The 72,089-nt window shown below is 38.9% G+C and overlaps 1 protein-coding gene and 1 long non-coding RNA gene across 3 annotated transcripts; both read left to right on the top strand.

Moving 5' to 3' along the window:
• The first annotated feature begins 47,324 nt into the window (after window positions 1-47,324).
• Window positions 47,325-58,545, top strand: LOC136205928 (protein TOPLESS-RELATED PROTEIN 2-like). 2 transcript variants are annotated; one of them, XM_065996790.1, is made up of 25 exons: window positions 47,325-48,184; window positions 48,585-48,764; window positions 49,007-49,120; window positions 49,213-49,371; window positions 49,551-49,731; window positions 49,809-49,935; window positions 50,043-50,152; window positions 50,267-50,405; window positions 50,499-50,608; window positions 50,812-50,881; window positions 50,976-51,049; window positions 51,133-51,228; window positions 51,308-51,403; window positions 51,557-51,684; window positions 52,591-52,825; window positions 52,916-53,083; window positions 53,814-53,912; window positions 53,986-54,132; window positions 54,859-54,969; window positions 55,054-55,236; window positions 55,354-55,482; window positions 55,939-56,034; window positions 56,992-57,177; window positions 57,783-57,955; window positions 58,068-58,545. In XM_065996790.1, the coding sequence occupies exons 1-25, from the start codon at window positions 48,105-48,107 to the stop codon at window positions 58,276-58,278; spliced, it is 3,402 nt and encodes a 1,133-aa protein (XP_065852862.1). In that variant the 5' UTR covers window positions 47,325-48,104; the 3' UTR covers window positions 58,279-58,545. The 2 variants fall into 2 exon arrangements, with proteins under 2 accessions (XP_065852862.1, XP_065852863.1); XM_065996791.1 differs by lacking the exons at window positions 50,043-50,152; window positions 50,267-50,405.
• Window positions 58,546-59,079: 534 nt separating this feature from the next.
• On the top strand, window positions 59,080-63,079 carry LOC136205930 (uncharacterized). The gene is made up of 3 exons (XR_010676140.1): window positions 59,080-59,267; window positions 59,469-62,272; window positions 62,493-63,079. It is a non-coding gene; the product is annotated as an uncharacterized lncRNA (long non-coding RNA).
• The last annotated feature ends 9,010 nt before the right edge of the window (window positions 63,080-72,089 follow it).

Genomic DNA, 72,089 nt, shown 5'->3' with positions numbered 1-72,089 from the left:
GTGCCTAGTAGCCTTTCTCCGGAAAGGAGCTAGCCTTCTCGGCTCGTACCTAAGTTTCCCAAACCCTCACCGGTCTCCCGCAAGGGATCCGTGTTCATTTTCCCATTCGTGGGTGGCGACTCTTCCATATCTCCGAGCTCCGGTCCTGCCGAGCAGCTTGATTCCACGATTGGTTGCTTTCGGCGCCAATCACCACTTACGTCACCATGAGGTGTCCACCCCCCGGTCCGCCCGGCCGAGGCCGTTCGGCACCTTGTCTAACAATAGTATTGACACTGAACGTTGCTGTGACGTATGTGGTTGAAGGTTTGTCTAGTGATAGACAGCATTTCATTTTGCTTCATAGCGTCAGTATCCATTTCTTGCTTGTTCAGATTCAGCAGTCGAACGACCTCACCAATTTGCTCAACGGAGCACTGAGAATAAGAAACCATTTGCTCATTGGTTTTGAGTTGCTCGGTGTGAAGCTGAGCAAAGAGCATCTTCACTTCATCAGAGGTAGCATAGCGTGTGTTCGCAGCTGACAAGGTCTGAACTTGTTGTTGTAGAGCATTTAAGTGTTGAACTGTTGTCAGCTGGATCTCAACCAGCTTTGCAATGGAATCCTGCTTAGCTTGCTGTGCTTGATAGGTAATGATGATACTCAACAAGTCCTTAAATCCCTTAACTTCATTTAGAAGCTGAGTTACTTGGGAGAGCTGAGTAATCTCTACATTAGAAGACCCAGCAGCAGGAGTAGAAGATTGTTGAAGGTCTCTGATCAAAGCTTGTACTGAGTCGATGATGCGTTTGCCAGACTCAGTGACATTCAGGTAGCTTAGAGATCCTTCATTTAGTTGCCCAGTTACGTCAGTATGACCGATTGGAAGAGGAGTTAGTGGGATAACCTGGTCAGTGACTGGAAGTGTGGTTCCAATCTGCACTTGAGGTTCTGGTAGAACTGATTGATCGGCAGATATGTTGAGTGGAGAAGAGGTAATTCTTATGCTGTCAGTGCTGACTGGAGCAGGAATGTCCTGAGTCAGTGTAGTGCTTGAGGTAACAGCATTGACAAGAATTGGCTCAACTTGACTTGTTGAGTTGGCGGAAGCATTCAAGTCGGCGTGTTCCTTTGGTGAAGAAACAGAGGCTTGCTTTTCAATGGAAGCCGATGTAGTAGAAGTCGGTTGTCTTTTGAAAAATTTCAGCTTGAGTTGAGAAGGGTCTTGGGTTGGCTTCTGAATAACAAAGTCAGGTATAGTTGGTGGTTGAACAGGAGGCTCGCTGACTGTCTTCTCACTTGCCTTAACTAATCTTCTTCTGCGTGGAGGAGTGTCAGCTTGAATAGACTCTCCTGAGTGAGATGGAGAAGATTCTTCTTGCTCAGCATTAAGCTGGTCAGCTTGCTCTTGGACTTGATCAACATTGTGTTGGTCAAGTTCTTGTTCTTCTCCAGCAGCCAACTCAGTATTGGCTTGCTCAGCTTCAACCTCACCGGTTGTTTCCTCATTGTCTTCAGTGTCATCCTGACCGATGGCCTCTTCTTCTTCTTCATCCTCTAAACTGTCACCATCTAGCTCTTCCTCAACTTGTGTAATGAACTGATCGTCCAGATGCACCTCTTCTTCTTGTTCCTCAGCTACAGTTCCTAGACACTGTGTGTAGTGGGAGTCACCAGGCACAACAATGTCAGTAGGAATAGCATCAATGGGAGTCAGTGTGGAAGACTTCTGCTTCTTTTGAGGCTGTACGTCAGCATCAGTTCTGTCCTCAATTTCAGGCTCATCTTGCCTGCTCCTTTTCTCAGCTGACTTAGGTCTTTCCTGACCTGGTTCAGTAACTGACTTAGGCTTCTTTGCCTTAGGCTCAGCCTTCTTTGAAGTGGTCTCAATAGCTTTCCTCTTGCGGGCAGCTGGAGCCTTAGTTCTTCTCCCTTTCTTCGGGGCAGCTGTTTCCTCAGCTTGTTGTTCATCAGCAGCAGCAGTTTTTCCTTTCTTCAGAGGCTGATTGGACTTCAAAGCCCTCAGCGAAGCTGCTGTGATTTCAGATCCTCTAGCTTTAACTTCATCAGTTAGGTCTATCTTGTGATCAATGAGGATCCTGGTGATGAGCGAGCCCAGTCTTAGAGTTCCAGTGCTTCGTAGGAACCCAGCAATGAGGAATACTGGCATGTTGATTGGCTTATATGTCAGCATATGCCATATGAAACATTGCTCAAAGTTCGTTGCTGAGGTGGTGCAGTTGATCTTGGGGTAGATGAAGTAACTCAGCAGATAGTGAGCCATCTTTTGGTGCTGACCCATAGAGGAACTGGAGACTTCTCCTGAGTGGCCTTCAGGTTTACAGAAGGTGACTTCGTACCCAGTATTGTCCTGATCTCCAGATCTTCTCAGCTTTGCTCCTTCATTTTTCAACTTCAGCAAATTTGCCAGATAGTTAGGGTTTATGAAGATGGTCTTTTCTCTTACCACAATTGCCAGATAATCCTGGTTGTCATCGGCAACACGGAGATTGTGGTAGAATTCCCTTACGAGGTCAGGATAAGTGTGATCCCTAATAGAGAACAGCTCTGTCCATCCATTTTGTGATATCCATTCGCAGAAGGGTTGCTCGGAGGTTACGAAGGATTCAGAGACCCATCGTGAGAAGTCCACCTTCCATTCGCTAATGTTACCAATGACCTTGGTACAGGTTCTGGTTTTGGTCGGTTTTTCTTGGGAGGAGGTAGCTTGCCCAGTTTTTCCTTTACTCGGCGTAGTGACCTTGGTAGTTTTAGGCACAGAGGTTTGCCTGGAGGTTTCATCGGAGCTGGGCTTAGGGTGGCCGGCACCGGAGATGTTGAAGGAAACTTTAGTCATAGTTTCAGAATCCGTTTGGGAAGGTTTGAGAGTTTTTAGAGAGAAAGCCTTTGCCTTAGAATTCGATGGATGTAAAGAAAATAAAAAATAGGGATTTACCCATTATTTATAGCGATGAAGAGTGGATCTTATCGAATCCATGTGTCAGTTTTGCCTTGGGATTGTCAACCGACAAAGATCCTGGCATTTATGACACATTCGGCGCGTACGTCATCCTAGGGGGCTATTCGCGTGCTTAAGCAATAAGTGCAACGGATCTAACACTCAGCGTTTAGAATGCTAAGCGTTTTGAATTCTGAGTGGTCAGTAGTATATATGAAAGAATGATTTCTCGGTTTAAGATTACTACTCGGTGTGCATATTGACTTAGTATTGATGTGTATTTTGTGTTAAGTGCTCAGCATAACAATCACTCAGCATGCATTTGCATAAATCATTCAGCATAGTAATTCACTCAGCATAAATTCACATTTTAGAACAGGAATTTACTGAAGAGGATTAAACATACCAATGGCTTCTCTCAGTATGCTAAACTGTTCACGAGCCAGTGGCTTTGTGAAGATATTCGCAAGCTGCTCATCCGTTGGGACGTAGGTCAGCTTTATCTCACCTTTGAGTACATGGTCTCTAATGAAGTGATGCCTTATGCTGACATGCTTCATTCTGCTATGTTGAATTGGGTTCTTTGATAGACCAATTGCACTTTTGTTGTCGCATTTGACCTCAATTGTCTTTGTTTGAACACCATAGTCTTCAAGCTGTTGCTTAATCCATAGGACTTGAGCAACACAATGACCAGTAGCAATGTACTCAGCTTCAGTGGTAGACAAGGCTACTGACGCCTGCTTCTTGCTGAACCAAGATACAAGACAGCTTCCTAAGAAATGACATCCTCCAGAGGTGCTTTTTCGTTCTAGCTTGTCTCGACCATAGTCAGCGTCAGTGTATCCAATGAGTGTAAAGCCATGTGTGTTGGGATACCATAAACCTGTGTTCACTGAGCTTTGCAAGTATCTAAGGATTCTTTTTACAGCTATGTAATGAGATTCCTTAGGGTTAAATTGATATCTAGCATAGTAGCATACTGAGAACTGAATGTCCGGTCTACTGGATGTTAAGTAAAGTAGAGAGCCTATCATACCTTGATACAATTTCCTGTCTACTGACTTACCATTATCGTCAGCGCAGAGGACAGTGTCAGTGCCCATAGGAGTGGATATTGGCTTGCAATTCTCCAAGTCATATTTCTTTAATATCTCCTTGGCATATTTAGCTTGACTGATGAAGATGCCATTCTTTCCTTGTTTTATTTGAAGTCCGAGGAAGAAGTTGAGTTCTCCCATCATCGACATTTCAAACTCAGTCTGCATTTGTTTGCTAAATTCCTTGCACATTGATTCGTTAGTTGCACCAAATATTATATCATCAACATAAATTTGAGCCAGCAGGGTATCTTTACCCTTTCTCTTAATGAATAAGGTTGTATCAGCTTTGCCCCTGACATAATTTCTAGTCAGTAGGAAACTGGTCAGCCTCTCATACCAAGCATGTGGTGCTTGCTTGAGGCCGTACAGAGCCTTTTTGAGTTTATAAACGTGGTTTGGGAATTTTGGATCCTCAAACCCTGGAGGTTGATTAACATAAACTTCCTCGTTTATAACTCCATTAAGAAATGCACTCTTAACATCCATTTGGAATAATTTAAAGTTCATGTAAGATGCATATGCATATAAGATCCTAATAGCCTCTAGCCTTGCCACTGGGGCAAAGGTCTCACCGTAGTCAATACCTTCTTGCTGACTGTAGCCCTGAGCTACAAGCCTTGCTTTGTTCCTGACTACATTTCCTTGCTCATCCAGCTTGTTGTGGAAGACCCATCTTGTTCCAATGGTCTTCTGACTCCTTGGATGTGGCACTAGCTCCCATACATCGTTTCTTCTGAATTGGTCGAGTTCCGCTTGCATTGCGCTCATCCAGAATTCATCTTCCTCAGCATCAACGAAATTCTTAGGTTCCTGAACTGAGACGAAGGCTACATTGCTGAGGTACCTCCTGAGTTGATTCCTCGTCATCAGGGTATTCCCAGTAGAATCAAGGATTGCACTCTCTGAGTGCCCTCTTGGAATCCTTATCTCTTTAGGTAGATTTATGTCTTGTGATGTCTGTGTTTCAACAATCTCTACAGAAGTAGATTGGTCAATGAAAGTAATCTTAGGTTCACTCTTACTCTTGGTCAGCCTTTTAGTGAATGACTCAGCAGCTGGTTCTTGGTCAGCGGTTACTGAGTGTGGATCATCCTCAGTCAGTGGCTGGTATCTACCTACAGGGTTAGTCTCGTCGAACTCAACATGTACTGACTCTTCTAAAACTTGAGTTCGTTTATTAAGAACTCTGTATGCTTTGATGTTTGTTGAGTAGCCTAAAAAGATAGCCTCATCAGCTTTTGAGTCAAACTTTGCTAAGCTATCTTTGGTATTCAAAATAAAACATTTACAGCCAAAGGCACGAAAGTATCCAATGTTGGGCTTTCGTCCTTTCCAAAGTTCATAGGGGGTTTTCTTTAATATAGCTCTAACTAGAGCCCTATTAAGAATATAACACGCTGTGTTAACAGCCTCTCCCCAAAAATACTTTGGAAGCCTATGCTCATCCAGCATTGTCCTGGCTATTTCAACCAGAGTTCTGTTCTTCCTTTCAACAACCTCATTTTGTTGAGGTGTTCTAGGAGCAGAGAAATTATGGTCAATGCCGCTAGCTTCACAGAATTCAACAAACTTTTGGTTTTTAAATTCTCCACCATTATCACTTCGGATGTGAGCCAATTTTAGGTCTTTATCATTTTCAATTTTTCTAACCAAATTTGAAAATGTCTCAAAGGTCTCATTCTTGCTACTCAGCAAGATGACCCAAGTGTACCGAGAGAAGTCATCTACAATGACCAAGGAAAATCTTCTTCCACCCAGACTCAACGGCTGGACTGGACCGAAGAGATCCAAGTGTAGTAACTCTAACGGACGCTTAGTTGAGACAATATTTTTCTGTGAAAAGATTGTTTGGTTTGTTTTCCAGCTTGACAAGCGTGGCATAATTGATCTTTTTCAAATTTAAGTTCAGGCAGTCCCTCAACCAATTGCTTTCTTGCTAATTTGGCTAGGAGGTCCATGCTTACATGACCAAGTCTCCTGTGCCATAGCCAGGAATTTTCTTCCTTTGATACTAAGCATACAGTTTTTGAAAACTTTTTCTCTAAGTCTAGCATAAAGACAGTATCTATGCGAGGGGCAGTTAAAATTAACTCATTTGATTCACCCTCGTATATTTTACATCCAGTAGCATCAAATATAACTTTTCTCCCATTGTCACATAGCTGAGCTACGCTGAGTAAGTTATATTTGAGTCCGCTGACTAGGGAGACAGATTCAATAGTAGGATTACCTCCAATGGTTCCTGACCCTACTATCTTACCCTTTTTGTTGTCTCCAAAACTTACGCTTCCTCCTCGTTTACGCTCAAACGTGATGAACTGAGTTTCATCACTAGTCATATGCCTCGAGCATGCGCTGTCAATATACCACATCTTTGACTTCTCAGCACATCTCAGGCTTACCTGCATTGTAACTAGTTACTTTTAGGTACCCAATTCTTTTTGGGTCCTTGCTTGTTAGGTGCAACAGGTAAAGCATCATATTTTATTTTATGGCGACATACTTGGACAGTATGGCCATTCTTTCCACAGAAGTCACAGCTGACCTTCTGTTTAGGTTGTCTCACTGACTGGTCAGCACCCCAGTACTAAGCATGCCAGCACACCTTTGTGGTGTGACCTTTCTTCCCACAGAAGTCACACTGGACGTTCCGCTGGGGATTCCATCTCTGTTGAGTACCTTGGTACTGAGTTCTCAGAGGAATGTTTCTTTCATTTGGAACCTTTAATTGGTTCTGGATAGTTGTGACGTCCTTTCTCAGTTTCTTCGAAACTGATTGGACTTCAGAGACAGACTCATGTATGATCTTCACATTATCATGCAAAGTTGAGTTGTCCTGAATAAGGTATCTGAGGTCACTCAGCTTGACCTTTTCAACCTCATCACAGCGTCTGCTGAGTGCTCTAATTTTCTTGTTACACTTTTTGACAAGTGTATAGAGATCACTCAGGGCATTACCCATTTCGTTTCTGAGCTGGGAAAGTGATATTACCTCATTTGATTGCTCCTCATCGTCAGATTCAACGGAGGGGTCAGCATGCTCAGAGACGCGTGGCTCAGCAAGTTCGTCAGCCATGAAGCATATCTTCGCTGACTCGGTGGCTTCAGCTTCTGTTGATGAAGACTCATCACTGTCGCTCCATGTAGCCACCATTGCCTTTTTGCCGTTCTTCTTATCTTTCCTCAGCGTGGGGCAGCTTGACTTTATGTGGCCAGTTTGATGACATTCAAAGCATGTAATAGGCTCTGAGTTGTCATTCTTGTATTTGCTGTCGCTGGAGTCAGCTTTATACTTATCAAACTTTCTATAAGGCTTCTTAGAATATTTGTCATTCTTCCTGAATAGCCTTTTCATCTTCCTTGTGAACATAGCCATCTCCTCATCATCTGTTGAGCTCCCATCAGTGGAGTCAGCTTTCATGACAAGAGACTTCTGCTTCTTGTCTTCAGATTTTTCCTTCACCTCGAAGTTTTTCATAGATATCTCATGGGTCAGTAACGAGCCGATTAGTTCGTCATATTTGTAGGTGGTTAAATCCTGAGCTTCCTCAACAGCGGTCTTCTTTGCTTGCCAGTCTTTAGGAAGACTCCTGAGTATCTTTTTGACTTGTTCTTCCTCAGTGAAGATCTTCCCAAGTCTCTTGAGCTCATTAATGATGTTGGTAAACCTTGCATTCATGTCAGATATGCCCTCATCATTGTTCATCTCGAACAGCTCGTACAGTCTCATCTGCTGGTTCACCTTGGACTCATTTACTTTATTGGTTCCTTCGTACGTGACCTCCAGCTTCTTCCAGATCTCTTGCACCGACTCACAACCTGAGATTTTATTATATTCTGCAGCATCGAGCGCACAGTGAAGCATATTAATAGCCGAAGCATGATTTTGAAGCTTCTTGAGATCATCCTCTGTCCATTTGGCCTCAGCTTTTACAACTGTTTGGCCAGCCACAACTTCGACAGGTACAAATGGGCCTTGCACTATAGATAGCCAGGCACTCATATTTGTAGCCTGAATGAAATTTTTCATCCTATTCTTCCAGAAGGTATAGTTAGACCCGAAGAATAGGGGAGGCCGAGTGATGGACAGCCCCTCAGGCAATATCTGAGTTGTTTGGTTTCCTGGGAGAAACTGAGTACTGTTTTCGCCCATAGTAGGGATCATCTCAAGGTTGTTAAACCTTTTACAGTGAGCTTTTAGGCTCTGATACCACTTGTTGGTCCCTTATAACGTTACAAGTATAGTTCTAAGGGGGGGTTAGGAACTATTTAAACTTTTTGATTCTTAGGGCAGACTTCTTTTCTTAAGAGAAAAGGTTTTAACAGCGGCGCTGAGTAATCAGTAAGATACTGGCTTAGTCAACTGGTGACTAGGTCAGTTTCTTGACTTGAGTCAGGAGATAGCACTTAAAGTCTATTCCTGAGCTCAGATGTTCGATGCGCACTGTTGGGAATTAGGCTAAGGTATAGCATCGGAAATATAAAAATTTAGCCTACTTCCTTTTAACCATAGGATCCGTTAATCGTTATTTCATATAAAGAGGGATAAGAAGAAATACCTTTTGAAGAACAATCTACCGTTGTTAAAGAAGCGCCCACAATTCTTCTCCGAGTTCCCAAGCACGAAGTATAACACGATGAGGTTAAGTTAGAATTAACCGTATGAGATGCAACCAAAATAGATTGCCTCTAATTAACCAACACAAGATCAAAGAGAAAAGAAGATGAATGAAATTAATCAAACGATGAAAGCCGTATTAATTCTCGTCCACGAACTAGGGGAGTCGAATTCTTTTTCCCTCTCTAGATGTAGGTTTCGAAAATCACATAGAGGGGAGGGTTAGAGCTTGGTCGAAATTCATGTATAGAGGGGTATACATAATCGCTTGTATCTAAACCCTAGTTAGATAGGAATAGGTTACTTAATAGGAATTCAATTCGGAATATAATTCCCAATTATTATCTCATTATATATCTAATATATCTAGGATAATAATAGATAACCTAATTGGATAATAATAGGAGTATATTAATCTAATTAAAACTCCTAATTTAATTATCTCTCTTAATTAATTTAATTCACAAACCTAATCAAATTAGGATTAAGGGAATTAAAATAATTCCTAACTTATTATATACAAATTTCGGCCTCCCCTAATTAAATGGGCCTTACTGGGCTCATTTGGGCTTCCATCTATTAATGACATACATCTCTCTTTTGGTTCCAAGTCTTATGTGTGATCCATTAGGTTCTTACTACTTCTGGCCGTATGCAACTATTAAATTAATTTCTTCAAGAATTATATTTAATCCTTGCATAACGGAATGAAGTACTGAGTATGTTATTGGCAAGTTTGTAATCATTCCCCCAGAGTCCGTTAAGAAGACAGGTTGATTCTGTCGTTAACCTTTCCGTATTAGTTACGGTATAATACGATCCTTTATCAACTACATCCTTGAACTGAATCTTATGACTATGGGTGATGTCAAGTCACATATAGCGAGACGTTCGTTTTACTTGTATAGGCCGAGTCAACTCAAATAGATAGGTTAAGTGAAATCTGTATTTCTTACTCATAAGCTATCACCTTGGAAGGATTTAGAGTCGAGTCTTCCACAAGCGATCCTTGGATGTATCTCCCATTAATCGGGAGTGATAAATGCTCAATCCAATGTATAACTACCATGACATTACCTCCTGTGACACCCAACCTTTGCAGTTCACACCCCAGAGTCATCTCTGTTAAGGATCGTGGGACCGCAGGATCAAAGTCTCACATTCAGTAATTCAGGATGACCAATTAACATTCCTTTGAGTCTGAGGATTAGTTATACCTATTAATACCAATGAGATGAACAGGTGACAATGATGAATCTACCCATCCTGTTATCTCAAATCGGATCCCCAATCCTAATGAACGACGTTTCATCGGATCTATGTAACTGTCCAGATATCTATATATATGAAGCTTGTGAGATCAGCTTTCTATCGGACAGAAGACATTGTTACATACAAGTCTCAATCGTGATATATCAATCCTGAACATATCACTTGACTTGGGGTGGTTTTAAATTTATTAGTTTATTATAAAGTTTTGTCTCACTTCATGCTTGTATGAACACTTTATAATCACTTTAAACAAACTTATGGATTTCCTTTTATTAGACTTTATTTAGTGCTTAAAAGGGATTGCCTTTATATAGTTATAAAACATACATCTCATTAAAACAAATTATATAAAGAACAATTCATTTACATTAAGTTTGTATCCTGCAACAATTGTCTATAGGACACTAAACCCCAACATACTCCCACTTGGACTAAAGCCAATTGTTTCTAAAACTTATCCCAGTAGAAGTTAAATGACGATCATGTACTTTCTGGGTTAAAGGCTTTGTCAATGGATCTGCAACGTTGTCCTCTGTAGGTACTCTTTCTATTCTCACATCTCCTCTAGCCACAATCTCTCTTATGATGTGGTATCGCTTTAGGTAGTGCTTGGATGCATTATGAGACCGTGGTTCCTTTGCTTGCACAATGGCTCCATTGTTATCATAGTACAGAGTAATGGGATTGATAATGTCAGGCACCACACCTAGTTCTGTAATGAACTTTCTAATCCAAACTGCTTCCTTTGCTGCTTCCGCAGCAGCGATGTACTCTGACTCGGTCGTAGAGAAAGCTACGCTTCCCTGCTTGGAACTCTTCCAAGTGACCGCGCCCCCATTCAAGATAAACAGGTATCCTGATTTGGATTTAAAATCATTCTCATCTGTGAGATGACTAGTGTCTGAAAATCCTTGTATTTTCAGATCTCCTTCTCCGTACACTAGGAACATATCTTTAGTCCTTCTCAAGTACTTAAGAATGTTCTTGACGGTAATCCAATGCTCGTCTCCCGGATTCCCTTGGTAACGACTCGTTACAGATAACGCGAACGCTACGTCAGGTCTAGTGCATAGCATAGCATACATAATCGAACCGATCGCGCTGGCGTACGGGACTACAGCCATGCGTCATTTGTCATCGTCAGTTTTAGGACAATGATGATTGTTTAACTTTACTCCATGTAGCATGGGTAAGTTACCTCGTTTCGATTCAAGCATGCTAAACTGATTTAGCACCTTTTCAATGTATGTAGCCTGTGAAAGACCAAGCAGTCTTCTCGATCTATCTCTATAGATCTTTATACCAAGTATATAAGCTGCTTCACCAAGGTCTTTCATTGAGAAGTTACCGGATAACCATACTTTTACCGACTGTAATAGAGCAATGTCATTTCCCATTAACAGTATATCGTCCACATATAGTATGAGAAATGCTATAGAGCTCCCACTTGCTTTCTTGTAAATACAAGCTTCTTCGCAATTTTGTTCGAAACCAAATTGTTTTATGGTTTCGTCAAAATGCTTATTCCAGCTTCTAGATGCTTGCTTGAGTCCATAAATGGATCTCTGAAGTTTGCAAACTTTATTTGCATCCTTTGATATGAAACCTTCAGGCTGCATCATATATACATCCTCAAGCAGGTTTCCGTTCAGGAAAGCTGTTTTCACATCCATTTGCCAAATCTCATAATCAAACTGAGCGGCAATAGCAAGCATGATTCTGATTGATTTGGACATAGCAACAGGAGAGAAGGTTTCGTCATAATCAACACCTTGTTTCTGACGATATCCTTTCGCTACCAACCTAGCCTTGTAGGTGCTAACCTTTCCATCCATGTCAGTCTTCTTTTTGAAGATCCACCTGCACCCAATGGGAATTATCCCTTCGGGTGGATCAACCAAAGTCCACACTTGGTTAGTATACATGGAATCCATTTCAGAATCCATGGCCTCAAGCCATGCTTTAGAATCTGGACTAGTAAGAGCCTTTTCGTAGTTTTCGGGTTCGTCGTCTAACACGGGAACCTCATTATCATCTCCCACTAGAAAACCATATCTAACTGGGAGTTCACGAACTCTTTGTGATCTACAAATAGGTGGCACTGGAGTCTCATCTAATAGGACTCCTTCGGGTACCTCAACCGCCTCTGTCGTTTCAGTTGGTGTTTCTTCTTCTTGAACTTCGTCAAGTTCAATCATGCTTCCCTTTTGTGTTTCTTCGAGAAACTCTTTCTCTAAGAAGGTTGCGTGCTTGGATATGATTACTTTCTGATCATCTGGATGATAGAAGTAATATCCCATAGTTTCCTTAGGGTATCCAATGAAGAAACATTTATCAGATTTAGAATCTAGTTTGTCGGACGCAATGCGTTTGACAAACGCTAAAGAACCCCATACTCTCATGAATGAGAACACGGGTTTCCTACCAACGAACAATTCATATGGTGTGGAACTAGCAGATTTAGTTGGCACTCGATTCAGGGTGAAGAGGGCAGTTTCTAAGGCATAGCCCCAGAACGTCTTTAGAAGTAAGGCCATGCTCATCATGGATCGTACCATATCTAATAGGGTACGGTTTCTCCTCTCGGATACACCATTGTGTTGTGGTGTATAGGGAGGTGTCCATTGTGAGCATATGCCACATTCAGTTAGATAATTCAGAAAATCATCAGAAAGATATTCGCCACCTCGATCGGATCGAAGCGTCTTTATTTTCTTTCCTAATTGATTTTCCACTTCATTTTTGAAGCATTTGAACTTGTCAAAAGCTTCTGATTTGTGCCTCATCAAGTAGATGTAACCATATCGAGTATGGTCATCTATGAAGCTTATGAAGCATCTGAATCCTCCTCTTGCTTGGACCGACATAGGACCGCATACATCTGAATGAATAAGTCCTAGAGTGTCTGATACACGCTCACCTTTATTGCTAAAGGGTGTCTTTATCATTTTACCTTTTAAACATGATTCGCATGTTTCCAATGATTCAGAATCGATTGGATCTATAAGCCCATCTGAATGTAGCTTTAGCATGCGTCTCTTGTTTATATGGCCTAAACGACAATGCCACAAGTAAGTTGAATTATCTAGCTTATGTCTTTTGGTATCAATTACAAAAGCAGGAATTTTGTTATCTAACACATAAATCCCATTTTGTGAAATTCCTGAAAAATAAAAGATCGAATCTTTATAAAAATTGCAACTCTTGTCTTTTATTGAAATATGAAAACCGTCGTCAACAAGACGGCTAATAGAAATAATGTTACGAGACATCTCAGGAACGTATAAACAATTCCTTAATTCTATTACAAGCCCAGAGGGCAAAGGTAAAACATAATCTCCAATTGCGAGGGCGGCAACTCTTGCTCCATTTCCAACTCGCAAGTTTATGCTTCCTTTCTTTAGTTCCTTAGTCTGTTTTAGCTCCTGCATATTCGTACAAATATGAGATCCACATCCGGTATCAAGTACCCAAGATTCAGACAGCGAAACTGTATTTATTTCAATATAAAACATACCAGATGCTGAAGCACCGTTATTTGCCTTCTCGTGGAAGGTTAGGTACTCCATGCAGTTCCTCCTCCAATGCCCCAAGTCACCACAATAGTGGCACTTTCCTTTGGGCTTCTTTGGTTCCTTTCCCTTCGTTTCAGTGAGCACAGCCCCCTTGCATTTATCAAGATGGTTTGGATTGGGAGAGACCCCTTTCCTTTTTCTCGATCCTTCAATAGCAAGGGCCAGTATCTCCTCGTTTTCTTTTATAATGGGCTCGACTGACTCGAGCATATGTGCAAGCTCTACAAGAGAGGTTTGCAAGCCACTCATTTGGTAGTTCATTATGAACTGTGAGTAACTCTCGGGGAGGGACTGAAGAAGTAAGTTTTCACTTAGTTCATGGTCCATCGCATCTCCAATACTAGAAAACTTGGTGATAAGGCTGATCATCTTTGGACAGTGTGCCATTACAGATGTGCCCACCTGCATCTTGCTTTTATATAACTCCTTGGTTATTTCGAAGCGTTCGCACCGAGTTTCATTCACAAATAACTCTTTGAGGTGCTTGACCATGGAATAGGCATCCATATCTGAATGTAGTTGCCTTTTAACTTCCGGTGTCAGAGATGCAAGTATGATGTCCCCCGTTTGATCATCATCAGATTTATGCTTCAAGTAAGCATAAAATTCTTGGTAGGGAGCATCATCAGTTGGGTAAGGGGGTATCGGTGTATCAAGTACATACCCTTTCCTCTCGAACTTCAAAACAATTTTGAGGTTACGAAACCAGTCGGTTAAGTTTGAACCATTCAATTTGTTATCGGTAATGATGTAACACAGATCGGTGTTAGTCATGATTTTAAGAGTGTGTTTAAACAAAACCTGAGAGTGAGAAAGAGTAAACGTATGTCATTCATTTGCTTTAAAGTATAACAATCTAAAATTATAGGCCTTTTAATTTATTTTAGATTGCTCCCACTATTTTGCCAAATTAATAGCCCTCCATATTAATTCGAAGAATTTCACAAATCCTTTAGTGAGCTAGGATCCTAACTCCTGAGATTTCGCCTTGAGTTTACTCAACAAGCTAGTCTCATTCATTAGGTAGATTCATATAATCAATCACATCTCTAATGTGATTCCTAGGTTATTGGGTTACTAACCACATTAGTAACTAATATGTTATTCATATTAATCCCAACCATCTTGCCCATTAGTTTATGACAACATGAGTTTACTCATCCAATTATCATAATCTAATTTAAGTATTACCCCATATTCATGAAAGAACGATTTTCGATAATTCAGGTGTTACCATAAGACCCCGAGCTTGAGTTTACTCAACAACCCAAAGGCCCCCAGTACTGCCGGCTAAATTATAATATTAGGGAGGGGCAACCGATTTTAATAACTTACTTATTTACTTAACTTTTTAATGAGGGCTTTTATTTTAGGTCTCATAATCTAACTTAGTCTTGATTTGCTTTAGCATACATCAGACACATACATTCACATACATTGGCGTTATGGACATATCATCTAAATTATTCCGTCGAGCCAGAGACGGAATAAAAGGGCAAACCTAAGGAAATACTAACTATTACATATTTCTCTTTAGGTCCTCCGTCTTCTCCATGGCGCCTTGAAATTACATATTAATTTCTATACTACTAAAGAAAACTTCAATTGAATTGAAGGGAATCAGATGAGAGGAGAAATTACAATAGATAGTAGAAAGGCAGGACTCGCAGGCCCTATTTCAAAAATACCAAAAGACTAAAGAGAGGGTCCAAATATGTCCATAACTCCAAACATGCATAGACTCAATTAAATAAATTTAATTGGTTGATTACATAACTATCTTATGTAATATTTATGTTAATCACATTAACTTATCAAATTAACTTTCATCCAATTTTACTTCTAATAGTTTCGTATCCTTTTATATTAAACTTTTAGGTTAATATAACTATACAAAACTTTAATTATGCATGTTCCAATTATTTAGATTTTAATTCATTTAACATTTTGATTTACAAATTGGTAAAACAAACTTTTAAACAAATTTTCATTCGATAATCAAAACAGAAAACTATCAATTTCTGAAATATATATATATTTAAATATAAAACGATTTTAAACCATTTAAAATCAAGTGGGCATCGGGCCGGGCCCGAGAGTGGGCCGCTGCCGATTGGCAGTGGCCCTTAGGGCGCGCGGGACGCCGCTGCCTTGCGGCAGCGGCGCCCCAGCGCCGCACGCAGCTGCTGCCGCGAGGCAGCAGCCGCGCGCGACAGCGGCCAGTCGCGCCGCGAGGCGCGACTCGGGCTGCTGTCGCGTTATATTTTTTATTTATTTATTTATTTATAAATATATATATATATATATATATCAGATTTTAAAACGATTTTAAAAACGACTTTCAGAAACACGGAAAAACTACAATAGGTTTCCGTTTTATCTTTAGTATTAATAAAACTGATTTTATTAACCTAACTATAAAACTAATAGATTTTGTTATAATGATTATCAACCGAAATAATTAGGAACATACGCATAATCAATTTTAATTAACAATTAATTAAAACTTATTTATCCTTAGAATTAATTAATCAAAACTATTTGTTAATTAATCTTAACCATAAATATTTATTCAATCCTATTGAAAAACTTCTAAATTTTCATATATGAAATAACGGATTTAACGATGGCTATGATACCACTGTTGGGAATTAGCCTAAGGTATAGCAGCGGAAATATAAAAATTTAGCCTACTTCCTTTTAACCATAGGATCCGTTAATCGTTATTTCATATAAAGAGGGATAAGAAGAAATACCTTTTGAAGAACAATCTACCGTTGTTAAAGAAGCGCCCACAATTCTTCTCCGAGTTCCCAAGCACGAAGTATAACACGGTGAGGTTAAGTTAGAATCAACCGTATGAGATGCAACCAAAATAGATTGCCTCTAATTAACCAACACAAGATCAAAGAGAAAAGAAGATGAATGAAATTAATCAAACGATGAAAGCCGTATTAATTCTCGTCCACGAACTAGGGGAGTCGAATTCTTTTTCTCTCTCTAGATGTAGGTTTCGAAAATCACATAGAGGGGAGGGTTAGAGCTTGGTCGAAATTCATGTATAGAGGGGTATACATAATCGCTTGTATCTAAACCCTAGTTAGATAGGAATAGGTTACTTAATAGGAATTCAATTCGGAATAGAATTCCCAATTATTATCTCATTATATATCTAATATATCTAGGATAATAATAGATAACCTAATTGGATAATAATAGGAGTATATTAATCTAATTAAAACTCCTAACTTAATTATCTCTAAATTAATTTAATTCACAAACCTAATCAAATTAGGATTAATGTAATTAAAATAATTCCTTATTTATTATATATAAATTTCGGCCCCTTCTATTTAAATGGGCCTTACTGGGCTCAATTGGGCTTCCATCTATTAATGACATCCATCTCTCTTTTGGTTCCAAGTCTTATGTGTGATCCATTAGGTTCTTACTACTTCTGGCCGTATGCAACTATTAAATTAATTTCTTCAAGAATTATATTTAATCCTTGCATAACGGAATGATGTACTGAGTATGTTATTGGCAAGTCTGTAATCATTCCCCCAGAGTCCGTTAAGAAGACAGGTTGATTCTGTCGTTAACCTTTCCGTATTAGTTACGGTATAATACGATCCTTTATCAACTACATCCTTGAACTGAATCTTATGACTATGGGTGATGTTAAGTCACATATAGCGAGACGTTCGTTTTACTTGTATAGGCCGAGTCAACTCAAATAGATAGGTTAAGTGAAATCTGTATTTCTTACTCTTAAGCTATCACCTTGCAAGGATTTAGAGTCGAGTCTTCCACAAGCGATCCTTGGATGTATCTCCCATTAATCGGGAGTGATAAATGCTCAATCCAATGTATAACTACCCTGACATTACCTCCTGTGACACCCAACCTTTGCAGTTCACACCCCAGAGTCATCTCTGTTAAGGATCGTGGGACCGCAGGATCAAAGTCTCACATTCAGTAATTCAGGATGACCAATTAACATTCATTTGAGTCTGAGGATTAGTTATACCTATTAATACCAATGAGATGAACAGGTGACAAGGATGAATCTACCTATCCTGTTATCTCAAATCGGATCCCCAATCCTAATGAACGACGTTTCATCGGATCTATGTAACTGTCCAGATATCTATATATATGAAGCTTGTGAGATCAGCTTTCTGTCGGACAGAAGACATTGTTACATACAAGTCTCAACCGTGATATATCAATCCTAAACATATCACTTGACTTGGGGTGGTTTTAAGTTTATTAGTTTATTATAAAGTTTTGTCTCACTTCATGCTTGTATGAACACTTTATAATCACTTTAAACAAACTTATGGATTTCCTTTTATTAGACTTTATTTAGTGCTTAAAAGGGATTGCCTTTATATAGTTATAAAACATACAGCTCATTAAAACAAATGATATAAAGAACAATTCATTTACATTAAGTTTGTATCCTGCAACAATTATCTATAGGACACTAAACCCCAACACGCACAACTCAGCTTGACTTCTTTACTTGGTCAGTTTTTCGTTATTTAAGCAAGCAACATATATAAGGAGTTTAAGGTAAGAAATACGTTACTCAGCAGATTTATCTAGGTTCGGCTTCTTCTAAGCCTACGTCCTGTCCCCGGAACATGTTCCGAGATTTCGAATCCTCTACTGAGCTCTTTAAAGGTAGAGCCTCAAACCTTTTACAATCTTAGCAACTGAGTATAACAAGAGTACCTTCCTCTATACCTCTACTCAATCCTAATCTCTCGCTGAGTACTATAACCGAGTAATCAGCCTCTCCTTTCTAATCTCTAGAAATGATAAGTGTTTGTCCTAAACAATGATTGCTAAGACACCTTAGATGATTGAATAATCACTCTAGACTTTTACACAAAGATATGAAATGTAGTGTAAGATTTGCTTTGCTTTTTGCTTGCAGAACTTGCGTAGAAATTTGGTCAGCTTAATGGCTTGATCAAGTTCTGTATAGAATGAAGCTTCTGATGGCACTATTTATAGAGACGTCTTGAGGCATCGGTCATTTCGAATTTCAAAATAACCGTTGGAGGGAAACGGCTTCCTGTCATTGTCATCCTGACTTGTTCAGAGCTCTCGGCCAATCAGATTTGAGTATCTTCTGTCCTCGGTTAGCTTTTGGTCAGCTCAGCAGACTATCTCTCCTTTTATAGTAAAGTCAACTGGACAGCATACTGTGTCGTCTGAACTTTACCCAAAGTAGAAACACTTTGTCTGGAAGTTTTCCTTAGCCAGCTGCTGTCTTGTACGCTTTGTCGAATCAACTCAGCAGCTTCGTTCCGAAGTTATTCCTTGAAGGTCTTCTAGATCCTTCTTCCGCTGAGTTGCGTTTTGTCCATAATGACAACGTTTTGACAAATGCGGGCCGAGTTGTATTGAACCGTTTGAATTGGGCTTTGACTCTTGTATTGGGCTTGGGCCTTTTAATCCTTATGTCTTATAAGCAATTTAACTCAACATTGAACAAACACATTAGTAGAATAAATCAAAACATTTAAACTTAGTGTGTTTAGAATATGTTTTTAATTATACTTAAACAATTTTGTCAAATCAAAATTATGTGGAAAGGTGTTTCAACAATAAAGTTGTTTCTTTATTTGCATTTTCAGAAGCAACATAGGATAGGGGTAAAACCAGAATTGTTTCTTTTTAGTGTCAACCTCAGGTTCTGTTCGACTAAAATCTTTGCAGCATCTGTATGTCCAGCAATTGCAGCATAATGGAGAGCATTATTACCATAAGTATTTCGTAAAGCTAAGGAATCAACTTCCATTATTTCTACTAGTTTCCTTATAAAATCACAAGAAGAGCCATTGGAAATTGTAGCACCTAGAGCTGTCTCTTTTATGCTTGAAATTGAACTAGTTACTGCAGTTGGATCCTCCTGAAAAAACCTAGTTGCAGTAATCCAGTCGTCATTTATTGCGACTTTTAACAATGGAAAATAACGAAGATAATTATCATCATCCATCTTATTGCTCGATCTCCTCATCAACAATAACTTTAAAAGTAATATAAATTAAATGCATAAATATGATTTTAATTAGTCTTGCAATGAAAGTAGCAGATGAGCAATGATTTAAATTAGTGTACTTGCTCTCATCCAATCACAAATATGAATAACATTGCTTTAGACGTGTTGGGCACAAAGTGAATTGATTTTAGAGAGAGAAAAACTAACAAAAGATGAGAAAGAAGAGAGAGAAATAAGAAAGAAATAAAGAATTAAAAAGAGATGGAGAAGATGGTGTAATTGATTTTTATTTTTTATTTTAAGGTTTAGTTGTGATAAATAGATAATAAGGGGGTTAATTTATAAAATAAATAAATATAAGGATCAAATTAATTTTTTTTCCTTTGACTTTTAACACCGTTAGTCAATTTGGCATGTGTTTGCTAACAGAATAAACCTCAAGGTACCAGTTTGTAAACTTTTAAACCACAAGAGTGCCGATCGAAAACAGGTGTAATCACAAGGTTTATTTTTGTACTTTTCCCATGAATTTACGAAGGAGGACAATAGTGGGCTCCTGAATAGAACAATCGAATGATTGACTTGATGGAATTTAAGGTTAACGTATGGCAGCGGAAATATAAAAATTTTAACCTTTTTCCATTAACCCAAGATCCGTTAATCGTTATTTCATATAAAGAGGGATAGAAGGAAATACCTTTTGATGAACTATCTACCGTTGCAAGCGAAGTGCCCTCAACTGTTACTCCGAGTTCACGAGCACAAAACAAACACAACCCAAAATCAAGTTAGATATCAACCGTATAAAAGCAATCAAGAATAGATTGCCTCTAATCAATCAACACAAGATCACGGAATAAAAGAAAGAGATGAAAATCAATAGAACGGAAGGAAGCGGCAGACAATCTCGTCCTCAAACTTGTGGGTCGAAATTCTCTCTCTCTATCTGGCTAGGGTTTGCCGAAATTTACATAGGAGGGGGGTATAAATACTCTCTTGTATCTAAACCCTAGTTAGATAGAATTAGGTTACTGTATAAGAATTTAATTCGGAATATAATTCTTATTTATTATCTATTAATATATCTAAATATAAAGATAATAATAATAACCTTATAGGATAATAATAGGAGTAATTTTAATCTCATTAAACCTCCTAACTTATTTATCCTTTTATTAATTTAATTCACAATCATAATCTAATTAGAATTGTTTAAGAATCAAATTAATTATTCATGTAATTTCTTACATGAAAATCGCCCCCCTATATACTGGGCCTTAGTGGACTCAGTTGGGCTTCCATTAATTAATTAACATCTGTTTCTCTTTTGGGCTCCAACTCTTATGTATGACCCATTAGGTTCTTATTGCTTCTAGCCGTATGCAACTATTAAATTAATTTTCACAGAATTATATTTAATCTTTGCATAACGGAATGAGTACGCGAAATGTGATTAGCAAATCTGAAACATTCCCCAGAGCTATAAGAAGACATGTTGATTCTGTCGTTGACCTTTCCGTATTAGTTACAGTATAATTCGATCCTTTATCAACTACATCCTTGAACTGAATCTTATGACTATGGATAATGTCAAGTCACATATAGCGAGACGTTCGTTTTACTTGTACAGGCCGAGTCAACTCCAATTAGATAGGTTAAGTGAAATCTGTATTTCAAGTCTTAAGCTATCACCTTGCAAGGATTTAGAGTCGAGTCTTCCACAAGCGATCCATGGACGTATCTCCCATTTATCGGGAGTGACAAATGCTCAATCCAATGTATAATTATCCTGTAATTACTTTCTGTGATACCCAACGTCTGCCGTTCACACCCCAGAGTCATCTCTGTTATAGATCGTGTTACAACAGGATCAAAGCATCACATTCTGTAATCCAGAATCACTAATTAACATTCCTTTGGGTCTCAGGATTACTTATACCTATTAATACCAGTGAGATGAACAGGTGACAAGGATGAATCTACCCATCCTGTTATCTCAAGTCGGGTCCCCAATCCTAATGAACTTCTTTTCATTGGATCCATGTAACTGTCCAGATATCTGTATATATGAAGCTTGTGAGATCAGCTTTCTGTCTCGACAGAAGACATTGTTACGTGCAAGTCTCATCAGCGATATGTCAATCCTAAACATATTACTTGACTTGGGGTGGTTTTAAGTTTATTAGTTTATCATAAAGTTTCGTCTCACTTCATGCTTGTATGAACACTTTATAATCACTTTAAACAAACTTATGGATTTCCTTTTATTAGACTTTATTTAGTTCTTAAAAAGGGATTGCCTTTATATAGTTATGAAACCATATCTCATTAAAACAAACGATATAAAGAACACTTCATTTACATTAAGTTTGTATCCTAGAACAATTGTCTATAGGACACTAAACCCCAACATACTCCCACTTGGACTAAAGCCAATTGTTACTAAAACTTATCCCAGTAGAACTAAGATGACGATCATGTACTTTCTGGGTTAAGGGCTTTGTCAACGGATCTGCAACGTTGTCCTTAGTAGGTACTCTTTCTATTCTCACATCTCCTCTTGCCACAATTTCTCTTACAATGTGGTATCGCTTCAGGTAATGCTTGGATGCATTATGAGACCGTGGTTCCTTTGCTTGCATAATGGCTCCATTGTTATCACAATACAGTGTAATGGGATTTACAATGTTAGGCACAACACATAGTTCAGTAATGAACTTCTTAATCCAAACCGCTTCCTTTGCTGCTACCGCAGCAGCGATATACTCTGACTCGGTCGTAGAGAAAGCTACGCTTCCTTGCTTGGAACTCTTCAAGCTGACCGCGCCCCCATTCAAGATAAACAGGTATCCTGATTGGGATTTAAAATCGTTCTCATCTGTGAGATGACTTGCATCTGAAAATCCTTCTATTTTCAGATCCCCCTCTCCGTACACTAGGAACATGTCTTTAGTCCTTCTCAAGTACTTAAGAATGTTCTTGACGGAATTCCAGTGCTCGTCTCCCGGATTACCTTGGTAACGACTCGTTATACTTAACGTGAACGCTACGTCAGGTCTAGTGCAAAGCATAGCATACATAATCGAACCGATTGTGCTGGCGTACGGGATTACAACCATGCACATCTTATCATCTTCGGTTTTAGGACATTGATGATTGTTTAACTCTTCCAGCCACGCTTTAGAATCTGAATGTAAAGTTACACAATCATCAATGTCCTAAAACCGAAGATGAGAAGAAGCACATGGCTGTAATCCTGTATGCCAGCGCAACCGATTCGATTATGTATGCCATGCTTTGCACTAGACATGACGTAGCATTCGCGTTAAGTATAACGAGTCGTTACCAAGGTAATCCGAGAGACGAGCACTGGAATGCCGTCAAGAACATTCTTAAGTACTTGAGAAGGACTAAAGACATGTTCCTAGTGTACGGAGAAGGGGATCTAAAAATAGAAGGATTTTCAGATGCAAGTCATCTCACAGATGAGAACGATTTTAAATCCCAATCAGGATACCTGTTTATCTTGAATGGGGGCGCGGTCAGCTGGAAGAGTTCCAAACAAGGAATCGTAGCTTTCTCTACGACTGAGTCAGAGTATATCGCTGCTGCGGAAGCAGCAAATGAAGCGGTTTGGATTAAGAAGTTCATTACTGAACTTGATGTGGTGCCTGGCATTGTAAATCCCATTACACTATACTGTGATAACAATGGAGCCATTGCACAAGCAAAGGAACCACGGTCTCATAATGCATCCAAGCATTACCTGAAGCGATACCACATTGTAAGAGAAATTGTGGCAAGAGGAGATGTGAGAATAGAAAGAGTACCTACTGAGGACAACATTGTAGATCCGTTGACAAAGCCCTTAACCCAGAAAGTACATGATCGTCATCTTAGTTCTACTGGGATAAGTTTTAGAAACAATTGGCTTTAGTCCAAGTGGGAGTATGTTGGGGTTTAGTGTCCTATAGACAATTGTTCTAGGATACAAACTTAATGTAAATGAAGTGTTCTTTATATCATATGTTTTAATGAGATATGGTTTCATAACTATATAAAGACAATCCCTTTTTAAGAACTAAATAAAGTCTAATAAAAGGAAATCCATAAGTTTGTTTAAAGTGATTATAAAGTGTTCATACAAGCATGAAGTGAGACGAAACTTTATGATAAACTAATAAACTTAAAACCACCCCAAGTCAAGTAATATGTTTAGGATTGACATATCGCTACTGAGACTTGCATGTAACAATGTCTTCTGTCGAGACAAAAAGCTGATCTCACAAGCTTCATATATACAGATATCTGGACAGTTACATGGATCCAATGAAAAGAAGTTCATTAAGATTGGGGACCCGACTTGAGATAACAGGATGGGTAGATTCATCCTTGTCACCTGTTCATCTCATTGGTATTAATAGGTATAAGTAATCCTCAGACCCAAAGGAATGTTAATTAGTGATTATGGATTACGGAATGTGATGCTTTGATCCTGTTGTAACACGATCCATAACAGAGATGACTCTGGGGTGTGAACGGCAGACGTTGGGTATCACAGAAATTAATTACAGGATAATTATACATTGGATTGAGCATTTGTCACTCCCGATAAAGGAGAGATACGTCTATGGATCGCTTGTGGAAGACTCAACTCTAAATCCTTGCAAGGTGATAGCTTAAGACTTGAAATACATATTTCACTTAACCTATCTAATTGGAGTTGACTCGACCTGTACAAGTAAAACGAACATCTCACTATATGTGACTTGACATTATCCATAGTCATAAGATTCAGTTCAATGATGTAGTTGATAAAGGATCGAATTATACTGTAACTAATACGGAAAGGTCAGGGACAGAATCAACATGTCTTCTTATAGCTCTGGGGGAATGTTTCGGATTTGCTAATCACATTTCGTGTACTCATTCCGTTATGCAAAGATTAAATATAATTCTGTGAAAATTAATTTAATAGTTGCATACGGCTAGAAGCAATAAGAACCTAATGGGTCACACAAAGAGTTGGAGCCCAAAAGAGAAACAGATGTTAATTAATTAATGGAAGCCCAACTGAGTCCACTAAGGCCCAGTATATAGGGGGGCGATTTTCGTGTAAGAAATTACATGAATAATTAATTTGATTCTTAAACAATTCTAATTAGATTATAATTGTGAATTAAATTAATTAAAGGATAAATAAGTTAGGAGTTTTAATTAGATTAAATTGCTCCTATTATTATCCTATAAGGTTACTATTATTATCTTTATATTTAAGATATAATTATAGATAATAAATAAGAATTATATTCTGAATTAAATTCTTATTCAGTAACCTAATTCTATCTAACTAGGGTTTAGATACAAGAGAATATAAATACCCTCTACATGTAATTTTCGAAACACACAAGTGCAACTGAGAGAGAGAATTTCGACCCCCCTAGTCGAGGACGAAATAATCCACCGCTTCCTACCGATTCAATTGATTTCATTTCTTTCTCTTTATCTTTGATCCTGTGTTGATTTATTAAAGACAATCTATTCTTGATTGTTTTAATACGGTTGATATCTAACTTGATTTGGGTTGTGTTTTGTCTTGTGCTCCGGAACTCGGAGTAAGAGTTGTGGGCACTTCGATTGCAACGGCAGATAGAACTTCATAAAGGTATTTCCTTTTATGCCTCTTTATATGAAATGACGATTAACGGATCTTGGGTTAATGGAAAAAGGTTAAAATTTTTATATTTCCGCTGCCATACGTTAGCCTTATTTTCCATCAGTGGTATCAGAGCATGCGTTAAATCCGTTATTTCATATATGAAAATTTAGAAATTTTTCAATCAGATTGAATAAATATTTATATTAGGATAATTAACAAATCTATTTTGATTAATTAGTTATAAAGATAAATAAGTTTTAATTAATTGTTAATTAAAATAGTTTATTCATATATTCCTAATTATTTCGATTGATAATCATTATAACAAAATCTATTAGTTTTATAGTTAGATTGATAAAAGTTAATTTTATTGATTCTAAAGATAAAACGGAAAATCTATAATAGATTTTCTTATTTTCAGAAAATCGTTTTCAAACTGATATATATATATATATATATATATATATATATATATATATATATATATATAATTATAAAAAAAACGGACAGCAGTCCAGGTTGCGCCGCGAGGCAGCAACCGTGGGCGGCTGGGCGCCTCTGCCGTAAGGCAGCGGCGCCGTGAGTCTCGGGCCCCCTTTGCGGGCCCGACACGAGAGGATCTCTATTTTATTTTTAAAATTGTTTTTTAAATAAAATTGAGTTTTAAATATATTTGTATATATATATGCTTCAGAAATTAATAGTTTTATGTTTTGATTATCGAATGAAAAGTTTATTTAAAAGTTTGTTTTACCTATTTGTAAATCAAAAGTATTAAATGAATTGAAATCAAAATAATTGGGACATGCATAATTAAAGTTTTGTATAGTTATATTAATCTAAAAGGTTAATATAGAAGATACGAAACTGTTAGAATTAAAATTGGATGAAAGTTAATTTGATGTGTTAATGTGATTAACCTAAATATTACATAAAGTATTTATGTAATCAACCAATTAAATTTATTTAATTGAGTCTATGCATGTTTGGAGTTATGGACATATTTGGACCATCTTTTAGTCTTTTGGTATTTTTGAAATAGGGTATGCGAGTCCTGCCTTTCTACTATCTATTGCAATTTCTCCTCTCATCTAATTCCCTTCAAGTTAATTGAAGTTTTCTTTAGTAGAATATAAATTAATATGTAATTTCAAGGCGCCATGGAGAAGACGGAGGACCTAAAGAGAAATATGTAATAGTTAGTATTTCCCTAGGTTTGGCCTTTTATTCCGTCTCTGGCTCGACGGAATAATTTAGATGATATGTCCATAACGCCAATGTATGTGTCTGATGTATGCTAAAGCAAATCAAGACTAAGTTAGATTACGAGACTTAAAATAAAAATCTCTCACTAATTAAAAGTTAAGTAAATAAGCAAGTTATTAAAATCGGTTGCCCCTCCCTAATATTATAATTCAGCCGACAGTACTGGGGGCCTTTGGGTTGTTGAGCAAACTCAAGCTCGGGGTCTTATGGTAACACCTGAATTATCAAAAATCGTTCTTTCATGAATATGGGGTAATACTTAAATTAGATTATGATAATTGGATGAGCAAACTCATGTTGTCATAAACTAATGGGCAATATGGTTGGGATTAATGTGAATAGCATATTAGTTACTAATGTGGTTAGTAACCCAATAACCTAGGAATCACATCAAAGATGTGATTGATTACATGAATCTACCTAACAAATGAGACTAGCTTGTTAAGCAAACTCAAGGTGAAATCTCAGGAGTTAGGATCCTAGCTCACTAAAGGATTTGCGAAATTCTTCGAATTAATATGGAGGGCTATTAATTTGGTAAAATACTGGGAGCAATCTAAAATAAACAAAAGGCCTATAATTTTAGATTGATGTATTTTAAAGCAAATGAATAACGTATGTTTACTCTTTCTCACTCTCAGGTTATATTAAAACACTCTTAAAATCATGACTAACACCAATCTGCAAAATATACTTACCGATAACAAGTTGAACAGTTCAAACTTCACCGACTGGTATCGCAACCTCAAAATCGTTTTGAAGTTCGAGAATAAGGGGTATGTACTTGATACACCGATACCCCCTTACCCGGCGGATGGTGCTCCCTACCAAGAATTTTATTCTTACTTGAAGCATAAGGCTGATGACGATCATGCGGGAGACATCATACTTGCATCAATGACACTGGAATTGAAAAGGCAACATGTAGAAATGGATGCCTATTCCATGGTCGCGCACCTGAAAGAGTTGTTTGTGAATCAAACACGGTGCGAACGCTACGAGATAACAAAGCAGTTATATAGATGCAAAATGCAGGTGGACACATCTGTAATGGCACATTGTGTCAAGATGATTAGCCTTATCACCAAGTTTTCTAGTATTGGAGATGCGATGGATCATGAACTAAGTGTAAACTTACTTCTTCAGTCCCTCCTCGAGAGTTACTCACAGTTCATCATGAACTACCAAGTGAGTGGCTTGCAAACCTCTCTTGAAGAGCTTGCAAATATGCTCGAGACAGTCGAGCCCAATATGAAAGAAAACGAGGGGATACCGGCCCTTGCTATTGAAGGATCAAAGAAGAGGAAAGGGAACTCTCCCAATCCAAACCATCCTAAGAAGGGCAAGAGGGCCATGCTCACCGAAACAAAGGGAAAAGAAGTGAAGAAGCCCAAAGGAGAGTGCCACTTTTATGGTGAAGAAGGGCATTGGAAAAGAAACTATTTGGTGTACCTAGCTACCCTCAATAAGGGAGAAGCCGAGACTTCAACGTCTGGTATGTTTTATATTGAAATAAATACAATTTCATAGTCTGAATCTTGGGTATTAGATACCGGATGTGGATCTTATATTTGTATGAATATTCAGGGACTCAGACGGACTAAGGAATTGAAGAAAGGAAGCATAAACTTACGAGTAGGAAATGGAGCAAGAGTTACCGCCCTCGCCATTGGAGATTATGCTTTGAGCTTGCCCTCGGGGCTTGTAATAGAATTAGGGAACTGATGACTAGTGGAGAATTTCCGATAGGTTTCCGTCTCTGTGGGGGCATCGTTGGGTTCGACGGGGGGAAGCTCCGATGCCAAAGTCGGTATAGAAGAAAAAGAGAGCAAACTGAATTGACAAAGGGTAAGTGAATGTGTACCTTGATAGCTCGAGATACTAGCTATATATAGTCATGAAGTTGTAACTTTTAGTAACTAGAAAGTCTCCATTAATGCTCCATTAATGGCGGTTACTGGTTCCCTTTAAGCATGTCCGTTTAGGAAATTGATTGCCTATTAATGGTATTTAGTGCGGGATCGGCTCAGCTGTTTCAATAGCGGATTGGGTGGTTATGGCGATTCGCCTCTTAGGTTCGCCCGCGGATCTCGTGTGGTGAGATATTGGTGATCCGCCTGTCGGATCCCTTTGCTCAATACGCCGTGATACTCTGGTATCAGGTGATCAACACGTGGCCGTTCTAGGCGAATATCCTTTTTGATCCTTGGGATAATATCACAATGTTATCAGAAGCCCCCCTAAAGTTCCTTTAAAGCCCTTTAGGGCTTTTGAGCTCCTTCACGCGCCGTCATGATTACCTGCATTAATGGTCACTCTGTTCGATGCCAATCGATGGGTGACACGTGTTGTGAGCACGCCGCTCGAGAAAAAAGAAAACGCCTTCTTCCTTTCTCTCTTTCTCTTTCTTCCTCATTTGCTCGTCTTCTCCAATTTTCTTTGCGTTTTCTTTGCCCAGAGTTTTTCCCGGAGTTTCAGAGTCCTCCAAGCTTTTACTTTCATGTAAGTTCATCTTCTTTCATTCTATTTTTTCTGAATGTTTAGGAGCTCTTCTTCATCCTCTGAATCGACCTTTGAACTTTTTAATTTGACCTCTTCCTCTGAAATCGTAGTTAGCTGGACTACTTCTTCATCGGAAAATTCTCATTCCTCCGAAGATACGGTTAGCTCTAATTTAGCTGAGTTGCGTAACTCGGCGCGTAATAGTGGTCGAACTCGTTCAAGTAGAATTCAAAACCTTTCCACCCCCGTTATGGTGGCTTCTTCTTCTACCCCATCTAGGAAAAAGGCGCCTCGTGCGGAGTCTACTCCGTCTTGAATGAGCGCCGCGGATCTAGCGGATCTGGCGAATCACTTTCTGTGGATAAATAACTATGAGACCCAGTTCGGCTGCCCATCAACGACCCGCCTGTCTGCTAAGCGGATATCTGTCCGTGTATAATAGCCATGTAGAAAGAGGGTTCCGACTTCCTCTTCCAAAGATGATGGCGGACATCCTTGCTTACTTTGACATCACTGCCAGCCAGTTACATCCAAATGGCTGGTTAGATCTAGCTTTAGATTGTTACCTAGCTTCAAACTTAGGGGTAGTGTGCACCCCTCGTGTCTTTCGATCGTTTCATAAACCGTCCAAGTGAAAGTCTGAGTCTTTCCTCACTTTTGCAAAGTTTGGAGTATATTCGCCGTTTAGCGGCAAGATGTCCAACGTCCATCTTTGGGACGAAAAATTCTTTTACGTAAAGATTCAAGAGGGCGAGTCTTTAGGATTTCCATCATACTGGAATGCCAAACCTCTGCATATGGCGGGAGATATGCGCATTTTGACAGATAGTGATGAGGTAGTGGCGGAACTCATGAAGAGTGTCAAGGCGGATGCTTGGACATACGCCGACGCCTTGGACTTCATGATGAATGACATTCCCTTGATTCGCCGAGAATGGGACAAGTTCATTTATTCAAAGTTTGCTGAATCTGACCAAGGTAACTTTGTTCTTTTCTTTGAACCTTGATTACTTTATTGTTCTCATTGTCAGGGGTTTATCTAAGGCCAATCACGCTCTTGTAGAGATGCGCAAGAAACTGAAGGAGGATGAGGCTCGAAAGAAAGGGCAGGCAACGGATCCTCAAAAGGGTGCAAGGAAACGTCCTGCGGATATAATGGCCGATCCGCCTCTGAAGAGGAGGAAGCCTACAACTTCTGGCGGACAAAAGTTTATGGCGGATGCCATGAAATCTGCAAGGCCCTTGGTGGAGAAGGAACAAGTAAGCTGTTTTACCTTTTCCTCTTACCATATTTTGAATCTAAGTTCTGATCTCCTTCCCTTTGTGCAGATGGTGAAGCCTGACCTGGGCAGTTATTGGTCTGCCAAATATGGTGTTGAGGGGTCCTTGGAAAATGAGTCTGTCATCAATGATCTGGACGAAGCTCTTGGTCAGTTGGGCGAGGTGCAGAAGAACCAAAACCAGATCCCAGGATCAACCCATGTTCGAATGGGAAAGACGGAGCTTCTAACGGTGAGTTCCTTCTGTCCTTTTGTTATTGTTTGGATGAATAAGTGATCTCTTTTGGGGAGAGTTTTGCTATGGTTATTTCGTTTGAATGAACTGTTTGCCTTGATAGATGTATACTCGCTTGCGCGCCATGGAAGCTGAGCTCCTTCAAGGTCTAGCGGATAAGGCCACTATAGAAAAGTTGGAGAAAGAAGTCGCTGATGCTAACGTGAATGCCACGTCCGCCATTGCCCTTAAGGATGCTGAGAACCAAAAGCTGAAGGAAAAGATCGAAGCATATGCTAAGGAACATGAGGATGCCTTAGCAGATGCTGAATTCATGGCGGGGGAGCAAGCTTTCTTTTATGGTGAATGGATCATGGCATATGTCTAACTAGCGTATCCCGAGATTGATTTTACAGATCCAGAGTTCGCCGTTCCTGATCCGGATGTCGTCCACAAATATCGCAAAATCCCGGACGTCAAGGATTACATCCGTAATCACGTTCGGAAATGGATGAAGGGATCCGCCGAAGAGAGCAAACCTTCTGCTAGCATCAAGCTGGTGGACCTTGAAGAAGTACCTCCAAAGGCGGGTGAGGAGGTGATAACTGATGGCACTCTTCCTCTTGAGGGAACCACTTCTGTGGAAAAGGAAATCTCTTTGTTGGGCGTATCCGGAGCCATTGAGAAGGAAGCCCCACAAGAAGGCGCATCAGGCGAGAAGAATGTTAAGGAGGATGCTCCTGTCAATGTTTAATTTTGCTTGTAAAACTTAAGTACAGTTTGTTTAATCCTTGCTATTATTTATTTTACTTTTACGTTTGCGTAAGTAAATTTATAGGCTTTCAGGATTTGTTTTGAAGTAGGTGGCCAGCCATACTCCATTGTGTGAACCTTTGTGAAGGTTTGAAGCTGTTTTATTCCTTTAGAGGAAGTTAAGCTGCCTTAGGGATCGTCTTGCTACCTATCTTTGAGGTGAATCGATCCGCCTTTAGGACTTGTGAACCCTTCTTTGGGAAGGGTGTAAGAGAGTGTAAAGATCTCGCGTCCGAGAAATGTTTTAAGTCTATCTCTAATGGTGATCAATTAAGGATTGATTCGCCCATGAGATTGATCTCCTATTTTTGAGGAGAAAAAGTAGCTATGTGATAGCAGTACTTTGTGGGAAGCGTTGGGTAGCGTTAGGTGCCCCCCTTCTTTTTCCCACTGGAATATTTATATTGCTGCAAGAAAATACTTAAAAAGAATATTGACAATAGAATAATTGCTTTTTATTGATTGGAGATATGCTTTATTACAGCAAGCGGGTCTTATATGTGAGCCTCATTAAAACCTTTAATAAGAAAAATCTCATGGGAAAAAAGCTTACTAAAGGAAAAAGAGTACTCAAGACCTTATTTACATTCTATTTTCGGGCAAAATATTTGCGGAGATTTTGGAGATTCCATGTACGCGGCAGCGTGTTTCCCTCCATGTCTTGAATCTTAAATGTGGCGAACCCAATCTTATCGACTATTCTGTATGGACATGTCCAGTTGAGCCCTAGCTTCCCTTTTCCTTCCTTGGATTGGATTTTGTCTGCTTTACGGAGTACGAGTTCTCCAACATTCAAGTTTACAAGTTTGGCATTCTTGTCATGATAAGCTGCGATCCGCTGCTTGTAAGCCGCCATGCGCACGTATGCCTTTTCTCGCCTTTCCTCCACTTGATCAATAATTTCTTTCAACTTTTGGCTGTTTTCATCCTCGCAATAGAATGCAACTCTGTCACTTGGGACATGTATTTCAATTGGAATTACAGCTTCGACACCGTGACACAGGGCGAATGGCGTCTCGCCCGTAGCTGTTCTGGGAGTAGTGCGATACGCCCATAGGACGCTCGTTAACTGATCCGCCCATTTCTTGTCATGCTCTCCCAATCTTTTCTTTATTCCTTTAACGATTGTCCGGTTCGTAACTTCGGTCATACCGTTTGACTGAGGATAATAAACTGAGGCGAATCTGTTCAGAATGCCCAATTCTTCATAGAAAGTTTTGAACTCTGCACAGTTGAATTGTGTTCCATTGTCAGTGATAACCGTATGAGGAACTCCATACCTTCCTACGATGTTATCCTTGACGAATTCCACCATTCGTTCAGCATTGATAGAGGAGACAGCCTCAGCCTCTACCCATTTGGTGAAATGATCCACAGCCACTACAACATACTTCCTCTGTCTTCTTATAGGAGGAAAGGGTCCAACTATGTCAATTCCCCAGACCGCAAAGGGTCGACCTTCGATGATGGGCCTTTGAAGGTGTTTAGCGGTGTGTGATTCAATTGCATGAATCTAACAATTATGGTAAGACTCCACCAATTTTTGTGCATCAAGTTCCGCTGTGGGCCAATAAAATCCTGCTAACCTGGATCTCCTCAAGATGGAGGCAGATGCCTCATGGGCTCCACATGTTCCTTCGTGCAGCTCCTTGAGGACCTGTTGTCCCTCTTATGGCAAAAAGCATTTTAACCAAGGGTGGCTAAAAGACTTTCTATAGAGGCAACCATTTATCATGGAGAAATAGGCCGCCTTCCTGACTATCCGTTGAGCTTCTTCCTTGTCCATAGGTAGAGCTCCATCTATCAGATACTGGCGGATTGTAGATCTCCAATCACTTTCTACTGTCGTGAGTATGGATACCTCTTCCAAGGCGAATGCGAGAGCTGCTTTGACTTCGAATGGGCATTGTGGATCCGCCCAGTTCTCCTTGCTAGAAGCCATTTTAGCTAGGTGATCCGTTTCTGTGTTTGATCCTCGAGGTACATGGATCAGTTCCCACTTGGTTTCTTTGGCTTCAAGGTGATCCAGCAATTTTTTGACCTCTGCAACGTATTTAGCCAAAATATCATCTTTTACCTCGTAATTTTTGATTACCTGGTTGACCATCAACTTGGAATCACTATAGATCACAATCCGCTCGGGAGTGATTTCTTTTAGCAGGCGCAGCCCCAATATTAGGGCCTCATATTCCTCCGCATTATTGGTTGCAAGGAAATCCAATTTTGCTGCGTACCGTAGCTTTATATATTGGGGACCTTTGATCACGATGCCTATACCTTCCCCTTCTAATGAGGAGGCTCCATCCGTATACATCGTCCATTCCTCGACTTTAGATTTGGGGAGATTCATTCCCTTTTCAGTGAATTCATTCACAAAGTCTGCCAAGACTTGACTTTTCAAGGCTGATCTGCTCTCATATTGTACATCAAATTCTCCAAGGCGGATTGCCCACTCCATCAGTCTCCCCGCAGTTTCTGGTTTTTGCAATACCTTCCTTATGGGTATACTGGTACGAACTATGACAGTATGTGCTTGAAAGTAAGGCCTGAGACATATGGAGGTGGTGACAACGGCCAGTGCCATTTTGTCCAGCTTGGAATATCGGGTTTCAACATCTTTTAATACTTTGCTCACGTAATAGATAGGATATTGCTGGCCCTCTTCTTCCCTTATCATGACCGTGCAAACAACCTTATCTGTAACTGAAACATACATGTAGACATTCTCACCTTTCAAGGGACGACTCATAAGGGGTGGTTCCGTGAGAAACCGTTTGATCCCCTGGAAAGCTTTCTCGCAGTCCTTGCTCCACTCAAACGCCTTTTGCTTCTTGATTACTTCATAAAAGGGTTGGCATCGTCGGGCTGAACATGAGATGAACCTGCCCAAGGCTACGATACGCCCATTAAGACATTGCACTTCCCTAATATTCTGTGGCGCTTTCATCTCCAAAACTGCTTTGATTTTATCAGGGTTTGGGCTCACTCCCTTCTGGCTAATCATGAATCCCAAGAACTTTCCATATGTCGCCCCAAAAGTACACTTCTTCGGGTTCAACTTAATGTTGTGATGTCGGAGTACGCCCAGTACCTCCTTTATATCCTCTGCATGCTTCTCTACAGTGGTACTTTTGATGATCATATCGTCCACATAGACAGAGAAGTTTTCACCTTTGCTTTCTGCGAATATTTTGTTCATCATCCGCTGATAGGTTGCACCCGCGTTCTTAAGCCCAAAGGGCATCACTTTGAAGCAATAGGTGGCTTGGTGAGTCACGAACGAAGTTTTGATCCTATCCGAAGGCTCCATTGGGATCTGGTGATAACTCGACTTTACATCGGTGAAGGAGTACATGGCGTGTCCCGCGATTCCATCTACTAGGATATCAATACATGGCAGGGGGTAGTTGTCTTTGGGACAAGCTTTGTTGAGATCTGTGAAGTCAATACACATGCGGTATGATCCGCCCGCTTTCTTGACTAGAACCACATTCGCCAGCCATTGTGTATAAAGTACCTCTTCGATGGCATCCGCCCATTTGAGCTTGGTGATCTCTTCTTCTATCACCTTCTGCCTCTCAGGGCCATGGTTTCTTCGTTTTTGGGCCACCGGTGCCGCGTCTTTGTCGATGTTGAGTTTGTGAGTGATCACATCGGGACTAATCCCGGGGAGAATCTCATCTTTCCATGCAAAGACATCTTCTGACTCATGGAGAACCTTCGTGATAGCTTCCTTAATTTCTCCCTTTAGCCCTTTAGCCATCCGTACATGCTTTTCATCCGCCATGAGGTACATCTCTGTTTCACCCAAGGCCATTGTGACAAGCTCTTCCTCGTCCTCATCTTTAGACTGTGGGCGAATCATTAATGATGTTGAATACGTATCCTGAGCCACTTTTTGGCTTCCTCTGATCATTACACCTCCCTTGGCCGTGGGGATGTAAAGAGTTAAGTGGCGTATGGAGATAAGGGCTGCAGCTTCGGAGATAAAGGGTCGCCCAAGGATAATATTGTAAGCTAACTGGCCATCCAGGATGGAGAATTCCAGATCGCCCTTCCAGATTTGATCTTCATCTGCTAACTCACAATCTAATGTTACCTGGCCCTTAGTTTGAATGGTGTGTCCTGTTACCCCTAGAATGTCCACTATGGTGGTTTCCACTTGGATTGGATCGACCATGAGTTTGGCGAATGCTCCTCTTGTGATGACATTGCATGAACTCCCCGTATCAATCATCACTCTTTTCATCTCCCAGCCTTCCACCATCATAGTAATGACCAGGGCGTTTGCATGAGGAGAGATCTCCGGACCGGTATCCGCAAAAGGGCGATTAAGTGATGTCCTGTCTAGAGCAGTGGTTTTTGCCTTTTTCAACACAGGTTGGTACCCAGGTCCGCATGCTATGACATTGATGGTCCCTTTTGCCTTATTCTTCTGATCATCTCTGGATCTATCACCGTCTCCCTTCTTGCCATCATTTTGGACGAACCGGTCCAACTTTCCTCTTTTGATAAGCCTTTCTATCTCTCTGGCTAATTCCCAGCATGCGTCCGTGTCATGGCCATTCTTCCTGTGGTATTTGCAATAATTTTTCGGATTTTTCCCAGTGTTGGTGTACTCCCCCCTTTTGGTTCGGGGTATGAAATGCTCCGCTTGTGTTGACTATTCTCAATCCACATGAGCACTTCGCTTTTAGAGGCATTGAGTGGCGTAAATGACGACACAAATGCCGATTTGTTCTTAGAACCTCTTCGCCGACCTCTAGAGGATGAGTCTTGGTGCTTGTCTTTCTCCTTATCTCGATGGCGAGATTCGCCCCTGTCCTTCTTGGACGGAGACAATGACTCTCTGCGAATGTCATCTACCTCCATGAAGTCCTTGCATCTTTCAAGTAATTCTGCCATACTTTTGGGCTTCTTCCGAATTAAATCTTCCTGCAAACTTTTACACGTGGTGTTTTTCGCCAGAGCTTCCGCTGCCATGGAGACATCCACATCGACAATTCGTATACACAATTTGTTGAAATTGTCTACATATTCTCGAAGGGGTTCATTCGCCTTCTGCTTTAATTCGAAAAGCTTCCATGACTTGACCACTGGAGGAATACATCCGGCGAATTTAGCACAAAACTCCCTACTCAATTGATCCCAGCTGTTGATTGATCCAGGAGGTAAAGATTGGAACCAATCATAGGCGGGACCTCCTAAGGTGGTGATAAACATCCGGCATAAGACCGCCTCACTTGCACGGTTAAGGCTGAGCAACATTCGGTACTTTCTTGCATGGGCCTCTGGGTTGTCTGTTCCCATGTAAACGGGTATATTAGGTATTTTAAAATGCCTCTCTGTTTCCTCAGCTTCGATCCATGCTGTAAAGGGTGAATCTCGATTAGCGAATGGATTATGTCGGGCATTCTCTTCATTAATGCGAAGCACCGCAGCTCTCACACGATCATCAAAATTCTCTGGACCCGCCCTTGGCGGTCTTCTAGGGGGAGATCTACTTGGAGAAGATGAGGAGCTAGATCCGGACGATGGATCTGATGGTGAATGCCCACCTCCACCACCCTGTCCTCTAGGAGGAGCTTGGCCGTTATTCCCTCCGTGGTCTCCCGAAGGAACGTTTCTATCCTCTCCTTGGTTTGGTGGTGGCGGTGGCCTATCCGATCGAGGCGTCTCTACTGGCCTCTTGCTTTATCTACGACCAGTAGATGGGGATGATCTACCCCGACGGGAAGATCTCTGTCTCGGGGGCGAAGGTGATTTCGACCGCCTACTTTTCCCCTTTCTTCGCTTTTTGTGCCTTCGACCTTCTGATCCGCCTTCGGGGAGATTCGATCGCGGGCGGCTTGGGTTATCTGATCCGCTCAGATTTAACGCTTGGCCTGCGGATCCTCCAAGGGGAGTTTGGTTATTCCCACGGCTTCCTCCTGCGCCATTAGGAAATAATTCCCGATTGATTGGCCGTTCACCAAGCGGTAATGTGATGGTCACCAAGGAGTCTGTAGTGTGAACTTGGAGAAATGAAGAGTTAACGGCATTCAATCCTATAGTCGCCTGCGGCCACTGAGATACCGTAGATGTGGGGGCCATGCTCCAAAGTGGAGGAATGATCATGAATGACCGTAGGCGATTACCCATCTCAGGTCCAAACTCTCTTCATATTGCTTCCGCACATATGTCGATGAATGCGTCCGGCGTCACACTCCCTTCCGCTTGCGTCGTAGGAGCACTTGAATTAGCGCGACTAGCACTGGTTACAGGTTGGCTTGATGGTGTTATCAATGGCGTTTCAACCCCCGAGCAGGGGTTCTGTTCTCCATTCGTCATATCTTTTTAATGTGAACGAAAACCCTTTATTTGATTAAGGATTCCACGCTCACCGCACCAATTGATGAATAGTGGAGAATTTTCGATAGGTTTCCGTCTCTGTGGGGGCGTTGTTGGGTTCGACGGGGGGAAGCTCCGATGCCAAAGTCAGTATAGAAGAACAAGAGAGCAAACTGAATTGACAAAGGGTAAGTGAATGTGTACCTTGATAGCTCGAGATACTAGCTATATATAGTCATGAAGTTGTAACTTTTAGTAACTAGAAAGTCTCTATTAATGCTCCATTAATGGCGGTTATTGGTTCCCTTTAAGTATGTCCGTTTAGGAAATTGATTGCCTATTAATGGTCTTTAGTGCGGGATCGGCTCAGCTGTTTCAATAGCGGATTGGGCGGTTATAGCGATTCGCCTCTTAGGTTCGCCCACGGATCTCGTGTGGTGAGATATTGGTGATCCGCCTGTCAGATCCCTTTGCTCAATACGCCGTGATACTCTGGTATCAGGTGATCAACACGTGGCCATTCTAGGCGAATATCCCTTTTGATCATTGGGATAATATCACAATGTTATCAGGAACTGTTTGTATGTTCCAGAAATGTCTCGTAATATTATTTCTATTAGCTGTCTTGTTGACGACGGTTTTCATATTTCAATAAAAGACAAACATTGCGATTTTTATAGAGATGGGATTTTCTATTTTTCAGGAATATCACAAAATGGGATTTATGTGCTAGATGACAAAATTTATGTTTTCGCAATTGATACCAAAAGACATAAGCTAGATAATTCAACTTACTTGTGGCATTGTCGTTTAGGCCATATAAACAAAAGACGCATGCTTAAGCTACATCAAGATGGGCTTATAAATTCAATTGATCCTGAATCATTGGAAATATGCGAAGCATGTTTAAAAGGTAAAATGACAAAGACACCCTTTAGCAATAAAGGTGAGCGTGTATCAGACACTCTAGGATTAATACATTCCGATGTATGCGGTCCTATGTCAGTCCAAGCAAGAGGAGGATTCAGATACTTCATAAGCTTCATAGACGACCATACCCGATATGGTTATATCTACTTGATGAAGCACAAGTCTGAAGCTTTTGAGAAATTCAAATACTTCAAAAATGAAGTAGAAAATCAATTAGGAAAGAAAATAAAGATACTTCGATCCGATCGAGGTGGCGAATATCTTTCAGATGATTTTCTGAATTATCTAACTGAATGTGGGATATGCTCACAATGGACACCTCCCTATACACCACAACACAATGGTGTATCCGATAGGAGGAACCGTACCTTACTAGATATGGTACGATCCATGATGAGCATAGCATTACTTCCAAAGACATTCTGGGGCTATGCCTTAGAAACTGCACTCTTCACCCTAAATCGAGTACCAACTAAATCCGCTAGTTCCACACCATATGAATTGTTCGTTGGTAGGAAACCCACATTCTCATTCATGAGAGTATGGGGTTGTTCAACATTTGTCAAACGCATAGCGTCAGACAAACTAGATTCTAAATCTGATAAGTGTTTCTTCATTGGATACCCTAAGGAAACTGTGGGGTATTACTTCTATCATTCAGATGATCAGAAAGTAATAGTATCCAAGCACGCAACCTTCTTGGAGAAAGAGTTTCTCGAAGAAATAGAAAAGGGAAGCATGATTGAACTTGATGAAGTTCAAGAACAAGAAACACCGACTGAAACAACAGAGGCGGTTGAGGAACCCAAAGCAGTCCCATTAGATGAGACTCAAGTGCCACCCATTCGTAGATCACAAAGAGTTCGTGAACTCCCAATTAGATATGGTTTTCTAGTGGGAGATGATGATGAGGTTCCCGTGTTAGACGACGAACCCGAAAACTACGAAGAGGCTTTTAACAGTCCAGATTCTAAAGCGTGGCTCGAAGCCATGAATTCTGAAATGGATTCCATGTACACCAACCAAGTGTGGACTTTGGTTGATCCACCCGAAGGGATAAAACCCATTGGGTGCAGGTGGATCTTCAAAAAGAAGACTGACATGGATGGAAAGGTTAGCACCTACAAAGCTAGGTTATTAGCGAAAGGATATCGTCAGAAACAAGGAATTGATTATGAAGAAACTTTCTCACCTGTGGCTATGTCCAAATCAATCAGAATAATGCTCGCTATTGCCGCTCACTACGATTACGATATTTGGCAAATGGATGTGAAAACGGCTTTCCTAAACGGAAACCTGCTTGAGGATGTATATATGATGCAACCTGAAGGTTTCACATCAAAGGATGCAAACAAGGTTTGCAAACTTCAGAGATCCATTTATGGACTCAAGCAAGCATCAAGAAGTTGGAACAATCGTTTTGACGAAACCATAAAACAATTTGGTTTCGAACAAAATTGCGAAGAAGCTTGCATTTACAAGAAAGCAAGTGGGAGCTCAGTTGCATTTCTGATATTATATGTGGACGATATATTATTAATGGGAAATGACATAGCTCTACTACAGTCGGTAAAAGTATGGTTATCAGGTAACTTCTCCATGAAAGACCTTGGTGAAGCAGCTTATATACTTGGTATAAAGATCTACAGAGATAGATCAAGAAGACTGCTTGGTCTTTCACATGCTACGTACATTGAAAAGGTGCTAAAGCGGTTTAGCATGCTTGAATAGAAACGAGGTAACTTACCCGTGGTACATGGAGTAAAGTTAAACAATCATCAATGTCCTAAAACCGAAGATGATAAGAAGCGCATGGCTGTAATCCCGTACGCCAGTGCAATCGGTTCGATTATATATGCTATGCTTTGCACTAGACCTGACGTAGCGTTCGCGTTAAGTATAACGAGTCCTTACCAGGGTAATCTAGGAGACGAGCACTGGAATTTCGTCAAGAACATTCTTAAGTACTTGAGAAGGACTAAAGACATGTTCCTAGTGTACGAACAAGGGGATCTGAAAATAGAAGGATTTTCAGATGCAAGTCATCTCATAGATGAGAACGATTTTAAATCCCAATCAGGATACATGTTTATCTTGAATGGGGGCGCGGTCAGCTGGAAGAGTTTCAAGCAAGGAATCGTAGCTTTCTCTACGACCGAGTCAGAGTATATCGCTGCTGCGAAAGCAACAAAGGAAGCGGTTTGGATTAAGAAGTTCATTACTGAACTTGGTGTGGTGTCTGACATTGTAAATCCCATTACACTGTACTGTGATAACAATGGAGCCATTGCGCAAGCAAAGGAACTACGGTCTCATAATGCATCCAAGCATTACCTGAAGCGATACCACATTGTAAGAGAAATTATAGCAAGAGGAGATGTGAGAATAGAAAGAGTACCTACTGAGGACAACATTGCAGATTCGTTGACAAAGCCCTTAACCCAGGAAGTACATGATCGTCATCTTAGTTCTACTGGGATAAGTTTTAGAAACAATTGGCTTTAGTCCAAGTGGGAGTATGTTGAGGTTTAGTGCCCTATAGACAATTGTTCTAGGATACAAACTTAATGTAAATGAAGTGTTCTTTATATCATTTGTTTTAATGAGATATGGTTTCATAACTATATAAAGGCAATCCCTTTTTAAGAACTAAATAAAGTCTAATAAAAGGAAATCCATAAGTTTGTTTAAAGTGATTATAAAGTGTTCATACAAGCATGAAGTGAGACGAAACTTTATGATAAACTAATAAACTTAAAACCACCCCAAGTCAAGTAATATGTTTAGGATTGACATATCGTTGCTGAGACTTGCATGTAACAATGTCTTCTGTCGAGACAGAAAGCTGATCTCACAAGCTTCATATATACAGATATCTGGACAGTTACATGGATCCAATGAAAAGAAGTTCATTAGGATTGGGGACCCGACTTGAGATAACAGGATGGGTAGATTCATCCTTGTCACATGTTCATCTCATTGGTATTAATAGGTATAAGTAATCCTCAGACCCAAAGGAATGTTAATTAGTGATTATGGATTACGGAATGTGATGCTTTGATCCTGTTGTAACACGATCCATAACAGAGATGACTCTGGGGTGTGAACGGCAGACGTTGGGTATCACAGAAAGTAATTACATGATAATTATACCTTGGATTGAGCATTTGTCACTCCCGATAAATGGGAGATACGTCCATGGATCGCTTGTGGAAGACTCGACTCTAAACCCTTGCAAGGTGATAGCTTAAGACTTGAAATACAGATTTCACTTAACCTATCTAATTGGAGTTGACTCGGCCTATACAAGTAAAACGAACGTCTCGCTATATGTGACTTGACATTATCCATAGTCATAAGATTCAGTTCAATGATGTAGTTGATAAAGGATCGAATTATACTGTAACTAATACAAAAAGGTCAACGACAGAATCAACCTGTCTTCTTATAGCTCTGGGGGAATGTTTCGGATTTTCTAATCACATTTCGCGTACTCATTCCGTTATGCAAAGATTAAATATAATTCTGTGAAAATTAATTTAATAGTTGCATATGGCTAGAAGCAATAAGAACCTAATGGGTCACACATAAGAGTTGGAGCCCAAAAGAGAAACAGATGTTAATTAATTAATGGAAGCCCAACTGAGTCCACTAAGGCCCAGTATATAGGGGGCGATTTTCATGTAAGAAATTACATGAATAATTAATTTGATTCTTAAACAATTCTAATTAGATTATAATTGTGAATTAAATTAATTAAATGATAAATAAGTTAGGAGTTTTAATTAGATTAAATTGCTCCTATTATTATCCTATAAGGTTACTATTATTATCTTTATATTTAAGATATAATTATAGATAATAAATAAGAATTATATTCCGAATTAAATTCTTATTCAGTAACCTAATTTTATCTAACTAGGGTTTATATACAAGAGAATAATGGAGAATTGATAATAATTAAAGATGAGTAATGGCATGACTATTCATCTACATCTCCATAACATCCAAATATCATACAAGGGGAGAAAGCATAATTAGACAAAAGATGAAGGATCCGCCATCCATACTCTTATGGATAAGGATCCCCCGACGAATCTCCAGGGCAGATACAGAGATGCCAAAAGGACAAAGCGACACTAACATCCGTAATTATGAGAACCGTTACACAACAGTTAATAACCATTAAGAAGTCATTTATTAAACATGACTCTTCACATGCTTCCCCATTAATGTTGAAGGTTACATAACCTATATAAACATCCCAGCTTCTTGGGGATCAAAGGTACACTTACTGATTTTCTACTTTTGTGCTTACAGTTTATTCTCAGAAATATTACTGACTTTGGCATCGGAGTGTCTCCGACCGATCCCAACAGTGCCTCACAGGGAAGTGCTTCGATCAAGGATTGTTTCACGAGTTCTCAATCTTTTAAAACAGTGGCCTTCATTTTCACACATACAATTTTTAAAAAAAAAAATTACAACTTAATTAAATTATACCAAAGACTTTAACATTATTGAAAAGATAAAAGAGATTAAAAATCTAGAAATATAAAATTAAAATAATTCAAAAATTAATCTTGTTAACTAAGAGAAAGTGAAATTGGACGAAAGTGAGTGAACGTGGGTGAAACTACGAACTAAGAAAAAGTGAAAGTGGGTGAAAGTGAATGAAATTAACTGAAAAAATAACTAAAACCAACCAATTGTGACTCAAACTCACTAAACAAGTTCAAATAAGTAATTTAACTAGAAATGTAATGAAATATGACTTAAATTAAGCCAAAAGACTCTAAAAATCGTAAATAAAGATAAGGATAAAACATCCATATCAGACGGAGTGTCCCAAAATTCCTACTAGGGTGACTTCATTAGAACCAGTCTATCATGATCAAGTCCCAAAGCTTCATAGGCCTTACGAGTTATGATGTTAACCGAACTTCAGTATCAATAAAAGTCGTTTCACTTTGAATTCTTTCAACAAAATCTCGATGACCAAGGCACTGTTATGTGCATGTCGAACAAAATTGCTGAAAGAAAATTTAGACTTGGATTTGACAATCCTTTTTTGATCTCTCTAAACTCTTCCTTTTTTTACCGAACAATCCTCCTTGGCCCCCTAGCAATAACCTTGATCACTCCACGAGGAGCCCTCTCCTCATGTTGCTTTCTTTTGCTTCTCTTAAATTGATAGCATTATTTAAAAACATGTACAACTTTCTTATCTCTGCTATCATATTTAATTCCGTTGCAAGCTGTCTGTAGGCTTTGGTGTCATGACCCTCACTTTTATGGAATTCACAATTTTGACCATTATGCCTTTGACCAGAATCTTTCATCTTCGGGGGATATTGGATTTGTTGTTTGTTTGATTCAACCCAGTAAAGGACCTCCTTCTGAGGAGTGTTCAAGGGGTATAATTTTGATCAACATGCTCTTTTGATCACTTATTATCCTCCCTACTCCTATCGCCTTTAGATTCCTTCGGTTGATGAACCGAACTCAATCTATCCTTCAGTAATGGATTCAACTTGTGGCTGTTCCACTTGATGAAGTCACTAGCTCTTCTCATTAGGTCAGGAAAGTTTTTTAGCCTTCAGGTAGTAAGTTCGTTTGATAAGTCTTGCTTCGGCAATTGCTTGCCACGGCCTCCACTGCGCTGTTAATATTAAGATGCTTGATTTGAATTGCCACTCTTTAAAATCATTCAACCCACTCTTTGAGAGATTTATTAGGTTCCTGGACCAAATAGTTGAGGTTCTGCATCGTCTTGCTTTCTGGGATTGAAGTGATAAAGTGATCAACAAATTCTTTTAACATTTGTTTGAAAGACCAAATTGATCCTGGTAATAACTGATCATACTAGTAGGCAATCGAATCCCTTAATGTGGTTAAAAATAAACGATACGTCAAGGCATCGGTTGCCGTTATGGTTTGTAAAGTTCTCAATAAAATTTTCACATGCAAGGTTGGATCAGTCATGCCGTTGTAGTCCTTGAGCAATGGATACTTGAATCCTCGTGACATTGGCTGACTCATAATTTCAACACTCAGTGGCATATCCACGTCCGTTGTTTCCGATATTTTTGACTCCAAGCCTTCGTCCTTTATGACATGCTGAAGCTCACTCTTGATGAGGTTGTAAACTTCACCCTTCAGCGAAGATTCGTTTTCCTTTGGCTTCGGCTGCCTACGATTGATGTGCTTAGGAGAATCAACAACTCTTAACTTGTCTTTGTGAGCCTAAATAACGATGAATTAAGGACTCAGAGTAGTCATGACGAGTGCCTTTTTGCCGCTTCAGGGATCTGAACATTTCTTGTTTTGGAATATACCTTCTAGGTGAAGGTGAGTGATTATGCCTACGCTGGGAAGGACTCTTAGGTTTCTCCTTAGATCTTCCCCCTAAGACTTCTGGTTGAGACTCCTTTAAAATCCCTCACTTTTAGGGACATGTTTGAGCAACATGATGTCCCGTAGAACAAGCAACATAACTCTTCCTTCCATTATGTATGGTAACATCTCTAACTTCTTTTAATTCATGACGCATCACCCCTATCTGTGTGGCATGCTCCGCGCGAAGGATGTTCATCGATCCTTGAATATACCCCATGTTGTAGATTAGTTGTCTCATTAAACCATCCATGAAAAAGCGTTATTCTGGCTCCAAATATCCCAAACTGGTCAAACGATGGTGTAACCATCAAAGGTGAAAGTGGGTTGTTTCGAAAATCCACCAAGCCACGATGAGGAGCGGTTGCAGCAACTCATTGATTAGATTGAATTCCGGGCTGAACTGCAGATTGCTCCAAGGATTGATTTGCAGGGTTAACAACTGAACTATGAACCTGAACCATATTTCACAAAGAACCTCCACCTTCATTACACCAAATGATATTACACTTCTTATAAATGTTGCCTCTAACGACACTCCGATGACTTGAGATCACAAAAGATATCAGAAAAAGGGGCCGAAGTTCCGGTGAACCCTCTCCGATGCTAAAGTTAGAAGATATTAGAGATAATAGATAGCCAACAAGTAACAAAAAGTGAAGTATTGAATATAGTTGAAGTAAGATACCTGAGCTTGTAGATGTATATGTTATTTATAGATAAAATAAAGTGTACATGGACACATGTCAGCATCTGATAGGTCTTCGGACCCTATCTTTCCATGCCACAATATATGTGAATGTGGGGATCGTGCTTGTGGAATCCAATGTGCTCATTGGTCCACATTTTTCCATAAGTAGCTCCCGTAGACAACATTTGCACGTGAGGTGGCTGAAGCCGTGACTTCGATCAAGAATAATGCTGTAATGGGCTTTGGTGGAATTGGGCCCATTTGATGACTTTGGATTATATCGGGGCTTGACTTTCAAAGCCCAGTTGACTTAGTACCGTATCAGACAATAAAAAAACTCAAAATCCAGACAAATTGAAATACCGAATGGCAGAAAAATAACAAAAAGGCGAACGCAACAAACAATCGAACAAAATAGAAGAAAATGCTTGGTAATAAATAACGAAACTCTAAATAGAATTCAATTGAAAATGACGTAAACTAGAGAAACAACAACCCGTCAAGAAAACACAATAAAAAAATATAGAAAAACACACGAAATGAAGAAAATGTATGACTAAAACAAGATAAAAAAACCAGTAAAAAAGAAATAAAAATTTAAAATAAAGTTAGATATAAAATTATAATTTTATGTGAATATCTTTTTTCTTTTCAAGGTTAGACGTATTTTTGATTTTTTAAAAATATGGGATAAGGTGCAGAAATGCCCCTATCGTCGACAGCAAAGAGCAAAAATACCCTTAACGTAAAAAATGGTACACTTGAAGGTCTAACGTTGATAATTTGATCCGATTTTAGACAAAACTAACGGATGTCTATACTTAGTTAATCTTTCCATTTTCTACAACTGTAGGTCTTCCATCTCATCAAAATCCACCTTCATCCCTTCATCTCATTCAAACTCAAAATACCGCAAATCGAAATCCCTAACCCACTGCTCCTAATTCACATTGATTTCAAGTATTTGCATATTTCATCCTCAAATTTTTTTCACTTGATTTTCATTTGATGTCACTTTGATTCTGTTAGTCCTTTATACAATTGACTTCGATTTGTTCAAAAAAATCGACCTCCATTAGTACGTCTCTCTTTTCACCATTCATGTTACATCGTTTTGAAAATGTGAAAGAACTTGGTTAAGAGATTTTCAGAAGATTTATTGCAGAAATCCGTGAACGGTGAGCTGCAACTAGTTCGCACTAGACTTGGGTGTGTATTTGTAACAATTATGCCGCTTTCCGGTATGTTTTATTGGCGAGGCAACTAAGGTCTGAAATTGTTTATCTGAGAAAGCCAAAAAGATGGAATGAATTGAAAGAGGAAACATTAAAACTACTGTTAAGGGATTTCTACATTGATTTGGGAATTTTGAGTTTTTATGTTTCGATTGAGATAAAACTGATGAAGCTGAATTTTGATGATAAGCAGAGGAAGCAAACAAAAAATTAATGGTGTATAGATTTGTTAGTTAGTGTTATCTAAAATTGAACCGCATTATTAACATTAGACCCTTAATTGTATAATTTTTAATGTTAAGAATATTATTACTCCTTGCTGTCAACCATAGGGGCACTTTTACACCTTATCCTTGGTGATTTGTTTGGAAAGTATGAAAATTATTGAGAAGAGTCCATAAATAGCATAGGAGAGTGAGCACAGACAATTAAATTAAATATACTATAAAAGTAAAGTAAGAAAATCAGGTAGAGTGAGAAACTTTACATATCCAATACAGAGAGAGAAATGAAGAAAGTGAAAGCTCAAAGCATATGGAAGAGAGAGATTATATATATATATACAATAACTCAAGTGAGAGAGTAACAGCAGACACATAACCTTTGTACAAGTCCTAGTGAGAGAGAGAAGCACAAAAACAAGAAAACAAAACCCAACTATTTGTGGGAGAGAGAGAAAATAGTTGTTGCCGAGGATAGAAAAGCAGGACGGAAAACCCTAACCCTAAAAAACAATGTTTCATTTTTGCTGCTCTCTTCTGTGTTGACCAGTAAGGTCTGCGTGTTTCTCTTCGACCAAACCAAATGCAAGTTAAGTTCACACTTTCAGGTGTTTTCTTCTGAAATCAGTCCCTTTCTAAACTTCTTTCAGCTTATTCATGTCATCTTAAGCACTTTTAGTTTTGCTGGGTTTTTGAACAAGGACCTCACAATTAGCTTTTAATTCCGGCTTTGTGTGAGGTCGGGCTGCTTCACCTACAAGTTGTGATGTTTTTATTTATTGGCTATTCGTCAATCTCCTCTACTTATATGGCTTTCTGGTAAATTCTCTTGGTCAAGACATTAACTCTCTTGATGTTGAACTATCTTTATCTTCGGGATGAATTTCTGTTACCGCAAGTGATTTGAAGCGGAAATAGTTTCTGCTTTCTGTTATTTTCGATTAAGTTGTGGTTGGAAAAAGCTTTCTGTTGGCTTTTGGAAATTGAGTGCCCTTGTTTTTATATTGGACTGTTGCACTGGAGCGTTTAGGGGTACCGGGGACAATGTCTTCGTTAAGTAGGGAGCTGGTATTTTTAATATTACAATTCCTGGACGAGGAGAAGTTCAAGGAAACAGTTCATAAGTAAGTTGGTTTTTCCTTCTTTATTTATTTCTTATATATTCATTCCATGGTTCTTTTTGGACTCTGAGAAAAGTTATCAAGACTAAATTATTCAGAAGCTGACGTTGACAAAAAGAATGCAGAACTCGATAATTACCAATTTTTGTGTTGAACTTGATTAAAATTGTACCAGTGCTCTTATTTTTACTGAAACGGAAAATTACTTGATGCTGAAATTTGAAATTTCTTGAGCTATTTAAAGCCTCACAAAAAGTTCAAAAATTTGCAGTGTAAGGTACTACAGATTTGGTTTTATATCCCAAGTTTTCTCAGCTTCCAAATGCACTATAGGGAAATTGAACTCAGAAATATTGCTAATACCCTGGTTTTGCTCGTCTGTTATAATCTTCTGTGTTTTAAGGTTGGAACAAGAGTCAGGCTTTTTCTTCAATATGAAACATTTTGAGGATCAAGTTCAGGCTGGTGAATGGGATGAGGTTGAGCGGTATTTGTGTGGGTTCACCAAGGTTGAAGACAACCGCTACTCCATGAAGATTTTCTTTGAAATCAGGAAGCAGAAATATTTAGAAGCTCTTGACAGGTGAAATTGACTAAAATATTATTAATTTTTTCTTACTACTGGTGAACTGCTGGATTTACATAGAACACACTTGTACTTTCCTTCCATGGGCTTATTTCGGGATGTCCCTTTGATAACTGTGGAATGATTGATGATGTTAGTTTATTAGAATAATAGAGAAATGCTGGTATGCATTATTGGGTATAGCATTTTGAAACTTGGTTTGTTGTTTGTCCTTTAATCATGTTCCTGTGCTGGTTCAGACAGGATCGGTCAAAAGCTGTTGAGATTCTTGTCAAGGACCTTAAGGTTTTTGCGTCGTTCAATGAAGAACTTTTCAAGGAGATAACACAGCTGCTTACTCTTGATAATTTTAGGTACCTTCTTTTATTAATGGTGGTTATAATGGTCAGACACATCAGTTGGTTCTTTTTATTGAAAAAATTTGCACTTCCTGCTCTTTGATCAGGCAAAACGAGCAGCTTTCAAAGTATGGCGATACAAAATCTGCTCGGAATATCATGCTTGTGGAGCTTAAAAAGCTTATTGAAGCAAATCCACTGTTTCGAGACAAGCTTACTTTTCCAGCCTTCAAAAGTTCCCGATTAAGAACGTTAATCAATCAGAGGTTATTGTTATATATTTTTTCTATAAGTTTCTTCCAAAACAATCTGTTAGGAGATGCATATTTCTGTATGGTTTGCCCTTATACTTCCTTATTAATATGAAATCAAATTCTGAAAAAAATCATGGCTAATTTTCATGGATGTTGTTTGACAAAGTCTTATTTTATTTCTAAATTTGCAGCCTTAATTGGCAGCACCAGCTTTGCAAAAATCCTCGTCCAAATCCTGATATTAAAACGCTCTTCACAGACCATTCTTGCACTCCGACCACTGCTAATGGAGCTCGCCCTCCACCCACAAACAGTCCAATTGTGGGACCGATTCCAAAGGCTGGTGCATTTCCTCCTATTGGTGCCCATGGTGTATGTATTCTAACATATAGATTTGACGTTATTGTGAGCTTCTTGTACAACACCTATAATATTTCCTCGACATGCAGCCATTTCAACCAGTCGTTTCTCCATCTCCTGGTGCTATTGCTGGTTGGATGTCGAGCAATAATCCTTCTTTGGCTCATCCTGCTGTGGCAACAGGTCCACCTGGTCTTGTGCAGCCTTCTAGTGCAGGTGAAGAAATTATACTCGTGGTTATCCCATTTATAGTGTTGTTAGGGGGTACTTTACTAATTTGATTTGCTGGATGAAGCTACATAATAATTTTGGATTTTGCCCAGCTGCCTTTCTAAAACATCCTAGGACACCCACTGGTATGACTGGGATTGATTATCAGTCAGCTGATTCAGAGCACTTGATGAAGCGTATGCGTACGGGTCAATCTGATGAGGTCTAGACATATAAATTGCCCCTATTTTCCTCTAGAACTCTTCTTCGTTGATGGCTACTCTTATACTGTCATTAACTTTAGTTGATATAAATATCGTCTAGCATGTTCTTGTAGGTGTCCTTTTCTGGTGTAGCGCATACTCCCAATGTCTATTCACAGGATGACCTTCCCAAAACTGTTGTGAGGTCCCTTAATCAAGGATCTAATGTTATGAGCATGGACTTCCATCCACAGCAGCAAACTATCCTGCTAGGTTGATACTTGAAGACATCTAGACACACTTACCAAGAGTTTCTTTTAATAATTTTGGTCTATTTTGGGATCTTTGTAATTATGTCTTTTGCAGTTGGTACAAATGTTGGTGACATTAGCCTTTGGGAAGTTGGCTCACGGGAAAGATTGGCACATAAACCTTTCAAAGTATGGGATCTCTCTGCTGCTTCAATGCCGTTGCAGGTATTATTTATTTCAATCAGATTCAGTATTGGCCCTTTATAAATTAAAATGAAGTTGACATCCAGTCCTTATAGTGTGAATCCATTTTGGGCCTTTTGGTAATATAAGCTATGGACTTCATTACTTAGCAAGTAAATTAGCTGTGATGGATTTAGGAGTTCGGAATTGTAATTTGTCCTTTCAATTTTTGTAATGCATAGCAGACAGCTTTGTTGAATGATGCTGCAATATCAGTGAACCGGTGTGTCTGGGGACCAGATGGTCTAATGCTCGGTACGCGATTTGATCTAATAAGTCCAAAATTGATTTATGTATTTATCTTATTTTGTTGAATTTTGCCCTTGTTAATGAATATGGCTTGTTCTAGGGGTTGCATTTTCAAAGCATATTGTGCAGATTTATACTTACAATCCAAGTGGAGAATTGAGACAGCATTTGGAGGTAAATGCACAAACCCTGGTAATCATGCCATGCTTGGTTGTGATAATTATTTAACATAATTGACAGCCTCTCTCCTCTTTTAGATTGATGCCCATATTGGTGGTGTTAATGACATTGCATTTGCTCATCCCAACAAACAACTATGTATTGTCACATGCGGTGATGACAAGATGATTAAGGTATTGACTATATGCCTACTTGTAAAAATGAAAGGGAAAAGAATGGGATGTCCATGAGATGAAACCTCCTATTTGGCAGGTTTGGGATGCTGTAGCTGGACGCAGACAATATACTTTTGAAGGCCATGAAGCTCCTGTGTATTCTGTCTGTCCACATTACAAAGAAAGTATTCAGGTAGAGTTTTTTTTCATTGTTCTGGTGGTCAAGGTCTTACTACTATTTGCTCTACTATTCCAGTTGGAATTGCGTATGTTAATGAACATAAGGAGTAGGAGCTCCAATCATTTTGAACTACCATGTAACATAACTTGATTTGTCCACATGCAGTTTATTTTTTCCACTGCTATTGATGGGAAGATTAAAGCTTGGCTATATGATTCTTTGGGTTCTAGAGTGGATTATGATGCTCCTGGACTTTGGTGCACTATGATGGCATATAGTGCAGATGGGACTAGGTGAGGTTTGGCTCTTACGGAAATGTTCTTTGTTATCATTTTTCTGTAATTAGTATTGAAATATCTATTGCAATTAATCACCTTGAGACTCTCTGATTTTATGATCATGACATTATTTAATAGTTGCGACATCTCTATAATGTATTGGCCATTTGGAAGTATCTTGATTTGCAGTAGCGTTTTTGTAGGATTTTATATTTGTGCGAGGAAATCCCCAGGATTGTTTTACTGGTAGGGGTTTAAATCAGAGAACTGTGGTACTTGGAAATCTTTTCAAGTTCCAAGCACAAACAGAAACTCTGATGAGAGAGTTATGCATTTATCACTACTACTCATATGGCTCATGAGTTAGAATAGAAGCCTTGTATGATGGTATAACTTCTTGCAGAAAGTAAATTTTTCTTTCTCTGACATGATCTTCACTTTAAACTAGACAAGACCCTTTAGTCATCCAGTTCAGATTAAGGTAGAGCCTCCTTGAGATCCAGGTGGCGATGGAGGCTTGAATCGGTCAGTCTTCTTCCTGATTCGATTGGTCAAAGCAATTCCCCCCTCCTCAATGAGGTCAAAATGTTATGCTATGGGAGTGTCTGGTACTCATACTCTACTAGCTATGTGTCATCAGGGTACCATGTGGTGTGATTTGGAACTTGCATTATACCAGTTCAAAACAATGCATCAATCCCTTCCCCAATGATAATAAGGTCAAAATGTTATGCTATGGAAGTGTCTGGTACTCATACAGCTGTATGGCATCGGGGTACCATGTGGAATGATTTGAAACTTGCATTATACCAGCTTAAAACAATGAATCAATTCCTATTGTTTAACTTCTGCTCCACTTAATCTATATCAGTACAGTGATGTGTAAGTCCACGAGATTAAGATAATTCCCCATTTGTACAGGCTTTTCTCATGTGGAACAAGTAAAGAAGGTGAATCTCATTTGGTTGAGTGGAATGAGAGCGAAGGAACAATCAAACGGACATTTTCTGGATTCAGGAAACGCTCTTCAGGTGTTGTTCAGTTTGACACAACAAGGAGTCGCTTTTTAGCTGCTGGCGATGAATTTCAGATTAAGTTTTGGGATATGGACAATACCAACATGTTGACAGTTGTTGATGCTGAAGGGGGCTTGCCTGTTAGTGTTGTTTGTCCTCCTTTTTGGTAAATTGTATTGAAGTAGGTGTAAGGTTTGCATTCTCTTATTCAAGTGTGTTCTATGATGCAGGCAAGTCCTAGACTGAGATTTAACAAGGAAGGCTCGTTGTTGGCAGTCACAACTAGTGACAATGGTATCAAAATTTTAGCTAACAGTGATGGACTACGCCTGATAAGGATGCTGGAGAGCAGAGCTATTGATAAAAACCGAAGCCCATCTGAACCTATCAATTCCAAGGTACCGTTGTTGGGTTATTATTGATCAATGCTCATCATTTCTGAACAATGTCGTGTCTAAGAAAGTAGTTACTAACATAACCAACTGATCTGTTTTTTTACATGGTAGCTGAGCTGTTTAAAGACATTAGCACACAATTAACATCAACCAAAGTTGTGGGTCTTGAGGATGAAATGAATAGTATGTGAAGCCAGTATAATGTACATTGATGGTTTTAATTTAATAGGTCAGGGTAGCAGCATTAATTGGAAAACTTGTATCAAGAATAGAGTAGGTTGACCAGTGTGCTGATCTCTAAAGGGTCAATGAGATTTAACCTATGTTTCATGGAAACGGAAATGGATACTGGGAAATGGTATTTCTAAAGAAATATAGCTAGGAAACAGTAACGGAAACAGAAACCGAAACGGAAATTGACATCAAACGCAGAAACGCTAAAGAATAAGGTTTCCGTGCAACAGCATTTAATTCTATTCTTAGATAACTTTAAAAGCTTTAGTCTTATATTTTTTCATTAATTACATGTGTTCACTCTATTAAGATGTGAGCTCAATCTTTGATCTCATTCGCTTGTTGCCTCTTTAGGATGATTTAACCCCATTTCTCTACGGACTTCTCTGTTTTATTCTTCAATTAATCTATATTTCGTTGTGAATATGCTTGGTTTTATTCTTTATTTCTTTTATTGGGCTCCTGGTATGAATCTTATTCTTTGCAATCTTGATTTCAGCCGCTGACACTAGGGCCCGTGGGCAATGTTCCTTCTGGAATTGCACCTGCAATGGAGCGGTCAGATAGAATTCCACCTGCTGTGTCAATTGGCAGTCTTGTAAGTTTAGCTTTTTCTCCAGTTGTATGCTGTTGATGCTACTTGTCTTAGGCTCACAGTGGTAGCATTGCAGGGCACAATGGACAACAACAGGCATGTTGATGTTAAACCACGGATATCAGATGAATTGGACAAAATTAAGAGCTGGAGTATTCCTGATATAGTGGATCCATCTCAACTTAAAGCTCTACGTTTGCCTGACCCCATGGCAACTGGCAAGGTAGATTATTCAACAAATAATAGTTGCTTGTTTTACACAGCAATCATGTTTTAAATTGGGACAAATTATATTTGCAGAAGAATAGCTGTACTGGTTTTTAGCTAATAATTTTATGGGTTACTGGATTTTATTGGTCGGAGACTTGTCTCTTATGTGGCTTATTATATCTTTTTGCCAAGCATTTCTTTGTAGGTTCAGATATTATTATTATATTTTAGTAGTTTATTTATTTCTGAACTGTTAGTTGTGAATAAGTTGAGTGCACGTGCTGCGTCCATTTGTTCAAGTGTATTGTTATACATCATTGGACAGACAGCTGCATGCAATAAGATTATGCTGTGGAATATTTAGCAAGGTAGAATAAGTGATCATGGCGAGATGATGATATATATCTAGAAACTGCGTACTTCTTGATTTCAATGCATGGCATGTATAAGTTCTTGCTTTTGTCTTAGGATACTCGTATGCTGAGAACTAAAACTAATTTTATGTGAGGTAGTGATTAATTTGATGTGATGCTTTTTTCGGAATAACATGTATGATGTATGTGATCCACCTTAAGTGCCTGAACATTGGTTTTTCTTCTAAAACATCACCCCGCCACTCTTTCTATTTCACACACACATGCTGTATATGTATCTATACTATCTTTGCTGTCCATAATTTTGGAGTACATGCTTGTTCATATTTTTCTTCTCAGAAAGAATAATAACTTGATGATTTTAGGTTGCACGGCTGATTTACACCAACTCTGGCCTAGCTTTGTTGGCTCTTACCTCCAGGGCTGTTCACAAGCTTTGGAAATGGCCACGTAGTGAAAGGAATCTATCAGGAAAGGTCTGGTGTGTCTTTCTGTATTTTCTCTCCCCTCTTGGTTATTAGTGTTTCTGATGTCTCAAATCTCAACATCAAATCCTGTAGGCTACTGCATACGCTGTACCCAATTTATGGCAGGCCCCTGGTGGAACTCAAATGTCTAATGACACAAGTGATAATAAACCGGCTGAGGAATCTATCGCATGTATTGCTTTGTCAAAAAATGATTCTTACGTCATGTCTGCTTCTGGTGGGAAGGTATCTTTGTTTAATGTGATGACATTCAAGGTCAGTCTCTATATTACGTTTGGTTGTTTTGTGATTTGAATCTTTGGCTCTGTTTATTTCAGTGAAATTCTAACTGCATTTTGGTAATATGAAATCAAACTACTTGCAACTTCTTAGGTCATGACAACATTCATGAATCCCCCTCCCGCTGCCACATTTTTAGCATTCCATCCCCAGGATAATAATATCATTGCCATTGGCATGGAGGATTCATCTGTGCAAATTTATAATGTTAGAGTTGACGAGGTATAACATCTTTCCTTTGTTAAATATGCATTTTTTTGTTCGCTCATGGGCTTTTCAGCACCAAAAAGTTTGTTCATGCTTAATCATTCATATAAAATATAGCCTTGTTTTGATTTGAAGGGCGATAAATGTTAACGTGCAGCTATTTTTATTCTAAGCTATTTGGTTGCTCATAATTTCAAATCCCGAGACAAATTTGTGACACCCATTACTTTTCACCAATACCTTGGTGAGACAATTGTTCACATGCTTCAGTACAGTGCATACATGTCCCAGATTTTTGAGTATATGCAAATAAACTGGTTCTTTCACTTCCATAATGAGGAGAGAGAAATCTCGTTGTTGTTTCTTTTTTTTAAGGGAATGGTTTTTAACTTGCTCTTAATGATCTCGAGCTCACGCATGAGATATTCATTTGGCGCAAACTTGAACTTTGAATATTGATTTACTCTGCAGGTCAAAACAAAACTCAAGGGTCATCAGAATCGAATAACAGGCCTTGCATTTTCTCAGAGTTTAAATGTACTGGTGTCTTCTGGGGCTGATGCTCAGGTCAGTGATTGATATAAAAAAAGGGCGGCCCGGTGCATTACGCGTCCCCGCTTAAGCGAGGGTCTGGGGAGGGGTCCCACCACAAGGGTGTACTAGGGGCAAGCCTTCCCCTGCCAATATTTTGGCAAGAGGCCGCTCCTAAGACTCGAACCCGTGACCTCTCAGTCACACGACAACAACGTTTTACCGTTGCGCCAAGGCTCGCCCTCAATAAAATATTTTATATGTTGGCGTTTTTGCATTAGAGTTATCCTCAATCATTCTAGGGAGTTAGGATAATGGTTAGATAGCTATGTGGCAAAAATTTGAAAGTTATGTGATTTCTAATGAACTCTGTATTTGTCATCCATCTGCCTGTTGCACTAACTTGGTTTGAGTGTTACCACTAGTAAAGATAATTTACATTTCTTTTCTTGTGATACATGCCATGTCGCAGACATGACATTTTACTGATCTGTCCAACAATGGACTTTCAGCTTTCTTCTTTAAGACGTGGTTAGATTGTCTGAAGATTTGAATTGCTCTTTCAAATTCAAATTTGAATAATTCTATCACTAGAAAGATGAAAGTTATTTGCATTGAGGTGGAGAATTTTTCGAATTCACCTTCCTATATTCTGTTGCAAGCAGTAGTTTGGTGCTGCACGTAAGCTGCTTTGATGTTTTTATGGCATAAAACTTGTCAATTTAGTGGGTCATTTTTGAAATACGAGCTCAATAACAATGCCGAACAGACATGATCTCATAGTTGTCAAAGGTGCGCCTGACACTAGGAAGGCTTAGCGCTTCGGTAGCAGAGGTGGGCGATGTTCACTGGGCGTGCGCCTGGGTGTCCAAATAACTCATTTTTCGTTGTTTTAAGATTTAACTCATTGTGTTTGAAGGAATGTTTGTTTGAATTATTTGTGAAGTATGCTTTTAGTTGACAATGATGGGATCAATGCGAACTAATCTGTAGTTGTGTGTGTGGAGCATTGATGGCTGGGAGAAAAAGAAATCAAGGTTTATACAAGCACCGCCAGGTCGTCAGCCCCCAACTATTGGTGAAACTAAAGTCCAATTTCACAATGATCAAACACACCTGTTGGTGGTTCATGAAAGCCAAATTGCGATATATGACAGTAAACTTGAATGCTTGCGTTCAGTAAGTTCTTTTCTTTATATAATTTATTTTTGGGTGATGAACATGGAACATTTGTGAAATGAAAAATAATGAGGATGTTTGAAGTTGAGGATTAGATGTCCTAGTAAAACAAAACAAATCATGAAGTCAAAACCAAAAATTAATAGAAAGTTGGACCCTCCAGCCACGCTTAATTGCCTCTTAAACAATCATCTGAAAACCATGAAAGTTGAAACCTACAAACCAAGATAAGAACTAGTTTTTTTCCATAGCTGACCTAATGATAACATCTGACTTCGTTAATGTTGAACATTTCTTTCCATTCAAATGTTCCACACTATCTTAAAGTAGCACATTTTTAACATTTTTAGCATCTTTTGAAATGTGACCATCATTAATGCCTTGGTTTATTCTTAGTATCATGATTTTGAGTTTGAGTAAAAATAAAATTAGTAAACCACTTTTACAAATATAAAGAAGGGCAAAATGACAAAAAGCAAGTCACGCAATCAGATATTCTAGTTGATGATACACTTCCAAATTCAACAATGTGTAAAGAAAACTTTAATATATGTAAACCTCTATTCAGCCTATTGTATGATTTAAACTAATTTATGATATTGCAGTGGTATCCAAAGGATGCACTTAGTGGTCCGATTTCAAGTGGAATATACTCGAGCGATGGTTTGCTTGTATATACTGGTTTTTGTGATGGTGCCATCGGAGTTTTTGATGCAGATAGTTTGAGGGTGAGGTGCAGAATAGCACCTTCGGCTTATATACCGTCATCTGTGGCAAGGTGAGGGTTGAATGGAATCACATGAATGTTATAATCCAACATTGTTTTGATGTACCAAAATCTTAGAAATGGTGAAATTGATAAGAGAATGAATCATATTTTGATTGTGCAGCAACACTGCATATCCTATAGTTATAGCAGCTCATCCATCTGAGGCTAATCAGATAGCAGTTGGCATGAGCGATGGTGTAGTACATTTGATTGAGCCAACTGATGCGGAGCTGAAATGGGGTGGGCCATCCTCACAAGATAATGGGTCTCTCCCTTCAAATTCGTCAAATCCTTCTCTAAGTGGTCAACAATCGGAGCTTCCTTCGAGGTGATGATGGTGGGGTGGCGTGGTGCCTAGTTTTACTGATTATCCTCACTTTTTTGGCCCAGATCAATTATACTAAATTATGGTCAGTCAGTTATTCATATTCATTGTAAATCTCAGTTTCCACTCTAGTTGGGGCCATTTTGCTATTTTTTTTTTTTGTATAATTTTGTTGGTCTCTAAAATGCTCCGCAGGCAGGGAGATTTACTGTACGTATGTATGTATGTATATGTATACATGTTCTCCTTAAATGAGTTAACTTTGAATGAGTAATCTTTTGTTTCCATTTGTTGGCAAAATTAGTCAACATGCTTCGTGAAGGAGTAATTATACTCTATTCCTGAAGCAACTAGTCTTTTTTTTTTTTGACAGTAAGAAGCAACTAGTCTTTAGTCTTGCTCAACTCTCCGTTTATATTTATTTTTTCTCACGTATCGCATGAGAAAAAATACATATTAACGGAGAGTTGGAAAATCGTCTCTCCTTTTCCCAATTTTAGTCTTGCTCAACTCTCGGTTAATATCTAATCATAGTGGAGTTATTTTTCAACTTCTATTGTTCTCTTGTTAAATTTTGAATTTTTATTATAAAAATAGCTCATTGATTTTGTCTTGTTAAAGTCAGTTTTATAATTTCCGGTCAAGTATACGAACTCTTCAAATAAAGAGTATTATAAACCGTTTAATTTTTAAACAAGAAAATTATAAATAAAAATTTGATTTCAGACTATTTTAACTATTAATATCATCTTCAATTAATCGTATTGTACATGGTTTAATGAGATGATCCTTTCTGAACAGTATCTACCAGAGTCACATGTACCAGTCAAGGAACATGCACATTCTACATACATGGGTTTGCCAAGCAACATGCACACTCTACAAGGGTTTTGTGCTTTGATTTATTGAATCACGGTTATGGTTGGTACAATTGTTACAGCTTGACAAAGGACTTCCAACATTGAGTCGCTGTTATGTGGGCTCCAGCTCATTAGAGTATATAGACTAATCCTCATATAAATAAAAAGTATAGTACATTATAAATTAGTATTCTTCTTGCTCATTTTAGCTACATACTTTACATGTTTTATATCATTCTCGTTTAATATCATTCTCCTTTAGCTTTGCTGATTTAAGCATCTGAGTGGTGTTGTTGGTTTCCGCCCCTTATTGATCTTTTATCTATTTTTATCTCAGGCATCGAAAGGATCCAAGAAGTTCATCTCAGATTATCACACATTAAATTTGTACGGTGAGCGTGGAATGAAGAAATAAAGCTATGGTCCAATTAAATTGTATTGTGATCCCTACATCATTCAACATTCCTCCATCATCAAGTCCACTGCCAATGTTTAGAACCCTTGTAGACGCAAACGATAACCCGTTCGAGCCCTTCCAGATTACCCCAAAGAGCACATGGAAGCCTATTTATCCAGAACATAGGAAATTCATGGGTGAAATTACTAAATAAATCATATATAACGTGTAACTAGGGCAGGAACTGATGGACATTCTCAAGGCCAAACATGCAATGAAGATGACAACTGTTAGAGAGTAGCTGGGAGAGGCAAGAGAGGCTAACAAACGTAATTTTCAAGTGACGTAAGATTCAAATGACGCGATGACCTAAACACGCGATGACCTAGCGCTGTCGAGAACCATGAACTAGCGCCGTCGATCTTGCGTCGCCGTCCTCTTCCGATTCACCATGGCTATCGCCTCCTCCGCTGCAACCGAATCAGATGCCTTCGCAATTGCCCATTTATTTGATCGTAACTAAACACTTCAATTAGTAATGATCCCTCAACTCCCGCACCTTCCTTTGCGTCGATTGTAAAGAAATTAGTCACCACAACGGCGATTCCAGCGCCGTCGCAGCCTTTTATTTCAGAGGAGGGTGGTTTCAAGGCCATTAAAGTCCCACAAGCCATTTATGAGGAACGAGTTAAAGCGTTTCAGCACTCAGTCATTGGGAGGATATCTCTGAATAAGGGAGATCGCCCCTGGAAACATGCCGAATTGAAGCAGCGTCTGAATCAACTATGTAAGAGAAATATGGATTGGAAGCTTATATCGTTGGGTAAGGGCTTCTACCAGATTATTATGCCAAATAGGGATGCCCTACAGACTATTTGGGGGCTCGGTCCCATTTCATTCAAGCTTGGAATCGGTTTTCACCTTGGACACTGGGATTCAATCCGGACTCACACAAGTCCACCTCTGCGCAAGTTTGGGTACATTTTTACAACTTGCCTTGGGAATTTTGGGATACACGGATCATTGCGAGTATTGCACGTGTGGTAGGGGTGCTTATTCATTTCGATCATAATACTATTAATGGAGAGTTTGGCCATTATGCCGGGGTGTTGATAGATGTTGATTTGTCAAGGGATATTCAGTCGAAGCTCAGAGTGGATACGGATAACCAGAAGTTGTGGGTTTATTTAGAGTATGAAAAGCTCCCGGCTCTTTGTGGCACTTGTTCGTCCATTGGGCATACCACGACTCAGTGTAGGCGCAACAACAGAGAAGTAAAACCTCAAATGCAGAGGCATATGAAGTCCGGTAAGAGTGGAGCGGCACCTACTGCACATGAAAATCTGGATGTTCATTCGGAACCAAATGAAGATCACGCTTCTTCAACCGCGGATGATGCGGAAGAAAACAAAGTAGCAGGAGACACTTTACAAATAATTCTTCATCCCGCCACCAATCTGGAAATTCAGGGAAGTGAGGAGGGTTCCAAACGTTGGGGAGACTACAGTAACAAGGAAGACCTCCCAGCAGCAGAGATCGATACTCCTCGTACAACTGAGCAAGTTGCTAAAGGTAACTTGACGGGCTCTTCAGAACCAATGTTATCAGACTCGGACCGGACCGACCGGTTCGACCGGTCGAACCGGGAACCGGTCTGGTTTTCGGTCCGAGTCACACTGGTTTAAAGGATGTGTAAAAAACCGGAGTGAACCGGGTCGAACCGGTGAACCGGATGCAAACCGGTGAACCGGCCTGACCCCGGTTATCTGAGAAATGAAAAAAAATTTAAGGGAAGTCCGGCGCATCACATTGAGAAATAGGGAAAAGGAGGACGAGATGAGTATGCAATGGATGAATAACACTATTAGAACATCTCACTCAGAAGTAAAAAGAAGTAGATTCCGGCAAGGAAAAGAAACAGATTCCGGCGAGCTCTCCTTAATGAGCTACAGAGAAAAGAAATCTACTCCATGAGAAACGTTATACCATGCTCTCTTTCTCAACCTTCTCTCTATCATTTTTCTAATCAATTTTTATGGAAAGAGACAAAAATTATGGAAAGAAGAAGAAAAGAGGGAAGTATGGATGGACAAAGTACTGAGACTTTTTTTTTTATTGAGAAGAGCAAACTTTCCTCTTTCCCAAGAATAAGAGTAATTTTTATTTTTTTAATTAAAGGATGTAAATGAGGGTATTTAGTAAAAGAAAATTGCAAATTAAATATTAGTTTATATAACACTAACTGCTCATTTGTTACGGAAATAGAAAAAAGATGGATTTTATAAGTTTAATTTATTTATATATATAAATAATTTATAATTATAATTTACTTTGAATATAAATAATTTATATAAATAATTTTGAACTAATTATATATATTTAATATATATTATTTATTTATTACGTCATCCGGTTCGACCAATCCGAACCATCCGGTTCGACCAAGTGACCCGTGACCCAATTATAAATCCGGTTTGATGTCCGGTCCGGTTCTGATAACATTGTTCAGAACGACCTTAGGATAATGATATTTACATTCCAGATGTGGATACTGACTGGATAACAACTAGAAAGAAGGCTAAGGCCAAGATGGCGGGTACTAATACATATTCTCACTCTAAGGGGCGGAACATGTCAATTATCAATTACACATGATTGTGTTGTATTGGAATTGCAGGGGAATTAATAACCCTGGCACTCAACGGGCGTTGAAGCTCATATGTCAAGGAAATCATCCGGATTTGGTATGTATTTCTGAACCCATGATTACTTTGGATAAAATTCATACGTTTTTCTCGAATTCGGCTTACAGTTTGTTGAAAGCAATCCTTGTAATTCTATTTGGCTTTTCTGCAAAATTGGTAATATCAGTCTTTGCAACATCATTTTGAATCATGATCAGCACATTACGATTAGATATGGTACTGCAGTGGGTTTTGCTTAATTTACTTTTGTATATGGCAGCAATTATTTTGGTCAACAACGTCTGCTTTGGGATTCTGTCAGTACTATTGATGATAGCAGGAAAAAATGGTTATTGGAGATTTCAATGCGATTACAGGAGCTCACGAAAAACCGGACGCACTCCGTCTGATATTAGCTGCAGGGAGTTCCGTGATTTTATTAACAACAAATGAGCTTATCGAAGTGGCTAATGCAGGTTTGCAGTACACTTTGTCAAACAGACAGTTTGACACTGAACATGTTGAAAGTAGACTTGATAGGCTATTGTGTTTGAGGATTTTGTTAATTCCCGGAGTACTATCAGTTGTACGGCTCTCTCCCGCTACCAATCAGATCATATGTTGAAACACCTTTCCACATGATTTTGATTTGACAAAATCATTTAAGTTAATCCATGATTAAGGGACAATTAAATTTAAGTGCTTTGATTTAATTGTACTAATATGTTTGTTCAATGTTGAGTATAAATATAAATACAAATAGAAATAAAAAGTAAGACAGGACAAAGCCAGCATAAAATTACAGCACAAGCTGAGTAGAGTGGAACTCAGCATGACAGAAGATAAGTCATCTTCGGAACAGAAGCTTAGAGATCAAGAAGCTGAGTGAAGCGAAACTCAGTATCAAGAATAGAAGAGTCTTTGAATTATGTCTTGCAGAACGAAGCTGACCATGGAAGCTGAGTAGAAGAGAACTCAGTATCAGAATTGGCAACAATCAAAAGACAACGAATAACAAAGTCATGCCAAGTGATCTCCAGGACAGCACCGATGACCCGTTAGCTAAAAGACAAGTTCGACAACTGTCTGAACCAATAATAGGAACCTCGGAATTACGCACAAAAATGATTTCGAGATGCATGGGTTAAACGTCCGTTAGCTAAAAGATGAAACCTGTATAAGAAGACAAAACTGCAAGAAAAGGACAAGCCTGGCACCTGAGGAAATCAGACGACATGATTGGTCTGCAAACCTGAAGCTGACCAGAGCCTTGTTTCCCAAAAGAGCCGTTTTGGATTCAACGGGCAAATCAAATTCAAATGATTTGATCTTCAGATTGCAACTATAAAGAGACAAGTATACCTCTTGGATCATTGCCGATTTTCACAGAACATACAAGTGAGAAAAATACAAGCAAAATGCACATCAAAACAAAAAAGAGATCTTACACCAATTTTTCTATTCTCGTGTAAAAGCTAGAGTGATCTTTGTCATCATCTAAAGTGTTCTTTGTCTGAAAAAGAACAAGTCTGTATCAATTGTATTATTGAGAGAAGTGTGCTAAGTACTCGGTGTTGAGTGCTTGGTGGTAGAGAAACCTAAGTGTTCGGTTATAGCACTTAGTAGGAGTTGAGTAGACGAATAGAGGAAGGTACTCTTGCATATTCAACTGCCTTGTAAACGGTTTGTGCTCTACCTTTAAAGAGCTCAGTATTGGATTTCAAAAGCCCGGAGGGACTCTGGGGACTGGACGTAGGCAGAGAGGCCGAACCAGGATAAGTCGTGCCGATTAATCTCTAACTCTCTCAATATATATATATATATATATATATATCTGTATGTGTTGTTTGTTATATTTACTCAGCATATAAATTGACTAAATTGATATTGAGTAAATAAGAGTGCTGAGTTGGAAGCTGACCACAACAGTGTCAATTCCCAACTCATATGTAACATAGTTCTAGTCAATATCTGGCTAAAGCTATCTTACGCTACAATCGGCCGTGCTGACCAAAGCTGAGTTGACAAACTTAGGAAAATATATTAAGTCAGCTTAATTAAAATAAAAAAAAGTTACATTAGTTCCTAACCCCCCCTTGGAACTAATCACACGGGACCAACATCATAGTCCTATGCTATTAGTATGCAAAAACAGTATAGTAAGGCATTTCCGATTTCGGTTCTTTTCCATGTGGACTACCCATGTTTCGCTTTGGGATTTGGTTTTTGCGCACTGGCAAGGTACTCATGTCTAAGCAGAATTAATTAGAGTGAGTCTGCCCGACAAAGAAAGCGCTTGCCCTTTTCAGAGATTGAATTTAGCAATAAAGCGATCAATTAAAGGTTGTAAAAACCTTGCCTTTGGGCCCCCCCTGAAAGAGCGGAACTCTAAGGTAATTGAAAGGTAAGCTCGCACGCCGAATGCTCAATATACCGACAAGTCTGTTTTGGCGTTGAATACTGATCCGATTCCCAAAAAACACCTCAGATTTTTCCTAATTAACCGTCTGACCCGAAATTGCTGCATAGAACTAAAAAAGATCCTTGATGCACTTCATGTTCTTTAGGGTAGCCCTGGCAAACAGCAACATATCATCTGCATAGAGGAGGTGCGAAGGAAAATAAGTTTGCCTGTTATATGTCATAGTCTGAAACCGATTGTTCCTAACTAGCTTAGCCAGCCATCGACTAAAAAAGTCTTTAGCAATGCCAAAAAGAATCGGGGAAAGAGGATCGCCCTGTCGCACACCACAAGAACAGCAAAAAAACCCATTAGTTCCGCCTCCCAGAGCAATAGAGATTCTAGCTGATCGAAGAACTTCCAAAATCTAGTCTCTGAATTGCAATGAGAAACCAAATGCGTCCAGAACAGCCAAGAGGAAGTTCCAATCAAGTGTATCAAAAGCCTTTCTAATATCAATCTTGAGTAAATTACACCATTGGTACTTGGAATATACCTCAATTCACACTTTAGTACCTAGATTACATTTCGTCCCAAAAATATACTCTAAGTATGAGTGACTGGACAATTATATGCGTGTGACCGGAAAGTGACCGGTCAATGCTTCTTTGACTCATGTGATAATTATAAATGGTCCCAAATCATATGAAAGTACAGAAATACCCTTCAAATATTTCATTCCAAAAAAACTTAATTAATTACAATTAAATTCTTACGTGTCTCCCCTTAAACTTTTGGCTTTCTCTCTCTAATCAAATTTGTTTCTCTCTCTTTCTCAAAGTCTGTTTCTCTCTCCTTAAATTTGCTTCTCTGTCTTTCTCAAATCTATCACAAACGTTCTGCTTCTTCCTAATTCTGTTCAATGGAAAACCAGTGCCACTGTTCTGCATATCTGCAAATCGTTTTGGTTCAACATCGCAAACGTTCTGGCTTTCTCTCTCTAATCAAACGTTTTGCTTCAACATCGCGGTCGCTGATCTGAGATCTCCGTTACCGTCGCCTGTCTAGACCGCCTTCGTTCTCCATTGCTTTCTTTTCTCTGAAGAGAAACAAAAGACTTGCTATGGTGTTAATGTTGTCACGTTGCCATTTTTGTTTCCATTAAAGAAAATGACACTTTTGAAAGTGCTGGTTTGAATTAAAGGAAAAAACTAGAAATTTTTGTATGAAATTGAAAAGTTTTGAAATAGAAGCTCTTCAAAATAAAAATTTAATGTGCTGGTCGTGTATGCTGGTTTTGTTATCGTGTATTTTAAGAGGAGAAAAATTCGACTAGATGAAAGCATTGTGTTTGAAGATGAGAAATTGGACTGGACGAAAAGCTGCGTGTTTGAAGATGAGAAAAATTGGAAGGAGATGATAAAAGCTGCTTCAAAAGAAAAGAAAGAAGCAAGAAGGTTATTTTTGTAATTAAATAAATTTATTTTTAATTGATTATGACAGATATCAATTTTTTAGTGGAAGATATTTTAAATGTTCGGTCAAACAGGCGTTGACCAGGCATAAACCGGATAAACGCACATAATTGTCCAGTCACTCATACTTAGGGTATATTTTTGGGACGAAATGTAATTCAGGTACCAAATTGTGATTTATGGTATATTTCAGGTACCATTGATGCAATTTACTCTATCAATCTTCAAGGCCATGTTACCACCATAACAGTTTTTATTCAACATGTTAATACTTTCAGAAGCCGCAACAATACAATGATTAATACTTCGATCAGAAATGAAACCGAATTGATTGTCAGACACAATACGAGAAGCAATAAGGGCCAGCATGTCTGCGAGAATTTTCGAGATAATTTTATAATTGAAATTACCCATAGCAATTGGCCTAAAATGTTGAATTTCTATAGCATCAGCAGATTTGGGAAGCAGAGTCATAATACTGGAATTTATCCCTGGTAACATATAGCCCGAAGCAAAAAAACTCTGAACCATCTTACAAAAATCCGTGCTAATTATGTCCCAATACTGTTGATAGAATACTCCCCCGAAGCCATCAGGTCCCGAAGAGCTATCTCGGTTCAGATCAAAGATCGCAGACCTAATCTCATCAACCGAAGGCTGCCGAGTTAAAACTCATTATCAATGCATATCGGAATTACCTCAGTGATTTAGGCTCGGTCGACTGGAAGCCTGCTGCTTGTGAACAGAGTTGAGTAATAATCCACGATATGTTGTGCGATCACATTCTCACCGTTGACCAGAACACCGTCAATAAGAAGGGTATCAAGAGAGGAATGAGTTTTCCTACCCTTAGCTGCGCGATGGAAAAAGCTCGAGTTACGATCCCCCGCTTCAAGCCATTTTTCTCTACTTTTATCCCAAAGGAGAAGCTCCTATCTGGATAACTGAAGATCTAAATCTTGTTTTGCTTCCACTTCCTGAACATGGTTTACCTCATTTAGACCCTGAGAAGAAATAACTTGCTGTATACTCGAGAGGCGCGAATTTGCAGCTGCAAGAATGGTTAAGTTGCTTATCACGTTGCTCGTTTATGAACTGCAAAATCACTCATATCTACAGGGAAGGTAATCAAGCTGCGGATCGTCTTGCCTATTTTGACAAATTTACGTCAGCGCTCCACTGGTGGCACTCTGCGCCTTATTTTTGCCAATCTCATGTTTTCGATGACCTTTCAAATGTTGCTCATATTCGTTTCCTTTAATTTTCTCCCTCTTTTGTAATTTTCTATTTTTTATTAATAATATTCAGGGTTGGTTAAGTGCGTTAGGGGTGCCAACCTAGTTGGGATGTCTAACCTCTTAATCTCATCCCAATCTTTCATTCAGAAAAAGAGAGGCTAACAAGCGTCCAAACAAGCATGACTTTGTTACTTGTTCTATCAAACATCACATCGTACAAAGTTGACCACGTAAGAGAAAGAGAGAGTTGTCTATGGATTCTCAACAGGAAGGCACACTTCTTCTAAGGGAAGATAACCTAGTCATTGCCATCGCAAATGTCATTATTCTAGGACAACCTATAGGTAGAACTACAAAGGAGGATTTGAGGAGTCAATACTCTCCTGCCCGCAAAAGGTCATCCCACAAATGTCGTTGAGACTACTTTGACGAATGGCAGTCTCCTAAGCAAAGAAAACCAAGGCATAACTCAACTCACTCTAAGATTAGAATGGAAATCAAAGAAAAGCTTTGGGGCCAAGATCTAAATATCGACGGGAGCCGATAGAGCGCGATATATTGAAAGACCTAGAGAAAACGAAACTCCTTTGATAAAGAAGAGATGTACAACCTCATTCGCAAGGAACTCCAGAGTGCCATGACTAACTCTAACATTGATTCTGGGATCTCCGAAGTAACTTACACCAGCTCACCACTTTGCATGGACATACTGATAAGTTCCATGCTAGAGGGATTCAAATACCCTTCGCTCAAAGAATATAATGGACTGGGAGATCCCACTGTCCATGTGAAAAACTTCCAAAGGTCGTCAGAAACTACAACAACTACATATGATGTCATGTGCAAGCTCTTTCCTACAACACTCAAGGATGTCTTAGCCTATGGGTACGAACAACTCATTCTCGTATCTATTCAGAACTTCAACCAAATAACAAATGAGTTTGCTCAAAATTTTGTCACATTAATATCAGAGAGTAAAACAATGCAATATCTGAACTACTTGGTTCAGAATGACATAAGAATCCTAGGGAATGGGTTGAGAGGTTCCAAAAGACTGCAATCCAGATCCGACACATTAATGTATACAAAGTTGTTGACGCCATGATATCAAACTATAAAAGCAAGGACCTATCAAAAGTGCTCATGACTCGACGAGCCAAAACGTTCCCAAACCTCATACGATGGGTTAAGGATTTTGTGAAGTGGGATGGAAACCGCCTAAATCCTTTGCTGGAAGACAGATTAGGTCCGAACAATATTTCAAAGGAAAGAATGAAAAAGAAAGAGACTGAAGAAGGCCGTGAGAGTAACTGGAACACGATTTTTCACCACTTACTCTGATCGTCGACAATTCAATATCCCCCAAAAGCTTAAGAGCTCCGACCGCCATAACAACATGATATTGCGAATTTCACAAGAGTGAAGGTTATGATAGTGAAGATTGTCGATAATTTGCCCTCGAGCTAAACAGAATGGTGGAATAAGAAAAGTTAATTAAGTTCTTGAAAAACCTCGAAAAGGCACCAGAGCAAATAGATAAGCGTGCAACCGAGTGTGCGTCCATGGGGGTCATTAATGTGATAACCGGAAGGTCACAAGGAGACAAATTAATAAAGCGAAAAATGATCTTTGAAGATAGAACAATTGTATGAATTCAATTTTCAATTTTCTTTAAAGAACCTCAGGATAATTTGTCCAATTTGAGCTTATAATATATCGTTAAAAAGATCTAATGACGTAAAATACATTAACGTTTTTCAAGTAATTCTAAACTTTATTTATATGTTATATATTTAAACATCAAGTTGACAAAAAAATAAAAATCCAAAACTATTATTATCTATATTTTTTTCCAACAATTTTTAGAGAGGAGATTAACGTTTTTTTGGAGATTCTCTTAGAGTGACAATAAGTAAGAGAATGCTAGATTTTGAAGCTAAAGCCAACATTTTAAGCATTTATTTAGGTTTATTTTACCTATTCCCAGTGTTGTGTTACTCGATGGCCCATTGACTTACTATTGTAAATGAAATTAAAAATTAGGATAAAGTAAAAAAAAAAACTTTTATGATTTGGTCAATTTGTAAATACAGTCCTAAGTTTTAAAACTTCCAAATGGAATCCGTTAGCAAATAGAGTTCAAAAAGACTAACAATGTTAAAAAAGATAATTTGACACTTTCTGTTTAATATGTATTTTTGTTTTTCATTTTTCTTTTCGTATGTTTTTTTAGAGTTTGGCACATGAATTAAAAATAACTTTAGTCCTTAATCAAAATTGCTTCCTTAACGTTTACAATGATCTTTATAACTTTATCTAACAGACCTATTCTCACATATTTGAATCTTATTCTTGCATTTTCCACTGTTTTTCTCTTAATAATGATCCAAATTTCTACTGATACGACTTAATTGACTCCTCAAATATTGCAATTCTTCTTTCAACTTTGATTTCTACAAATTTCTTTATTCTCACATCTCTATATATCGAGAAATAAATAGAACTAAACCCATAAAATAGAAAATTATAAACTTTAATTTATGGAGGATTGAAAAACAAAGAGTTATTCTTTTTTTAGGAAATTTCAAGAGTTTTTTTTTTTTTAGCAGACGAGAGAAAAAGAGGAGGGGAACATCTGTGAAAGATAGATGGGTGAGATGTCACTTATTAATTCCATGAGTCTAAAATAAATTAAACATTATAAAGATATTTATAAAGATTAAAAATACAAAAACACCATTTGATATATGTGGACCAGAAAATGAAACTCTCATTGTTGTTATTATTATTATTATTATTATTTGTAACCTTTGATTCATTTGTCCAACTGTTAAGTAAAATTTTCGAGGGGTGACTTCTTAAATCATTAAAAGTCTTTTTTCCATTTTTATTATAGGAGGCTCTCCAAACTTCTAGTCCATTCTTTATTTCATTTTTTATTATTAATTTATTATTAAAAAATATCTCATAGTCTCTCTTCTCTTATTATTAGATATAACAGTATATAATAAGAGCATCTCCAATGTATTATACTAACCACCCAATATTAATGCCACATCATTAATGTAAGACCAATTCAATAAACTTAATCCTAATTTTAATAATAAAAAATAAATAAAGAGTGAGTATAAGAAATATTGTTGGAGAGACACGTATTTTAATATCTTAAGTGACTAAAATCAATTATTTATATTATTTTTAAACAGTGGACCAAGAGTATTTTGAAGATGCTCTAACAACGTGAAACACAAAGTCTGTTTGTAAAATTTTAAAACACCCGACTCCGTTTGTAAACTATACCACAAATTTTTTCCCTTTAACTTTACCCTAAAAATTATTATTTCTAGGTTTTGACCATTGCATCCATTCAACTTAGACGAAAGAAAATAAGCTGGTTTTAAGAAAAAAGGCTTAATATATTTTTAACTCTATGCGATGTGGTTGAAATCTGTAAGACCATTTGAAAATCTGTATGACAAAAACAAGGTCAAAAGGGGGCCTTTGTCCGACTAACCCGCTCTAATTTCTAAGTCAGTTTAAGGTAAGACTTGAGCATGAATACCACAATAAATTAAAGCTAAGATGTAAATTTAATGAATGAATAAAATAGTGGATTTAAAGTTGTGCTTACTCTATTTATACTGTGATCAAGTTGTAGAAGACGGTTATGAGTTTAGGAGCGGGATGTGCCATGTGTCACTTATTGATGGGTGAACATGCGCCTGAATATCGGGGCATGATATTGATAGGGGTCAGAAACCCCTATCTTTGGGTACGGTTTTGGGACGGGTTTTAGCGTTTTTTGGTTAATAAGCGACCAATTCTCGCATTTAAATGCTTTTGTGAGTTAGTTAGAAATTGGAAACATTTTATTTACTTTTCGTTGTTTAGGCTTGTTTTATGATCAATTTAGGCAATTACGGCCAAAATGGCATGCGTATTATAATTCCGTTATCTTTTGAAGCTAATTGATCCGTCAAAAGTCGCACCGAATGAAGCGTTTGCTCAAAATAAGCGATTGGCGGGTCAATTTAGCCTTTGGACTAATGTTATCTGGAGTTTTGTGCATGCGCAGGGATAAGTTCGGGCGAAAAACACATTTTTTGGCATTCGGCGACCGCACGGGGGCGTATCGGGCAAGACTGCTCGACGAACTGGCCTATTTTAGGCCAGCTCGCGGCGAGCTGGCCCTCAGAGGCCTGCTCGGGCGAGCAGGGAGCCTGCTCGCGACGAGCAGTGCCTGCTCGCCGAGCAGCTCGCCCTGCTCGGCGAGCAGACCTACGGGAATTGGTCAAAAAGACCAATTCCGCCCCCACGACTTCACGATCGGCCCCACGACTTCCTACCTGCATAAGGACACGAAATAGGTCATCAAAAGGGCCCGAGCCACGCCTATAAATAGGATTTTTTCAATGTAAATTAGTATCTTTCATTATTTGTAAATTACTTTAGCTTTCCCCTTGAATTTCCTCTCCATCTCCTCCATCTTCTTCGACCTCCATTGAAGCTCCTTCAAAGCTGTTCTCGAGGAATATTCAAGGTCCGTCCTTAAGACCTAGGAAGCCGATTGCAGAGTAGACAGGTTCCTTGAAAGGGATTTTCGTATCTCCTTTTACCTTTCCTTGTTTGTACTCTTTGATACAGTCTATGAATCCTAGGCTAATTGTATCCTGTGACATTATCCTTCATCTTTAATAATATTTTAGCTCTTATTTTGTTCTATGCTTAATTGTTTAATCTTTGTCTTACGCTTTATTCATTTG

The sequence above is a fragment of the Euphorbia lathyris genome, chromosome 9, assembly GCF_963576675.1.
Source record: "Euphorbia lathyris chromosome 9, ddEupLath1.1, whole genome shotgun sequence".
NCBI lineage: Eukaryota > Viridiplantae > Streptophyta > Magnoliopsida > Malpighiales > Euphorbiaceae > Euphorbia > Euphorbia lathyris.
The sequence above is the reverse complement of the archived record's forward strand: the minus strand, read 5'-3'. Positions and strand labels throughout refer to the sequence as shown.

Coding starts and splice junctions, on each gene's coding strand:
- LOC136205928 (XM_065996790.1), top strand. CDS start 48,105: ATGTCTTCGTTAAGTAGGGAGCTGGTATTTTTAATATTACAATTCCTG. Junction 48,185..48,584: donor TTCAAGGAAACAGTTCATAA/GTAAGTTGGTTT, acceptor CTGTGTTTTAAG/GTTGGAACAAGAGTCAGGCT. Junction 56,035..56,991: donor CTTCTGGGGCTGATGCTCAG/GTCAGTGATTGA, acceptor ACTAATCTGTAG/TTGTGTGTGTGGAGCATTGA.